We start from the raw sequence: 72089 nt of genomic DNA on the forward strand, positions 1-72089 counted from the left end.
TTTATATTTACACTAGTGTTAGCTATTTGCTACTTTATCCTTTTCAGAGGATTCTTCTAAATAACCACCGTCTCACATACACATACCCTTAGCTATGTTGCTACAATTTGTGTGTTCTGCGACTCCGCCGCCTGTTAAAACAAAGTTTTTATGGCAATTTTATAGCCAATGCAATCGCCGTGCATACGTCTCATATTGCCACAATAACTTTAACCCCTTTATGCCACATGCCACATGCAACTATGTATTTACTGTTTTTCACTCTCTTCCTTTTTTGACTTTATATTCCTTATACTCATGTGAATATGATGTACTGGTGCGTTTTTTGAGTGGTTGCGTTTGAAAACTTTTGAATTCGTGAACGTTTTGCGGTTTGTGGCACTTGTGGCATGCAACATGTAAGTGAAACATTAGTGTATCAAGTGTGCAAGTGATATTGCCACAAGTGATTGTTATGTAATACTCGTACGCATATCAAGTACTAGTGGTACTGTGTGTTGTTTTCTTCTAAGGTATTTTGGTGAAAAACTTTCTAGAATTGATTATATTTTGAATTTTCCAGGTAGGTCAGGTCCAGACCAGGTCAGGTCATACATGTAGTGGTGATCCCAGCTATTGAGATATTGATGGCAAATGTTATGGATACATTTAGGAATTGGGTATGAGTCCTAGGCCGTAGCGAAATGTTCGAGAGAACATACAAGGAACTGTTTATTATGTCGGTGTTAATTCAGCTAAAATATTCACAATAAAATTGTATAATATTTCAAGCGACAACTCTCGTCCGTACTGAGTGCAATTACCCCTAAGGACTTGAAAAAGAATTAGATGCGAAGGGTTTTGCTTCTCTTTGAGTGAAGTCAAGTGTATGTTTGGAGGGCTTTAATCTCACAATTCAAGCAAGTGTCTGCAGACTTGATTCTTAGAAATTATTCGGTAAGATTAACATGCTGTAAACCTTAACTGAGAGCAATCAAACAAATCTGGTTCTGTAAGTAGTATTAAAGAGATTATAACGACAGTTTAGTGAAGTTTGGGTATATATTTTCTTTTTTATGGCCGATGACCATTAGACTTATTAGTTGTCTCTGTTTGCCTAGCTAGGAGTTATAGCTGGAAGGAATTCATTGCGCCTTTGCACATTGGTTACGATCCTCTTGATAACTGCAGTTAACAGCTCTACCAACGTTACCTGACGGCGTTTTTCTGTTGGCTCCAGCCGACTTACCACCCCTTTTGCACTACTTTTCATTAAGATGATTTCATCGCCTCATAGTCATTTCATCACTTGACCAAAATACTGTCCCATTTTGAGATCAGTTCCAACCGCTCGACCAGCGCAAAGAAGAAATCATTTCAATCTACACATTACTACTACATTAAATACGTAACGACGGGGAGGAACGTATCCTGCCAAAGTTTTAAGCGAACAGAGAGAGCCTAGGCATTAACTTACCATCCGGAACGACTCAAAGAGACTCAGATTTCACCAGTTTGTAAGGATTCTTACAAGCCGAAGATCAGCCCTGCTTGTGCTAAAATATTTATACAAATTGGGTTTGATACACTGTTCCTTCACTGAGTGGATCCATGATTGCCGTGTGCGAGCAATTTGTTGCGTATTACTTATTTGATTGGTCATATAGTTTGGGAAATGCTTACCCACAAAAGCAAACAACAGATTTGGATAGTAACGATGTTTGGGTGTGCTTGATTGTGGTTGTGTAGTCAAACATTATAGTTGCCGAGAGCCATAAAAGTTCGAATGTTTATGGAATCTATTGAAATACACAATACATAAGTACACACAAACATACTTACATATATTCATATATTTACTAATAACAGAGACGATTGTAAACAACACCCACAACATGTTAGTGCATTGGAGGAGAGTCACTTGCTTTGAAGTGCCGTGTGCGATCATCGAGTCAAGTGTAGGTCAATATTTGTTATTCTGTTGATATTGTTGTGCATATATAAAATTAGATAATACTCATTGTCTAATATTTGAGAGTAAATTTTAGCTGCAAACTGTGCTATTGTTTATTTAGGTCATAATGAGCGAACATTAATTTTTTTTAATTACATAATGGAATGGATGCTTAAATACCATCCAGCAAGCGTTTGTTCCTCGCTATAATACATTTTCTGTCGTCGACCATATTTGATTCATGTTTTTAAGATGACAAGGGACAGATTTTACAACATTCAGCTGTCTTTTTAATGAAAATCAACAAAACGTAACATAACCTAGACCCCATCACCTCTCAAATTTGGGATCTACACGCTATTCAGGCTTCACATTCCAACAATAGAATTCAAAGCTAAAAGCGGGAATATACGTAACGATCTGCAGTTTGTTCTAACTGTGAACAAGCACCTTCTGAAAGGTTTTCATAGATCGTCGAAACGTTAAAATAGCTAGCTCAGAGAGTTCCTTCGGTTCACCACGGGTATGAGATCCAGCAGAGAGTCTAGAGGAACATGTCGTGCTGTTTCTTTCTCGTTTTCCTCTAGATACAGTTCTACAGCTCTTTTTCCTTTTGTACCTGCAGAAGATATCTCACAAATACTTTTGAACTGTGCTGCTGAGATACTCTCCGACTATAAATTGGCGTCTGCCCCTGGCTTGAAAATTGCAGTTCGACTTTCCATGCAGCTTCTGTGTAGATGATCATCTCAGAAGCGGATGAAAAGGCACTCCGATTACGTACAATAATTGTGATAAACTGCTGGTTTAACATATTTTAGGGTACCACGTGAGAATAGGTTTGCAATCATAAAAAAAATCAAGTATTCACGCAAGAAATCTGTTCAATATATAAAGCCCATAAGTGCTGGGATGAAAGTTAGAAATAGAATGAAATTCTGTTATTTATGCGACAGAACGCTGCTGAGTGGACTTTACTTGGCTAGATATACATCTGTGTCTTTCCTGCTTTCAGTCTGTATTCGTGACGATGCTAGACAAGTCGGTTCGACTGTTGCAAGAGCTCGGTTCGAAAGCCAACTGCAAAACTCGTTTTTACCATCGTGGTATTTTCAAGCATTCATTGTCTGAGTGAAACATCAACTGCATTTGGTAGGAGTCCGGACGTGCTAAAGATATATTGCATAAGGTATGCAACCAGTAATCTTAAGGAGACCTATGAATGATTCTATAATAACAGGACTTCTTTGAGTTAAATTTTTTTCTTTTTGAAAATATTGTAAATATTTCTTTCTAACATAAAATATTTTTATGGACAATAAAGAATTATTCATAAGTTGAAAAAACGAAGCAAAAGCACTAAAATCCATTATATAAACCCACAATTGCAAAAATGTAATAAAAAATTCATTAAACGTGCATTAATTTTCCGCACTCGCGCATTACAAAATGAGCACTTGTCACCGTGTAATTTATTAGCAATTTGATGTCATCGTAATGTGCGCGGCAAATGACTGGCATTGCCCAAAAGGACCGCACCGCCAACATATAATTTGTCATGGTAAATTTCACACTAACCTCACTTTAGCACTCTGCCACGCTAATTCTCCCTTTCTCCCCAGCGAACCCATAAACTACAACAAAATTCAACAAATTAGTTATGCCTTTATGTGCTATTCAATTTCAGTTGGACGTTTGTTTTACGGCTGCCATTTACTTGGCGCAATTAACATGCCACATGTTGTTGACAGAGTTGTTGTAATTTGTTGTCGGAATTTCATTTGCTACATTTGAGAACGTCAACAAACGGCTAGACAGCAGGCATGCGAAATAATAGTAACGGGTGATTTTTTTGAGGTTAGGATTTTCATGCATTAGTATTTGACAGATCACGTGGGATTTCAGAAATGGTTTAAAATATAAATATGCTCAGTATGCTTTTAAATTTAATCATTAATAGACTTACTAACGAGCAACGCTTGCAAATAATTTAATTTTATTACCAAAATCAGTGTTCGGTTTTTTTTTTTTTTCGGACAAATTTTGTTCAGCGATGAGGCTCATTTCTGGTTGAATGGCTACGTAAATAAGCAAAATTGCCGCATTTGGGGTGAAGAGCAACCAGAAGCCGTTCAAGAACTGCCCATGCATCCCGAAAAATGCACTGTTTGGTGTGGTTTGTACGCTGGTGGAATCATTGGACCGTATTTTTTCAAAGATGCTGTTGGACGCAACGTTACGGTGAATGGCGATCGCTATCGTTCGATGCTAACAAACTTTTTGTTGCCAAAAATGGAAGAACTGAACTTGGTTGACATGTGGTTTCAACAAGATGGCGCTACATGCCACACAGCTCGCGATTCTATGGCCATTTTGAGGGAAAACTTCGGACAACAATTCATCTCAAGAAATGGACCCGTAAGTTGGCCACCAAGATCATGCGATTTAACGCCTTTAGACTATTTGTTGTGGGGCTACGTCAAGTCTAGAGTCTACAGAACTTAGCCAGCACCTAGTCCCGCGTTGGAAGACATCATTTCCGAAGTAATTCGGGCTAGTGCGGCCGAAAATGCTCGAAAAAGTTGCCCAAAATTGGACTTTCCGAATGGACCACCTAAGACGCAGCCGCGCGTCAACATTTAAATGAAATTATCTTCAAAAAGTAAATGTCATGAACCAATCTAACGTTTCAAATAAAGAACCGATGAGATTTTGCAAATTTTATGCGTTTTTTTTTAAAAAAAGTTATCAAGCTCTTAAAAAATCACCCTTTAGTTAATGAGTAACAGGCAAATGCTCGCCTCTGATTAGTTCGAGCGGTGAATTCCAGGCATTGCAAGTGTGGGAGGCCAGGAGCACTGAATGTTTAGGATTTAGATGTGATTGTGAGTGAAAGTAATGAATTTTGAAATATTTTGTCTTTGCTTTTCATGATGATTTCGTAATAAATCATAATTTGTCTTTGCTTTTCATAATATTTGATGAAACGTACGCTTTGTCCTTTCATTGAATACACCTGTAGCTGTATAGGGACTTCTAAACTACAATACTTAATTATCTATTAACAACCAGTGAATTGAACTCAATTAGTTAATTATTAAATTAGTTATTTGAAAACAAATGTTTTATGGTTTAATTAATTATTAGAACTCAATTAGTTTATTACACTCAATTAGTTGATTGAGCTCAATTCGTTAATTAAACTCAATTAGCTAATTACACTCATTGATCATTGGTTTTTAATGTGTTAATTCGTACGTTGGCCTTAATTCAACTCAATTAGTTAACTGAAAGACCTTTTGATGCTCCTAGAAAGCGGTTCTGCTTGAATCAGACGACTAAAGGCATGCTTTCCACGGAAATATCTCAGCAAAAACTGCTTAGAGAAAAGTTCGATGTTCGACTGTTCGACCGAAGACATCATGGTTTAAGGCCAGCTTGTCGATTGCCTTGTATGTTGCCAACAAGGTTCCTTTGCCTATTTCCCATGAGCTGCTGGCTAGCGACTTGAGAAGTTTGTTGCAGCTCTGTACTTTGGCAGTTGTCGCGGTCGTATGAGGTGTGAAGTAGCCTGACAAATGTAACACTTAAAATTTACGATTATTAGTGGTCGAAATTCAATATTCACAACGAGTTTGTACTTTCGTTCTCTGAGGTTAAGGTCTTTTTTATTATTTTCTTTTTACCTCAACCGCTCAGGTAGTTCATAAGCCATCTCATCAACTCTGGAGGGAGCGTGCGTTGCTCGATCAAAGGTATCCAACGTTACGCTCTCACAGGATGGTTTTTGGTGAAGGCCATGTTGTTGACTGTATCAAAGATTTTTGAAAAATCCAACGCTATAATGGGTTTTGGTTTAGGCCACGAACTATCCGGCCGGAGAACTGCTAGACTTGGGTTAAGAGTGAACGTCGGAAGTATCAAGGTCTCAATTATCTGCACTACTAGGGCGATACGACCCGACTTTGTTGGTGAGCGACAGATTGAAGACCGTAGTAAAGAATACTTATTCTAAATTGGACAGGGACATCTCCTCCATTGCGCCCAGCAAGCTACTGAAATTATGTAGAGTACTGGATCTTTGTGAACATATGTGATATAGAAGAGGGTATAATAGACCGTAGTGCAAAATTAGTATTATTTTCTATCTGTCTATGGTTAGAAATTTTACTCCCGTCAAGCTCCCGCTTATAAACATCATGCCTATTCCATCTGAGAAAATAGATTTGGAAGATTTAGCCTTGTTGATGATACTTCGATCCTCACCATCGGTCAAAGTAAGTGATGCGCAGTCTTTTGGCATTTTGCGCAACCGTCGGGGAATACATCGTTCGGCTTTGTCTGTTCAACCGGTTAGCTGATCCGATCACTTTGCGGATTTAATTTTAAAGTTAACGAAGGTACGAGTCGACAGGTTTCTCGATCGAGATAATTGTGGTGTGTGCTGTTTATTCGACCGCTACTAGCGACTCTCTGTATGTCCTATGGCCTAAGTCTTTAGGAAACACCTAAATTGCAAACGCACTAGCCCTTTTCAGATATACTGTTGAACAGAAGTTGCAGTGTGGTAACAGAAAAGTAGAAACGGGCAACATAAGTCCAATATATAACCATAGTGGTCCTTAGTAGTTTCACAACTTGTTTTCACGTGTTTTTTGCAGCAGGTTGTTGGTTCAATTTCGATTCTCTCTTCATAATATGTGCATATTTGTTTTCAATTAAGGTGTATTTCATGTAGTTTCATTTGAATTTATTTATGCTCTCTGAGTGCATATATACATTGCAAAATGTACATATATACATATGTACATGCCAATATATGCATCAAACAACAAGCAAAGCCATAATATTAGCTAAATACTCATATAGTTAACAGTAAATTTGTATGCCTGTGTGATGGCTGCACACGCGGTTAACCAGATGTTTATGTGTTCATTAAGGCTTTGTCCATCACCGTTCTATTGACCCATCGGAGTGGCAATGATGAATGGCTGCTGCCATGACGAATGTACGAGCGGTTAAATTTGCCCAAATTACCACATGCCTGACTGATTGACTATACGGATGTATGTGTTTGTGAATGTGTTTCTGCGTAATTGTGGCATAACACTGCAATGCGCAGATGGCCGCTGGCGTATATTTCCATTTTATTCCAGTCAGAATTATTTTGTCGACGTTCATACCGGTAAGTTGAGCTGTGTAAATATAAATTAACTGCCCTCCCCCTTCTCCTGTCTCTCTCTCAGCTGCTGTGTTTCATTGCTTTCAATGTCATTTCATAGAATTTCGGAATCGGCGCGTTGCATGCATACACGCGAGAAATAGTTCAGCAGGTTAGTGGTGCATGTGTTAATGAGCCTAAAAACACGCGGCTTATTCGTGGTTAGGGAAAATCGAAAAAATATTAACCTGCATAAGTCAAGTATTTTGACTTTACATATGAATTTAAAATGTTTACTTAAAAACTTAATTTTTATATAACTTTTGGTTTTTAAATTTTAATTTTTTAAATATTAATATTATTATTCTTTATTTTTTTAATTTTAATTAATAAAAAAAAATGAAATAAAATTCAATTTATTATAGTTTTTTGATTTGGAATATACAGAATAAATTTAAATTTTTGTACTTTTAAATCTATAAAAGTTTAAAACCAGATGACAAACAGTTAGCCTCTAAATTATTTTTTATTTTATAAAAGAAACATTAAAAAAATGAATTAAAAAAAATTGTTGTTTCTAATTTTTAATTTTTAAATTTGTTTTTAAAAACATATACTGGCAAATATATGTATATGTTCTTAAAAATAAAATTAAAAAAAAAAAATTAGAAACAATACAAAAATATTTTTGAAATTCAAAATTAATATATAAAAAAAAATTTCCAAAAATGAATATTAAAAAAAATTTAAATAAATAAAAAACTTAAGCAATAATTATTTTTTTCCAATTTTTAATTTTTAACTTTCAATATTTAAGAACACATTTTTTGAATTTTTTTATTTTTGAAATTGAAAATTTAAATTTCAAACAATTTTCTTAAAAATGAACAACAAAAAGCCCACTAGCAAGCAATAATTACAGCAGGCGACAAAGCTGTAGCCACGAAAAAAATTTTGAATTAAAGTTTAAATTTTTTTTTGCTTGTTTTAAATTTTAATATTAGAGATCTCATAGATTGAATTTTATTTTCTTTTAAATTGAAAATGGGAATATTTAAAATTTTTAGTTAAAAATATTTTATGACTTGGATTTTTATGTTTTTAATTTGTTAAACTTTAATTTATTTTAAAGCTTAAATTTTTTAATATATATTTTATATTTGGTTTTTTTTTTTTACTTTTGAAATCGACAAAAATTTTTTAGATTAGAAATTTTATTTTACCTCTTAAGTTTACTAATTTTAAAAATTTCTGTAGGAAAAACATCAAAAAACCACTAACAAAGCCTAACCACATATTTATTAAACTAAAGTTCATTTTTCTACATGAGCAATAAATAGGCCGGCCACAGCAATATTTACTTAACTACGCATATTAAATAAACATCACGTATACGCCGTGTGCACGCATTACTTCTGCCATCCGCAGCCACAAATACACATGTGAAATAGCTATATAAATTTTTGTAGCGTTTTCGTGGTCATAATTTATTTAAAATCTATTTATTTTATATCAAATATTGACGCATGATTTTCCATTTGAATTTGCCATTCGCCCTCACTCATACGCCACGTTGGCTAACTGATAGGCGCGAGCCTACTACAATTTATGCAGTAGTTGCGCCAGCGGTTTCGTGGCTTTTGCGCAAACTTACCACAGGTAGCTCTCTTATATATCGCTGTGCGAGTGTGGTTTTCATTATAAATACAATTTTATTGTTCTATTCTAGCATTTTAATCACTCATACGCACTGTTGAGCGGTTAATTAATGGACTGCAGCGCAGAAGCGCGGTATAATTATGGTTGCTAAAAATATTTTCGACTATTTATGCATAAATAAAATTCTATTTTACTAAATGTGGAAGTTTTAAAATTTTTCAATATTGTTTACACAAAAATCACCAACCATATCAGGGAGTTCATCACTCTTCAGTGGTAAAATGAAAGAGGAATATATTATATATAAAAAAAATATGAACTATATATACGTAAAAAGGTAAAACCTTACAACTGCATATTTTTTCACGATTATTTTCAGAATTTATGGCGTGCTAAGATAATATTTTTTTTATTTTCGAAGAGTTACTTTTAAAATGGAAAAAAGGAAAATATTTAGTTTACAAAATCTAATACAAAATCTATATCTATAATATATGAAAGTAGATGCTTAAACTTGCATTTGATGAATACTAAGGACAACAAAAAAGTATTAAACAGGTATACCGGTATGAAATGACCGTTTTTTTGATTTTGAATGGGACGGTAAAAGAAAAAAATTATTCAAAGTATTTACCTCTGCTTTTCACACATTTTGATGTGTGGATACCATGCCTATAGAAATGTTCGTTTTTTGAAGCAAACGAATCATATCAAATTATCGATTTGTTCGTAGGAATAATAAGCCTGTGCGTGTCCTATCGGTGAAAGCAAATGATAATTGGAAGGCACTAAGTCTAGTGAATACCGCGGGTGGGGTTGCAGCTCCTAGCCAAGTGCTTTTATGGTATTCTGAACATCATGAAGTTTATGTTGAACGCTGTCTCGCACTAACCCATGATTTTCTCCGTTTAGGATTCTTAATATAAATCCATTTTTCATCGTTAATAACAATCCTTTGCAAAACTGATCTTTTTTCGTGCTTTTCAAGCAAAATTTCACACGTGTTTTTTGGAATTTCATTTGTCTTTCATTCTATTCATGTGGCAACCATTTTCTATACTTCTGGATCTTTCTCATAGCTTTCAAACGGTATAAAATAGTTTGCTGTCATTATTTAACATGGCTGCTATTTGACTAAAGTTGACATCTTCATTCAATATTGCTTGTAGTTCGATGTCGTAAACTTTTAGTGGTCTTCCATGTTCTCCATTTAATTATTTAAAATCATTATCTCTGAACCATAGGAGCAAAATTTTGCATTTGGCTTCTGATAGGGCATGATCACCGTATGCCTCGACAAGCATTCGTTGCGACTTGGAGGCACTTTTCTTTTGGATGAAAACAAAAAATTAATGCTTTCGCAAATTATCACTTTTCGGTACAAAATTTGACATTTTCAATACAAAGAAAAGATATGATGTTGTTTGTTCAATGACTATAAGGTTATTGAAAATGTTTGACAGATAGCATGCCAACCAAACTGAAAAAAATTAAGGCTCGTTTACAACAAATGTTCCCTACCAACACATTTGTAACGCTCACTTTATGTAGATGCACTTGGATTTTATAACAATTTGTATCAGCAATAACTAAGTGGCGTGAATTCACCTCACTCTAAGTTCAAAACAATGTATATGATCCACTAAATATGAACATTGTAACTGAACAATGTTTTAACAAAAATTAAAACTTCATATAAAATTGATCAAAATTCATGTTTATTTTTATTACAACAACTTTAGTTAGCATTTTTCTGCTCAAAAGTTTAGCCAAAATATTTTTAAATATAAATAAAGCGATACTCAAGATTTACTCTCAACGAGCACCACATATTCTTCTAAAAACCACACAATTAGTCATCAATATTGCTGACAGCTGTGTAGCCAAACAGCTGCTCAGCTGCCACAGCAAATAGATTTATTTACTCAAAAATATTTGTTTTTCAATTGTGAGCGACTTAGGGTACCATTAATCTACATCAGATGCTAAGAACATTCAACGCAACCATGTTTCATTGACAAATATTGACTCACAGTTCGCCGCTTACCATGAGGAATTAGTCGATTTATTATTCTTGGCTGTGTTCGCCCTGGTCAGCCAGGGCGTATGAGTGATTTTTTGGTATTTATGATGTGTCGGCTTTTCTTACAATTTGTTGTTACTTATTTGTATATTATGTTAGTATTATATAATAAAATATACATATTAGTAAAATATAATACATAGGTTATAAATTGTTGCGTGATATGATATGGTTGACGAAAAAAATGGTTTGGGGAAGCCATAAAATATAAATATGTACATTCATATACATATGTTTTTCTCGTTGAATTGTTAGTAAATTGCCCGAATTAAACAAATTGATTGATTGTTTCTAGACTTAATATTATAAAAATTGAGATGGAAGGTTAAAAATGTTGAAATGACATAAGTTTGTATTTGGAAAGATGAGGAGTATCCTAGGAGTTGGTTATAATTCAGTTATAATAAAAATTTTAATCTTTCCTTCTGGAGAGCCATCAAATATTAAGCCTATTTTCATAACATTTTTAGAAGCCAATCAGATAGAAAATAAGAAATTTGAGGGTTGTTTTGATTTGTATTTTTAGTTGTTTCAAACCTACTGAACTACCTATATCTAATGCGGTCCAACGCTATCCATAGTGCAATCATCTAACGCTATGAAATTGCTTATCAAAACCTGGTGTAGAGCAACTCCTCAATGTTGGTTCTGTCACCAAAGTGTAATTACAACCAAATATTATTATCTTAATGTCACTGAATGTCATCAAATACTTATTGCTGAACTTGGAACCACAATTATGTAGAATTAATCGAGGTATGCACTGCGACCTTGGGTCTATTGTGCCCTGATACAATTGTGTAGAAGTAGGCCATAATCTATTGGTCATTTGAAAAGTTAGCTATAATCCTTTTAACGCAAAATAGATTCTAAATTTTTCCAAACTATAATCCCAAAATAAGTAACTGGAAATTCGTTTGTTTGTTATGACAGCAGGACGCCATAAAAGTAGCGTGCAATTTAATTAAAACTATTATAATTGCAAATTATTCGCTTTCGGGAGCTTTTTTTCCATCTTCTCTCCTCTTTATACAACCTTGCTTGTTCTTCTCTCTCATCTCATTTGCTTTTAACAGTACCGCCACTGCGCTTTTAGGTTTTGTTAAGTCGAGCGCAAACTTTAAAAGCTGCCATCAACGCCTTGCTCGGCTGCCTATTCTAATTCTCAGACGCCATTTTTCATTAGGACTCTTTCACTGCTATACTTGTTAAACTAATTTTCGTCCGGCGCAACTTTTTGTCGTCGTGTAATTTTTGTGAACTTTCTTTAATTTGCCTACGAGGTGGGCAGCGGCGCGTTTGTCGGCGTGTTTTTTAAATTTTATTTCTTTTTTCTTGTTGCCCATTTCAAAGTTCAACTAAAGGAACGCGGAATAATTTAACGGACACAGCAACGCGGTTTGGCTAACTAACGGCAGCAGGAAGTATACGTTCGCTGCAAATATGACCCAACTAAGTTTTGGAAGCGTAGGCGTTGGAGGCGTCTAGCGCGGAAGGAAATTATAAAAAAATTGTGCGCTTTCAACACAGACATAGCGCTTTGGTTGAATAGTTTCGGCGTTAATGGCTTTTGCTTTTACTCTGGGCAGAGTAGGGCGGTAAAGAAAGGGAGACGAATGTGAGTAATACTTGCATATTCTTGCCGCAGTGAAATCTTTGCAAGAAGTTTAATTTGACCAATGTGCAATATAAAGTTTTAAGAAGTAATTTGTATATTAAAGCAACTTGCTGAGCTAGTCAAACGTCAATTTAAATGCACGATAAGGATATCTTAATGATTTTTAAATATATTGTAGGAGCTTAGTATGTCGTCAGCACTGCTTCAAATCCCAAGTTTTTATATAACGGGTGATTTTTTTGAGGTTAGGATTTTCATGCATTAGTATTTGACAGATCACGTGGGATTTCAGACATGGTGTCAAAGAGAAAGATGCTCAGTATGCTTTGACATTTCATCATGAATAGACTTACTAACGAGCAACGCTTGCAAATCATTGAATTTTATTACCAAAATCAGTGTTCGGTTCGAAATGTGTTTTCGCGCGCGTGTTTTGTTCAGCGATGAGGCTCATTTCTGGTTGAATGGCTACGTAAATAAGCAAAATTGCCGCATTTGGGGTGAAGAGCAACCAGAAGCCGTTCAAGAACTGCCCATGCATCCCGAAAAATGCACTGTTTGGTGTGGTTTGTACGCTGGTGGAATCATTGGACCGTATTTTTTCAAAGATGCTGTTGGACGCAACGTTACGGTGAATGGCGATCGCTATCGTTCGATGCTAACAAACTTTTTGTTGCCAAAAATGGAAGAACTGAACTTGGTTGACATGTGGTTTCAACAAGATGGCGCTACATGCCACACAGCTCGCGATTCTATGGCCATTTTGAGGGAAAACTTCGGACAACAATTCATCTCAAGAAATGGACCCGTAAGTTGGCCACCAAGATCATGCGATTTAACGCCTTTAGACTATTTTTTGTGGGGCTACGTCAAGTCTAAAGTCTACAGAAATAAGCCAGCAACTATTCCAGCTTTGGAAGACAACATTTCCGAAGAAATTCGGGCTATTCCGGCCGAAATGCTCGAAAAAGTTGCCCAAAATTGGACTTTCCGAATGGACCACCTAAGACGCAGCCGCGGTCAACATTTAAATGAAATTATCTTCAAAAAGTAAATGTCATGAACCAATCTAACGTTTCAAATAAAGAACCGATGAGATTTTGCAAATTTTATGCGTTTTTTTTTTTAAAAAGTTATCAAGCTCTTAAAAAATCACCCTTTACTATGTGGAAAATATCTAGCCCCTCTTGCCTTACTTTCTTCACAGGTAGCAATTGCTGTGATTTGGGAATCTTTCTATACTCTAAGTTCGAAAAGATTGCAAGAGAGTATTTTTGATGCCTTCTCTAATAAATTTGGCTACTGGATCATTACAGCAAATGCGCAAGTCGCTAAACATGTTACACAATGAAATGTTCGAAAGAGCTGACAGAGGAAGCAAGATGTGATGAAATACCTTAAAGACATGCGCGATCGCCAAGATCATCTACAAGGGTACCGAAGGAAAACATGCACGCTTATTGCTCTTACGGTCTCGAAAATGCTGCAGGACGACTATTGATCGATGATAGTGCACAATTTATTGTCATCATAAGGAACCAGTATGGGTATTCATAATGATGACATAAGCAGGAAGTGCAGGGAGGTAGACATGTGCGAGATTCTGGAGTATCTGCTTCGGTCTGACTTTATCTAGAACTCGTTTCAGATATCCAAGAGTTTTGAAGTTCAAAGTGCCACATGAATATAAAATTGGACATAAAATCTCTCTCAAAACCTTTGTGAAAGTTTCATCATAAGATACATATATGGCAGAAAGAATTATTATTTGAGCTTATTTTAACTTTCAAACAATAATTAGCCAAAACGATAACTAATTTTAGATATCTTGGGTCGTCAATACAATTTCATTCGTATATTCTTTTCATCAGCTGCTCTTTTTTGACTAATAAATGATATATTGTTTTTTGCCAAAAAATTGTTAAAAGTTAATAAAATAGTCTAAATCGCTTTGAGAGATATTTCTTATGCAGTTAACTTTAATAAGTGTAACACCTTTATGAAATTCGTATCTAAAAAATTTGATGAAAGTAAATAAAAGATTGCTTGAGCAGTTTTAATAAATATTTCTGACCGAGGTATTATGAAGAGTGTTACCACCTGTTTGAAAATTATAATTCCTACAAATTGAAAACAACTACCAAACACAGCCTGAACAAGCTAGAGAAACATTTCCTACATAGTAGCATTTAATGAGGTTGTCCACTTTTCGATTTTTCTCACAAACCTTTGCTCAAAGTAAACCGTACAGTTTTATTAGAAAAATTCTAAAAAAGTTGGGTGACACTTCTTTGAAAATTTTAACAAGAAAGTTAGAAAAAAAAATGAGATCTGAACAACTGGGGAAAAAATTGGAGTAGCACTAAAGTCATGACAAGTCAATCTTAAGTGAATATTCGTATTGCATTATGAGTTAGGATACTGATGAAATCGCAAGAAAAATATATACCTTACTAACTATCTTATAATTTGATTTTTGTTGTTAAAGTCAAAGTTCTGAATGAATTTTTGTGATAGGAAAAGTAGTGCTCTTTAGGCCAACAAAGTTGAAAGAGGTGTGACTTTAGTTTTGTAATTTTTTCAGTTCTCAAGTGTCCATCTAGATGTTTTTTTGATACTATGTCATCGAAAATTTCCAGCATTATTCTCGGAGCTTAGACTTTCTAGTGATGAAAGTACCTCAATATTATCTAAAAAATGTCAGAATAGTTTACCAGAAATATTCATAAAAACACACTACTACAAAAATTTCAACGAAAGCAACAATCTGAACGTCTTGGTAATTGAGTAAAAGTTTAATAAATTTTAACTACTTACTTAAAAGTTACTCTCTAATCAATGCAAACTCAGCATGCTACATCCCCAATGCACTAGTTTCCACTCGAATTTATTTTAACAACTATTTTCGCCAACTTTTCATTATCGCGTACATACAAGTATGTATGTATATATAGTCATATCTTGGCATACTCATGTGCACTCCACTTAATTTCAATTTTCATTAACCCATATTTGGGAAAGCTGCTTAACAAGAAGATGCAGGCAAACTATGAATGACACGAAAACAAAAACAAGAAAAGAAGGTTTACTTTTGTTCACGCGTAACTATAATACCCTTAAAAGGTGCACTTCTTATATCATAGTAGGGTATAAAATTATTCTTTCTTGATTTTGATCAAACAATTGGTATGACAGCTATATTATATAGTGGTCCGATTCCATAAAAAAAGCAGCTGCTTGGGGACAAATGCGCGCTTCCTAAATTCCTGATCAATATCTCAAAATTTTGAGGAGTAATTTGCGTATTAGTATTACAATCGCACACAGAGAAGGACGCGGTTAAATCGAATTCATCATACTGATCAATTATATATGTATACTACCTTCCCACATTGCATTCTGGATTTTACAAACTCCGTGGCAAATTTAATATACCGTATTCAGGGTATAAAAAACACCAAAAAAAAAACACCAGAAAGAAAATGTTTAGCGGCAGCTTCGCGTAAAATTGCCTTAGCGGAGTAAATAAAATCTAACCGAATTTCAGCTGAAAAGCTGCGTAATCAGCAAAACCAGGTGTTACAGCAGCAAGAACTACATATGCTTACTTAACTTTGTACAATCAAGTGTGAGGACGTATGTGTTCGCATTTTAATGGCGCACTGCAAGGAAAATGTGTTAAACAAGTTTCGCTCGTCGATTGTTTGTTTACTTCAGGGCACTTAAACTAAAAGGTAAGGAGCTCGAGCAGCGACTTAGCAGCATGCAGGTAGACTAGACACCCGTGTGCTTATGGATGAGTGTGTGTGTGTGAGTTTATTTAGGTAAAACGCATTTTAAATATGCACAGTCACTCAAGCATGCAAAGATGTGCATACATAGAAAAGCACACATACATATAAACATGTATATATATATATATATATATTACACCTTTTAGCATCCTTATGTGAATCTTTGTGTCTTTGTCTCTGTGTGGGGGTGTCGGTTGGCAGCTGTCTAACCATACACTGAATTCTCGCTCCATTTAGCACCATTGCCACTAACTTCTTCGTGCCCCTCGGCATGTTTGGCAACTCTGCATGCCAGCACAAATCTCACTTTGGTGCAGTCTGCATTCAGGCGTTGGCTCATCTTCGCTTTCTAGGCTTGTTGACTTTCATTAAAGCAGTTTAGTTTTCGCGTTGTCTTGCTCTCCCGTATTATCGCAGCTAAATTTGTTTGTTGTTAGCGTTCGTTTGTGTACCTATACACATTTTCTTTTTGAAAGCCACACACACAGGCATGTTCATCGTACGAGTTAACATTTGTTTATGCTATTCAAATTAATGAGTACTTAAGTGCAAAGCAACCACTGAAGTTGATTAAATTATATACGCATATTCGGCGAAAAGAAAGGCATGCTTTCTACGTACATATATACCTTTATTATCTCATATTAATATTTATTTGCGTACTTACACATACATATTTTATTTTAGTAAAGAGATATAAAAGATGAATGAGTGAAAGTAAAGGATGCTTCAATATTCAAGAAATTTAGAATTAAAATCTTTAGCCTTAAGACCTTTTATTTTAAAATTTCGAAAACCCTTTCTTTGAAATATTTGTTTTCTCGGTTGGTATGACTATTAGAGACAGTAGATAAAATTTCTTGCGCCCAAACATCCAGAATGTTGGAAAAGTCGTTCGTTGATAATCGTTTTGTTGCGAGCAAGTGTTTTTAGTTGCACAAACTATTCAATGATGGCCGAAAATGCGTTGATGATGAACCACGTCCATGACCATCAACATAAACTGTTGATGAACACGTCAAATTAAGAAATCGGTGATTGAGAATCGATAATAAACAACGAGAGATTTTACTGTCATTATTGTAATATCGGAAGGAATAATGAACGCCATTTTGAAAGTTCATTTATAAAAAGTGAAAGCACGATTGAGTCCAAAACCACACTTTTTTTTTTGAAAAATAACTTCGCGTTAACGTTTGTAAAACGATACTTTCTGGCTACCGTTTAGTCATGAATCATATTATTACTGGTGACGAGTTTTGGATCTATGCCTACGACTCGGAAAGAGTCGCTCAGTCGGCCGAATATCGTGGCAAAGTGAGCCGAGGCCGAAGCCGAAAAAATCACGTCAAACCAGGTAAAAAATCAAAGATGTGGAGACACTTTTTTTCGATTATCAAAGTGTGGTGCAATCCGAATTCCTTCTGACCGGTTGAGCTATCTTGATTCTATTTGAGTGTTATGCGTCGTTTGCTTGAAGGTATTCGTAAAGAGAGGCTGGAATTCTGATCCGACAATTATTAGATTTTGCACTAATATCTATATCGAGAGGCAACCACCGTATTCGCCTGATTTAGCTCCGTGGAACTTTTAGCTTATAATAGCGTGGAGAAGGCGGTGATTGTGGCCTCACTTTACGCTCTTCAGCGTGTGTGGAGTTAAACACTATCTACAATAAGTGCAAGTGCAAACAGCTTAGAACAAATATTCAAGCAAAATGCCAGCGGGCAGGTTAAGAGCACTCAAATACGCCATATTGTATGGAAAATAATATGTACCACCAGTTTGTTTTAACAATGCGCTCCTATTCTATGCTAATAGTTATACATGTGTTTGCTTTTTAGGTTTTGATTTGTTTTCTGGCTTGCTACCGTTTACATTGTTGTTGCTTTTATTATAATTTTTTTTTTTTGGGTTAAGCTTAGTTGTTTTTTCTCTGAGAAAAGTTTAGTTGACTCTAAGAATTGTTTTAGTTTTACATAAAGTTGCTTATCATCGACTTATCCCTTGTGAGCGTAAGCTTTCTGTTACTTTGCATACTCACATAGGCGAATTTTGTTGTCCTATTTTTCTACATAACTGGCACGTGTGGTATGATTGAGTGGATTAAGGGAAAACATGTTTGAGTGTTTGAATATGATTGTGTATTCTAAATAATAAAATAAATAATAATATAATAAATATAAATAATAAATCTCTTTGAACGTAATGTGATTAAGTAGTGATCCGCAGAGTTGGTTCGAGTACTTTTAAAGAGCTTAAATTGGTTTTGTAGTTATACAATGTTTTAATATCAGCTTCTAAGTATTGATAATGATTAAAACTATTTTGAAATAAAATATTATTTGAAGAATTAAATATTGACTTCTTTAGATCATACTCAATGACATCTATCTGCTAACGGGTCTACCTTCAAAATTAGTTTGAAACAAGGAGATAATATCGTTTAATGTGCATAAGCTAGTAAAAGGGAAAAAACGATAAAATCTTAGGATGGGACTGTACATTTCTTGAAGAAAAAAAAAAACAAATGTTTCAAAAAAAAAAAAAAATAAAGTGTTTGGAGAAGATAATAACAGTTTCCCTATTAGACGCAATCTATCTGGCCTACTCCGTGGATTGAAACTAAATACTAAGGGACACCGGGAACTGACCTGTTTCTTTCTGTGTCCTCCGGAAGGAAAATACTGTCCAAACGACTGAGTACAATATTTATTATAGCCAGCCAACAATAAAAATGGGTCATTAAATTGTAACAGCTGGCCGTCAAAACTTTTTCCCACATTTTTCATTTAATATTCACTTTGATTGAGTATCTTTAGTGCCTCTGTGCTTTGTAGTATATACATGTGTACTGACATGAATTCTATGTATAGTTCCCACTTCCGAAATTTGTATAGGTATTATTTTAATTAATTTTAAGTATAATAACATTTTAACAGGGAAAAATATACACACACGCATACTCAAACAAGAGATAGCTCAGAATGAGCGTGTGTAAAACAAGGCGGCACACCAGATCCAAAACTGACTGAGGCAGCCGAAAGTGATTAAGAAAGGAAATTTATTACCCTACCAAACTGAGCTTTGGACAACAACAAAAACAAAGCGAATTCAACTTACGGATAGAAGCAAGCAGTAGACTCTGGAAGAAGGCCAGTGCATAAGCTTGTTTGTATATGTAAATAAAGAGAAAGAGAGAGAGCGTGTGTTTGGGGACTGACTGAATAGCGTCGTAAGTGAATCCGGCCATTTGCATAAGCCGCATCAATGGCGTCGGCTACGGCAGCCACTAAAAGGAAAATCACACACTTGTAATGGGAAATTATGAGGCGGGAAAAGCCTCAAACGAGAGTTAATGACAACATATACGCAGCAGCCGCCGTAGCCACAAGTGGAAACTGTGGTGGGAGTAAATTTAAAGTTTCTCGTGAAGCGAATAGTAGTTTAAGTGAGCTTTTGGCGGAAGTGAGAATGCACCACAAATATATTTTCAGACATACTTACCAAAGGCACGCGTGTGTCTACGGATATATACCACACATATGAAAAATACGTGGGTGGTTCCAAAAGTACTTGGTCTAACCGCCTGATGCCGACACTATTTCAATTATTTATCAACCACGCATACACGCAAAAAGAATCCCAACAACAACGACGTTGCATGCGACTTTATTTGCGCTATTCTCGTCGGATGCGTGGTGTTAACTTATTCGTGTTTATGGTTAACGTGCGGTCAATACAAAAGTTAAGTGCGAGTAAAAAGGTTAACAGGATATTTAAAGACACGTTGTCGTCGCTGGTATTTGATGACACACAACACTTAACCGCAAAGTGAGTGCGTAACTGTTGGGTAGTCATGCTATGCGGTTCGCAGAGCTCACTTGTGAGATATGTATTTCTTACAAAAGTGGGGAACTCGCACATTTTAAGCAGTAAGTTTGCTATTTTGGCACACGAATTTGAATTGTTGGTATATAAAATTCTGAAGGAAGCCAATGATAGACTAGGTAAATTTGAAGATTTTTTAAAAATCGAAAATATCGCCGAAAAGAATTTTTCAAAATTCAAATTATTTCCTATAGTCGTTTCAGTGCTGTCGCATCTCGATCGGATAAATCATAACTTTAAAATTGAATCGCATTTTTAATAGAACTAATTTTTTTCATGTGGTGGTTACGATATCTCAAGTTCTGATTAGTTCATTTCAAATTCGGCATAACACTACCCTTTAAATATCTCTTCATAGCAGAAACTGAAAATTTCTAATATGTATTTTTTTTTTGAAAATTCGAGAGATTAAAAAATAATTATTTTCGAAAAGCCAACATTTTTTAAATTTTTTTTTTAATTCTTTTATTTCTTTCAATAAGAAGGGGAATAGAGTATTCCATTCTGTGTAGCTTTATTATATTTATATTCTTTTTTTTATTTTGTGTCTAGACTGAACAATCAAAAAATTGATTTGATACAAATTTTCAAAATGTTCTCATGCAAAATCTCGTTTTTGAGTTAATAATAAAGAGTAACGTACTTATGTTACTCATACGCCCCATCAAACGAAAGTACTCAGCTTATCGCCAATAAATTTAAATATAAATATTTTGTATGATTTGGCAAAAAAAAATTTACTTTTATTAACGTTCATTGATTTCTACATTACTAAGCAAATGCTCGTTTTACTTCGTAATTGCGGACACACGCTCTCATATAAATATGCAGACATTGTAACAGCGTGTGCTTGTAATTTTACAACTAAAATTAAATCGCTAGAAATTAAATTTCTTCACACATAAAAAGTATAAGCAAATATCAACAGAAAACAAACACATACAGAAAATGTGTGCACATTGCAAGTTAATAAGGTTAACTCACGCGAAGACCTTGAATTGTGTGGCATGCGCCAAGAGCAGCAAGAATTACCATTAAATTATAAAACAATATATGAATAACTGCTACAAGTGCTGGGAGCCCAAAAAGTGTGAGCAAAGCGTTGGCGGCAGCAGCTCTCTTTTGATTCAAGGAATCATTAAGGTGGGTTAAAAGAAAATCGATTATTTTTTTTAATGTTAGCTCAGAAAAACTGGTTGGGGTACACCACAAAAAATGTATGATGTATAAATGTATCTCAATATCTACTATTATTAAGTATATATTAAAAGTTTTATATAAAAGTGAGGTACAGTTGCAGGGCAGTGATGAATCAATCACTAATATTCTATATAATGTATGTAAATTCCAATAATTACTCAAAACAGTATAATCTGGCAGCATTGATTATCATAAAGATTTATTTTTGTCAACTTGCGTGTTTCAAGAAAAATTTTATAGCACACATAATATGCAAAAACTAATGCGCCGCTTTTTGCTCGCTCTTTAGGCAGCTGCCAAGCATTCAATCATTACTAGGGATTAGCTGCCTCTCGCTTCCTTTTACATTCTTTCGCCGCTTTGCTTGCTGCCATTGTTGTTGCTGCTCTTGTTTATAGGTGTTCGCACACCTAAGCATTGCAGCAAAAAATTTTTTTGTCGCTTGTTTGCCATTAAACGAACAACAATCAACTTTTAAGCTTTCACCAGATTTTTAATTGCTTCTCTGGTCGCCAACGTTTCGCTAGGCTATTGCTGTCGCCTTTTCCTGGACTACGCGCTGCTTTGCCCACCTACCGAAGCACGCAAGACCAATGGCCACCGGCTCTTGTAATTAAAATTCAGAGGCCTGCAATAAATAAAACAATGAGAGCATTTGAAGAAAGTGAACCAGTAGCTGCAAATATGAATATAAGAGAGAGAGGGAGAGAGAGTGAGGGAGAGGGTGGCAGAAATACCAATTTGGCGAAAGTAGCAGCTTTCATGTGGGCGCCGGATGTAAATTTTGCAACAAAACATTAGGTAAGAATGGTAATTTAATGAAAATTTGCCGAAGAACAGCGCCATTGGCATAAAAAAATGCTTTCTACAAGAGCGTTGAATTATAAAAATTCAAAACAGTAATAAATATCAACTTTCAGTTGTTTAGAATTCGAAATAACAAATGCTGAAATTGAAGGTAATTAGTGCCAGAGAAATGCTAAATGTCAGTGACTTGACCGAAGTTGAATGCTGGGTTTGGTGACTTATTTACCAAAAAGCAAAAGTCAGAGACCCCAGAGAGTATATGTGTACATTAGGGTGTTTGTTTTTTATGAACTATAAATGTTTTTCAGTTCCGTTAAAAAGCTGAATAATTCGAGAAGTATTAATGATAGCGATTTTGACCTTGGATCTTTTTTATAGCAAATAAAACTTCCTAAAAATTTGTCATATAATTTTTTTCTATAGCTCCTGTCATTTACGAGATATATACAAAAAAATGCGAAATTCTTGGAAAAATCGGGTTTAGAGCCCCGTACTACCTCGCCGGTGTGAGTTATGACTTTGTTGCACTGGGCACTTTTGTAGAGTAATCAATTCTGAGAAATATGCGTCTAAAGTCAAAGCGATGCCATAAAATACCTCCGATCTGTAGGAATTTAAAGATAAAAACTCACGATTGTAGTGTATTTTCTATGGAAAATTTTTACAGGCCTTGGTCCAGTTCTTAATGTTAATATTAAGAGCTAAAATTTTCAGGGAATTTTGTTTTGGTTATTTCCAAGGAAATTTCGTGACGGGACTGAAAAAAATTAATAGTTCAAAAAAAAAAAAACACCCTAGTGTACATACATACATTCAAATGATAATTTGGATATGTTATTTGCCATAGTCATTTCTATCATCACTAAATTGTACTGCTTTTTACTATATGAAACAAGATCATCCAAAAAAAAATATTTATCGAGATATAAATTTTGATTTCGTTATTCTTCGTCGCAAATTTGACACGAGCTATAAAGCTTAGCTTAAATATTTTTTTTAGACTTGCTGCAATTAAGAAACTTGATATAGTTGACCACGAGTTTTTGTGCACAGATATTTTTGTTTTAGTGCTGAATATAGTCTGTCTTTCATTAATGAATGTTCTTTTTGGATATTTAGGTATCAAGTCTGATAAATATAATGGTCTTAATTATGACTCTCTTCACTATTTTATTTATTTCATTTGCGGTCTTTTTTATGTGACCTGTAGTGGATATAATAGGGTCATCTTCCGCAAAAGCTTTAGCTAATTTTTTACGTGTATGCGCGTCTAGTACTTACTATGAAATCTTAATAAGTCGCTAAACTGACTACAAATAAGAGAAGTTGAAAGTTAGTTTCAATCTCAGTTGGTTTTACATACCAGCCTTCATAAGTGCATACTTTCTGTGATCTTCTATGTACTCTTCAAAATGTTGTAAAACTTCATGGCAATATTTTTTTAATTCAATTTAGTTTATGAGCATAATTTATAGCTTTGAGTCATACATAAATTGTCACATTTTTTATTATATGTATATGTATAGCTATTTAAAATATTAATAAATAAATATATATAAAATAAAGTGCCTGAAACTTCTTATCTACGTAATATTTAGTCCCCAATTTATGTTTTCCGAAAATTATGTAAAAATACTTGCTCTTGCCTTTATGGATATATTCAGTATGAGTTCAAAGATCTTCAAAAATTTCCACAATTATGATTATTTGAAGTAGAGAAAATAAGTGTGTCCATCAGTTTATTTTTTACCGCCGTACCTAGCGCTTTTCTATGTATTTTGTAGATATTTTGAATCACCAAACTTTGAAGAGCGTTCATATAAGCAACTGATATAAGTCTAATATTTGAATAAAAGTGAGTTATAACACTTATGTTAAGTGCGTCATTTTCTCTTGTATTAAATTCTTCTAATTAACTTTTTTGTTGCCGTCTGTCTCGCTTTAAACCAAGCTATATGAGAATATATACAATACTTTAAAAAATTTAGTAAATTTCATATATTTATTAAATTGAAAAATATATGTATCTTTAAGCTTCTTGTTCACGAAGTATTTGTTATAAACTGAGCTTTGTTGCTATTTATTAAAGCTTAATATAGACATATTTTTCTCCAATACGTTTCGTTTACTAATTCAAGGGATTAGCAGGCGAGTGTGTCAGGCAAATTGTTTATTGAGATCCATTGATAGTAATAAAGCCGCTAAAATATATACAACTGCTCACAAAGCTACACAATGAAGCATAAAATTCCATTTGTTTGTATGCATTTTAAATATTTGATTGGTTGTGTATATCTGCTGTCAGTCGTTAGAAGAAGTCGGACTAAATTAATTACAAAATCACAGAGATAACATTATTTTAGAGTTGATGTCATTCATTGAGCTGCAGACTTCTTGCAAAGTGAATACTGCTTTATTTGTTTGTATTTTTTTTTGGAATGGGTATAAACTGCGTTATGTGTGTAAGTAGGTATATATTTTAAGTAAATATTCTATTAAATTTTTAAAACGATATCGTTGTTTTTAAACCACATCACTGCTTTCTCTCGATTTACATAATGTAATCAGTTGTGCCAAAAACTGAAATATTTTACAGATATCGTTGTAATTAATTAACAGATAATACTTTGATTTAGTGATTTGTATACATGTGGATTTAAAGTATGAAAATTTTATCAATTTCTTCATTCGATGTTAAAATGGATATTTTTTTTCTCAAGAGTTTGAAAGGAGGTTATGTTACTGTTCGAAATATAAACCACAAACAATTTGTGTGAACGTTTGATATATTGTATTAAGGGATAAATTGTGCTTTATGGAATGTTGTGGTCCGATTTCACCCATTTTCACACTGTGACAGGAATACGAGAGAAGTGCTATGTACTAAATTTAAATAAAATTGTTCCGTCAGGTCTCCAGATAAGTGGTGCCACGCTAATTTTTCAATTTTCACATCGTACTATAAAGCTCTCCCATGTATTCTCGGAGATAAATTTAATGTCTCTTGCTTTACTAGTTATGAATTTAAGCGCTTTTGGTAGTTTTGAGTAATCTTTATATATATAAGTCTTCTGACCGTGTGTTTGTATTTGAACTGCTCCTAAACGGATGGACCGATTGTGATGAAATTTTGTGTGTATGTTCAAGGAGATTCGAGAATGGTTTAGATTTACAATTTGGTCCACCGGAAAATGTGTTTTAAGTTATTTTTTCATTTTTAATCAATTGTTAATTTTGGAATGTTTGACCGATAGATGGCGCTACCATCGCAGTATCCAATATTCAAACCTTAAATTGGCGTAAACGTGCATTAAAGAAAACGATGCCAAAGTAAAAGGCGACATCTGTGGATCAAGTTTTTATATTGTGGACAGAGTTGTTCGTTCTTAAGTAATAAATTGGGTGATTCAATACATCTATGGGTAGCTATAACATTTTTTTTTGTAAACTAACACAAGTTGCTTCATCAAAAATGCGATTATTCCTTAACTAATACTTATAATCTAACTAATAGAAATCATATAGATGGTATTAGTAGTACTATCTATGTATCAGCCACAGTAAAACGTAAGCGGGTCCTCTAGTACTCTTATATGGGTAGTGAGCAGGGATATCATCCGATTTCATCAATTTTCATACTATCGGTAGGAGTTCTTATATTATTTGTGCTAGACAAATTTGGTTGTTGCAGCTTTAGTGGATTAGGTGGCATGTACATTAAACTTATTAGAGGGCGAGAACACGCCCACTTTTTCAAAATTCTTTGGCAGGTGACCCTTGCTTTTCAACAAAAGTTTTTTAATTTTCGAAATTTTTTAACGATTTTGAGATATTTTAAGTTTTTTGGGGGCGTTAGCTTTCCGAAAACGTAATTTACTTTTATCATAGTCATGCCAGAAAATTGTATTTGGCGGTAGTTTCGCATCGACAGTGCAATGCAGCTCATTCTCATCGCGACGGTTATGCCGGCAGCGGTAGGGTTTTTGCGTCTAAAATAGAAAAGTTGAATTAAATAAATTTATTAGTCTCAGTCTGGATCCTTCAGTACTCACGGTAACTGACATATGTCTCGACATATCCTGACGCACCAAATGTCCAGCGATGTACAGTGAAATTGTTGGCGCCGGATTATCAAAAGCTGAGTAGAGTACTATATAATCCTCGAGCCAACTTCCTCTATGTTATCTGCGGGCTGTACTATTGGCGGCTGTGAAAACAAAGATTATTAATCATGTTGATACCTCTTAAAACTTCTCACTCACATACATATACTTACAAATACCGACAACGCTGGATCGGTCCAAGCCACCAGCGTCTTGAAAGGCAGAGATGCCGCATGCTCACCAATTGCTTCGAGTATGAGTTCCGAGCTACGCTTCAGATTACTTATATGGAACCATGCTATTTTAGATTCGAGTTTATTGAACTTCTCCGATTTATGTGGTAGATTCTAAGACAGAAGGAGACAAATAAGCGCATAATTATATATATTTATATACTTACTATCTATAATAAATATTACTAATATGCATGAAAAAAACTATTTAATCTGTTGGGGAGTTTTTTTTACAGAACGAACTGGCTTGACTGATTTAGTTTTAGTGAACTAGCGGAACCCAAACATCTAGCTGTATGATACACTGACCGTCTTCAAAACCTAAAAATAGGATTTTCTGTCTAAGGTTTTCAATTACCATCAAAACTTAACCGAATCAGAGAAAATGTCAAATTCCAATTTGAAAGCGAACAGCTCAAAGCCGTATATTCACCTATTCAAATCACTAGCTACATATATTACTCGTTTAAGAGATTTGTTCGTAGTTTGAGAGAGCGTAGGCTGTGTTCTGAGGTTGAAAATAAAATATTTACTCGTATAAATTTATTTCTTCTAGGAAGTCCCAAACCAAATACATATTGTAGAAGAAATCAAAGAAAAAAGATATTAAAAGATATTACTTTCAAATGGAAAGAGAGCCATCAAAGAAAAATACTCGGAAAGAACGTATACTTTTTATTAGATCAGAGTTGTTTAAGCTATGTACGTGCTAACTTTCAGAACCCACTGCCAACAGTTCTATTAAGATTATAACGAGAGATAAAAAACTGGTTTTCAAAATAATTTAGAGGTCGGTTCAGTTGTATCAGCTGTATTTTTATCGATGTCACAGCGAAGGATCTTTTATGATGCCTTTAGGCAGGATAATATTGTCGAAAATTGGTTAGAAAAGATACCTAGACTCAAAACCCAATGATGCTATACTAAAACATACGAGATATGCCATACAGGAAAGTATGGAATCGGATTTTGTTGCGGGAGTTAGGAGTTTATGTCTAATCAATGGTGAAACCTCTTCTATTCTCAACACATAAGCTGAATAATTTGCTCCAAGTATAACCGCTCGGCTATTGGAGTGAATACACATATCAATGAAGGAGTTTGCATTGCAGTGCAGTATATCCTAGAGCAAGCACCTCCACCTCCGCTTGAAACCTAAGAACCGGTATACTGGTATTTCCACCAACTTTGTTTCCCACAAGATGTGTTCCAACCAGTCAAACAATGGCTCCAGTCACGCACAAATCTCTGTTTAAGCGACATATCGCAGCCAATACCAACCACATTAGTGGCAGTTAGTCAGTTTATAATACACTCTCGCACCCCACTTCTTTAGCGCATTTGGTATGGCTTCAACTGTCATGGTCACCTGTAAGCAGAAACTGAAGCAAAGTTTGCACTCAACATGAGTTCAAGTGGTACGTATGTGGACGCAGCACTACTCCTATATGGTAGGTGGCATTTGGCAAGCCGATACAATGTGGAAAAGAAAGAATACAGAGAACCTACCTTTCCAGAACCCACTCGAGTAAAACGGATCACAGGGCTTCTAGAAGTTGGAGTTGGCCTGCGGGTATTTGGGAGATATATTTTTTATATCTTTTTAAAAATAATTTCTTTTTCTACGTTTACTTATAAAACTTTGCAAGGTTTGAGGCTGGTTCGTAGCACGATCAAAAATTTTCAACGATGTATACTCTGCCTTGTTTTGGAGCGTCATTTATGTCAATTAAGACCCGATATAGTTTGGACTTATGTACTTGTCTGGGGATTCATGTTTCATCGAAGGTTATGAAATGTTTCTAAAATTCCTTAGTAAGTGCTTAAACTGCGTAAAATACTGGGGAGAAGTAGGCTCATGGTTGAATAACCGTTGCTGAAAGCTACAAAAACGATCCAATTCGAAAGCGGAGATTCTCTGGGGTTGAAAAGTAGATCCCTACAACAACGTCAAGCAAAGATGGTCGTTATGGAATCGCGCTAGGCACGCTCAAACGGTCGCAAAGCCAAGATTGAAGGTCAGCAAGGTTTTGTTCTGGTTTTGAAGGATTTCCTGCCAATCTAATAATAATATTCCAATGAGCTGCTCCCTAAACTATTAAATCGGATCAGTACTGTCACTATCCGAAGGAAGAAATCACCCAGAAGCGGACAGCTAGGGTCAATAGGAGAGAAGTTGTGTTCCTTCAGAACAACAGCAGACCACACAAAACGCCAGTGGCTCGCCAGAAGTTTTAACAATTTGGTTGGGAGGTTTTTATATATCCAATTAGAAGCCTGGACTTGGTAAAGTGCTTACTACCTGTAGCTGTACTACCTGTTTCTATAATGGTGATTGCTATAATTGGTTCAAAATTCGACTGAACACATGTTTTCTAATAAGGACGAGGGCTTTTAAGAGTGGTATTATAAAATAACCTTTAAAATGTGGTTATCGAAAAAAATGGTAATTTTGTTGACCTTACAGGAAAGTTTTAATAAAATGTGTTGTATAAATAGTGATTTTCTTTTCACATGGATCTTATATAAGTATATTGAGCATAAATATACTAAAAAAAATTAAAAACAGTATTGAGAAACACCGAGAAATAGAATAATAAATACATAAAAGGGTACTTCTCAATGTAACAAACATTAAGGCTATATATGAATGTTTATACACATTTATACATACACAGCAAGTCGAACAAAACTTAGTACTAGCGAAATCAAAGACACTTGTTGTATAAATAACGCAATACAGCAACAGTTATAAGAAAGATTTGCTGCAAAAAATGCATTATCACTGTCAAAAGCTAACAAAGTTCACAAAGACTTCGCAAAAGAAAATAGAAAAAGCGCTGAGGCAAGTAACTTAGAAAAATGCAAAAAGACTAAAATCTGAAAAAATAAAGAAAATAAAGACAGAAAAAGAGCAAAGAAAAGTTAAAGTGCATTATTCAACAACAACATTCAGCGTTGTAAGACGTGTTGAGAAGCGCCTAGAGAGTCATTCGTCTCGCGAGGCACTCAGCAATTGCCACTAAAAGCATTGCGAACCGTGTCACTAATAGCATCAAAGTGGCTACAAATTTGATTTCCACGTAAATGTTGAAATGGAAGTAAAACACGGCAATACGACGCTGAAGTGTGAAGTCAAATAAAGCAAACTTTTAAATGTGAAGTAAATGATGGAAGGTGAGAAACAATTTAGCTCCCAGTTGTCTTTTTAATGCCAAGATAAACACTTCAGTTTAGTTTTGCAACTGAAACAAAACTGAAAAAATTAGTTTTTACAAATTTCTAGTTGATCTATAGAGCAGCAGAAAACGAGTTATTTTCATAGAGTCGCAAATAAAAGATAGCCTATGTTGGGTGATGGAAAATTCTTGCAAAACTCTTTCGAATTTACTTAAGCATGCAATGTAAACCTGTCAGTTACTCGAGAAAAAATGTTCATTATTGAAGTCCTCTTCAACGTAAAATAAAATACTTGCCAAAATAAAGAGGCCAATTTTCGTGTATCTACCATGTTTTCTATCTAAATGCGTTCGTATAGTTGAGACTCCGAAGCTTTGAAAAGCTAAGCACATTCAAATTATGTGTCACCAAAGCTTTTTGAAATCAAGCGGGCGAATCAGCGCACTTCCTGGTATAAAGGTGAAACTTATTAAGCCGTTTCGGAAATGAAGAACATAGCTATATATTCATTCGTGTTTCAGACATAGAAAGCTTTCTCAAATTTACTAATCGGGTGGAGTTTAAAACATTGAAGCCAAGCTTTTAGTGTAAGACTCAACAAACCAATGAGAAGAAAGAAGTCGAAATAAATTATACAAGACATCGACCCAAGTGCACCATTGTGGTATACCTAGAATACTGATCTCAGCTTAGAGGTGGCACTTTATGGGTTACAGAAGATATTTTGATGAAATTTGTGCCGCAAGTAGAGATTTTTCAAGGTGATCTTGTAGCTTACGGCTGGAAGTGCGCATACGTAGGAGCTTGAAAAAGCCATTGTTCTCACGATAAAGATAAAGATAAGAGGCTTTAGCTTTTTTCCGTCTTATAGAAGGATTCGGTATCAAGAACTTAGAGGATGCGGTCATAGATCTTTTTTAGGAAGAAAGGAGTAGCAATTTTTCTCTTAATGAAATTCCAATAGTCAATCAGTAAACTTTTATTCAAAAACTTTAGTTTAAAGGCAAATAATTATTCATGGGAGGTCTTTTACTGAAGTTGTCAATATATATGGTATTGTATGCTACTGAAATATTTAACGATTCTAGTAGGAAATCATCAATTACGGTTTCAAAAACGATTAAAGTGTCCAAGTGTTCAACCAAACCTGCCCATTCACCAGATATTTCGTTTCAACATCTAGTACTCAAATTTATTACTCCACTAAGTTAGCAGACGACTCAATCTGCCTTTTTCCAACTCTCTTATTCCCCCTAATTCTTCGAAATTCCTGCACACACACGTATTGCGCTTTTTCGAACGTGAAACTGCAAATATTGAGTCTTCAAACAACGATAACAAAGCACTTAAAAAAAGCCTAAGCGATAAATTACCTGGACAGCCGGGGCGTATACGCAACATTTTTTAAGCTTTACTTTGTCGCACTCATTTTTTACACGCACAACAGCAGAAGCCAACGCCACTTTTAATAGTTACTTTAAGATTACACAGTTTTCGCTTATGCCTCTTTCCCCCGCACACTCCACTTCCAACGCAATCAGTGCTGCTCGTTACTCAATCTCCAGCCAATAGTTTAGCGCAACAATGATTGCAAAGCAATCACTCCAATGCAACAACGAGCACATAAAAGTTAGAAAGAAAGGCAGATTTTTAATTTTTTTGTTTTTGCTTCGTTTTGCCGTTTTCTTCTTCTCCAGCACACACTTAATTCATTTTCCTGCCGCTTGAGCTTTACGCATGGCACGAAGTCGATAAAGTATGCATAGCAGAGAAAAAAACAAAAAACGCAATAAAAGCGAATGAAATATTGTTAGGAAAAGCCAGTCAAAACTGTGCGCAACAATAGTAATAGAGCAACTGTGGCCAACCAGCTGCTGCTCGTAACCGTGGCGGACAGTTAAAAAGCTGCTATGGCTTCGCCAACGCGCCAATATACGAAACAAACGGTGCTTAAGGCAACTAGCTGCTGCTGCTGCACCTGTAGTAAGTAAACTACTTGCAAATGCTAGCATATGTTTCTTTGCTTTAAGCCTCATTAAGTTTTCTGTTGCCTTTTCGTTGCGGCACCAGCCATTAACAATCTATCAGTGTTCAGCCCGTCGCAGTTGCCTTGAACGCATCTGAATGTGCGTCTGCTTGCATAAATATATGCTAATATCCTTCAACTTTCCACCAAACCCACACACTGGATTTATGGACAGACTTACTGACTGCTCACTGACAGCCAGGAAAGCCACCTTCTCAGCCAACTTTTTTATTACCGCACTATTAACAAAACCTCGTCACTTTGCAGACAAAACCAAAGGTTGTTTTTATACCCTGTACCGGGTATATTAAGTTTGCTTTAAAGTATATACATACATATACTTGTACTAATGATCAACGTAATGATCTGAGTTAATTAAGTCCTGAATATGCCCGAAATATTCATTCAGTTTTGACACAAACTAACCACCAAAAATCAAAATAAAAATCATTTTATATTCTTTCATGATATAATAAATGTACCTGTGAAGGATATTAAAGCTTCCATTGAGATGTTTTCTTGTTTTTCCGCAGTTTTGTGGCATTTGTTACTGCATTTACATATCTACATATGCATTTGCTTGTATTTGTCGGGCTTTGTCTCTTTGTATGCATATTGGTTAAGTGCTGTGTAAGAGCTCTCCGCCGGCCGCATACTAAAGAGTTTACCTTGGGTGCAAAGGCAAACAGAAATATGAGTAGTTTAGTGTAGGACGACGTCATATGTAGGTGTGTGAGTTTACTACTGTATTATACGCATATGTATGTGCTTATGTGCTGTTACCATATATATGTTAGTGTCTCTGTTGGTGCGAGTGTGCTGCGTGTGTTCAATACTACTCTTAGTTACAGGCCATTTCTTCGGTAGCAATCTACAATTTTATATGCTTTTCATTTTCTAACATGAATTTTTATTAGTTTTCGAAACCATTCTCTCATTTTATTCGTACCTTCAAGTAACAAAAGAGCTTTTATAAGGTTTTTGGTCTGTCATTGTGGCCGAACACAAGAAAACATTTATACGTACAAACCAAGTGACAGCAAATATTAGCACGGCTTGCATTCATTCAGAGTTGAAAGTGATTTACATACACTTAATGATACAAAATTACATGTAAATTCATGTGTAGTCTTTCATAGCGCTTTCGAAAGCTCTTAAAAGTCTGTTTTATGCCAATTTACGATTCAAGCCTTTTACAGACATCAATTATTTGTAAAGCTTATTAAAATAAAAAAAAAAAACAAATAAGAAAGGGCTAAGTTCAGGTGCAACCGAACATTTCATAGGAAAATTTTAAAAAGTGGCAACCCTGCCTAAAAAACGCATACATTTTTTAAAAGAATTAACGAAAGCATTACAGCACCATTTCTCGTTTGCCATTTTCATACATTTTCAAATGTTCACTGGGCATAGAATTTTCGTGTAAAAATTATGCATTTTGTATGCTTTTATTCAGCACTTTGAGGCAGCCTGCTATCGTGCCTGAATCTAAACAAATGCACATTGTAGTCATTGCATATTTTAGCAGCTAGAGGTCACAGGCATATTTCTTGCAATTGCACCATTCAAATTGAGATGTGTGTATGTATTCATATAGCTGGGTAGCCTTCTTTTAAAGGCAAATATTTATACTGCTTCTAGTGCTGATGTATTGCTGTTGTATTAAAACATTTGTTGTATTTTATTGTATTTTTTGTTTTGTATAGCGGACCACAGAAACGGAAGATGTATAAAAAAGACATTTAACCGAAGATTTTGTTTGGTTTTTTGTTGCACGTATTAGCACTTCAGCGCACTTCACTCGAGATTAAATTTTTCCACTTGAATGTAAGTGAACAGCGCCTTTCAAAACCTTACACTTTACCGACTTCTGGGTAGAATTTGTCTGCTTAGGAATTTATATTTGGTACCCTGCTGGAGGATGGAGTCATGTGTAGAAGTTCACGCAAGTGAGGAAAGTTCTCTGATCGCCATTTATTTGGGAGTGGCTAGAAACGATTCTTTTACATATGACTCAAGCAGCTCACGATTTCCGGTGACCATTTGATTGTATTTCCTTGGCATTTCTTAGACAGGGTTATCGTTGCTTATCGAGTTTACTTGTAAAGCGCTTTACTACTTTGCTTATTGGAGTTGTTCTTGTTTAGGATTTTGTATAAAGTTACTCAGCAACATTCCTTGTTTTGCCTTATTGCACTTATTCCTGCATATTTATTTTACTTGTGTGCTATTTGTATATTCGCTGTTATTGTTGTTCATCTTAAGCTACTTTCCACTCTTATATGCTTCGCTTGGGTTTCTGTCAAATTTGAATTGAATGCCGTGCGCAGCAGGCTTACTCTATTGTTAGGCTGCAACATTTTTGTACTCTTGCAACCAGTTGCTATAGAGTATTATAATTTTGTTCACCTAACGGTTGTTCGTATCACCTAAAACTAAGCGAGAGAGATATAGGGTTATATATATGTACATTAGGGTGTTTTTTTTTTTTTTTTGAACTATTAATTTTTTTCAGTCCCGTCACGAAATTTCCTTGGAAATACCCTAAAAAAATTCCCTGAAAATTTTAGCCCTTCATAATAACATTAAGAACTGGCCCAAGGCCTGTAAAATTTTCCATAGAAAATGCATTACAATCGTGAGTTTTGATCTTTAAATTCCTACAGATCAGAGGTATTTTATGGCATCGCTTTGACTTTAGACGCATATTTCTCAGAATTGTTCACTCTACAAAAGTGCCCAGTGCAACAAAGGCGTATCTCACACCGGCGAGGTAGTACGGGGCTCTAAACCCAATTTTTCCAAGAATTTCTCATTTTTTTGTATATATCTCGTAAATAACAGGAGCTATAGAAATAATGTACACAACAAATTTGTAGGAAATTTTATTTGCTATAAAAAAGATTCGAGGTCAAAATCGCTATCATTAATACTTCTCGAGAATTTTAATAAGTCGATGGTATGTATTAAAAAATCTATGAAAATTGCATACAATTGCATTGGGATATAATCACACATATAGCATATCTTTCAATTCCACTTGATTTGTGTAGTTTCCAGTACAAAAAACAAGACGAAAATAATATAACGGGAAAAAAATTTGTACCAATAATATTTTTAGTGTGCGCCACCTTATGACCAAAAATTTTCCCAATCCAGCAAAAACTTTTCAAGCCCCTAGTACCGAATATGTGGACCCCAGTACCTATAGTTCACTTTTTTTTTCGAAAATATCGGTCAATGTCTGAGATAAATAATTGACATTAATGGTATGTCTGTGTGTCAAAAATGGATTGAATTCGACCAATACTTCTCTTTGCCCCCATATACTTAAAATATAGATTTTCGAATTTCCGGGTGACTTTGTACCGCGTATGTCCGCCAACATATGAGTTTTCTTAACGAAAACTAGAGAACGTATTAAACTCATAAGAGTGTATCCTTGTGCCTAAAAAAAAAAAAAAAATTGGTAAAAACTTGACATAGCTCCTTCATATGTAACTAATATCAGGTTTTGGTAACTTTCGGCTGACTTTACTCTATATGATTGTATTTTAGTAAGTGACATTTTTAAAGTATGTGGTATTTGAAAAAATAGATAAAATCTGGTCGATACTACACTAACTGTCACATACTACCACATATAATGGTTTTCGTTTTCCTAACAAACCGTATATGTCTCTCAGGAGTTATATATAATATTTGTATATAAAAAATTGCTTGGATTTCGATCCTCAGGTTGATGTTTTACACCATGAAGTATTTCTCTGGCTTTGATTCGTGTAAGTTGCAAGAGTAAACATTTTCGGTTGCACCTGACTTTAGCCTTTCCTTACTTATTTGTTTCTTTTCTTTGTTTTTTTTTTTTCATTTCACACAGGCAAATATTGAGGTTGCTCATACGCCCCTGCACACCGCACACAATGCTCGGCGGCCAACCATGCACATAAATATCAGCGGTGGCAAACAAAAGACAACTGTAGCGAGAGCACAGCAAAAGAAAAATTGTGTGGCAAGCCGTGCTGGGGAGGGTGAAAAAAGTTTGCGCAAACTTATTATTTTCTTCGAAGGACACAAGTGATGTAAAGTCACTATGTAGCGCAATGCTCGAGAGTTTAAGTTGCGCGAACGCACAGCCTAACAGTTGCCGGCTTCCATACGCAAAGCATATGTGCCACTAGCGCGCCATACAACAGCAAACTGAACTCCTTACTGTGTGTTGTCGTCGGCATACTTGCATATAAAATGGTGCTTTGCGGACTGTTGTTTTCAGTAGCACGAGAGCGGTAATACTCAGATTTTTCATGCATTTTTTCGAGTTTAACTTTATTGTTGCTTTTATTCTTGAGATTTTGCGTATGTCAAGTATTTTTTCGTGCAGCTGTTGAATGTTGGAAGCCTAGGTGCTGGCATATTCTTTTAGCAATATATTGATGGAAGAAGATAAGTTTGACTTTAGAAGGCAAACTAGTTTATAGGTGACAAAAAAGTGCTTCTGGGGCTTTCCTTTGAAGCGAATAGTGAGAGAGGCGATACGTTTTATCTCCTACAATTAGTGGATTACAGTATATTCAAAAACTTATTGCGGCTATAGTTTTTGAGGCTTCCCCGAATTAATTATCGACTTCCATAGGGAACTGTTTAGGTAAGAGGGAACTGTTTAAAAGCTTTATTTTGCTTGTACAGAGGTGATTAATATAAGTAGAAAACATATAATGTAGCTCTGAAGACAAATTTGATCCATTGTGTGGTGAGTAAAAAAACTTATGTAAATTAAAATCTATTATATATTTACCTAAGTACCTAAATGTGTACCTAAGGGCACAATAGACCTAAGGTCGTGGTGGTCAATGAGAAACCTTCTATTTACCAACAGGGTTACCAGCTATATCCCAAAAATATGGAAAAATTTGGCAACACTAAAATTTTTAAAATTATAATAAATCTTAGCTACTATTTTACATATAATAATTAGCTGTTTCTCTACATGGTTAAAAGTGTTGACCATTTGACTCTCAGATTATTTTACAATCATACTTTATAAAACCAAAAATTGTCAGCGAATTGAAAGGTCGGAAATGTATATTTGTCAGGAAACTTTGGATGAAATATCATTAACTAGTCTGTATTGTTCAGTGTTTCCAACAATATTTTTTTTTCATTTAAAACGATAATATTTGTATGTCCTGAACAGGGTTTATTAAGTTCGCCGCGAAGTTTCAAACACCCAGAAGGAAACGACGGAGACTCTATAAAGTATGCCGATATACGTATAAATGATCAGTGTGACGAGTTGAGGCGATTTAGCTATTACCATTGTCTGCCTGTATATATACGAGGGCTGCTATATATATTTCTGGCCTAATAATGAAAATAGGAATATTTATCAACGAAAATGTTTTTTTTTTTTTTTTCGTTGGATTTGGCTCGTCTTGGAAGACCCACACGGTCGATTGCTGTTTTGTTTCGGGCTCATACGCATAGATCCATGATTCGTCACCTGTGACGATCTTATAAACGTCTTTTGAAGCACCGCGATCGTATTTTTTCAGCATTTTTTTACTCCAATCCACACGAGCCTTTTTTTGAGCGATTGTCAAATTGTGCGGGATCCAACGAGAACAAACCTTTTTTACGGCCAGGTGTTCATGCAATATCGAATGTATGCTGGTGGGAGAAATGCATAGGCATGCCTCTATCTGAAGGTATGTTACATGACGGTCTTGCATTATCAGTTCACGTACGGCATCGATGTTTTCTGGCACAACGGCTGTTTTTGGACGACCTTCACGGAATTCGTCTTTGAGCGAGCGTCGGCCACGATTGAATTCGTTGTAACAGTTTTTCACAGAGCTATAGGATGGTGCTTCATAGCCATACAAAGATTTTAGTTCATCGATGCACTCTTGTCGTGATAATCCACGTCGAAAGTTGTGAAAAATGATCGCTCGAAAATGTTCACGAGTTAATTCCATTTTTTGGCCGAGATGAATTTTTTAATTCCCTGTAAATAAAACAATTCACGATTAAATGACAAAACGTTCTGAGTGATGTTATGCTAAAAAATGTCAAACTTTCCAATGGAAATGTCAGATTGCACCTGGCAACACTTAGTGTTGCCTAGTCTAGAAATATATATAGCAGCCTATGTATTAACCAGTCCTTCAGCTTTCGAGTTATCAATCTGAAATTATTTACACGTTCTTTTCTGCCCCAAGGATCTGCCGGAATTGCCGATTTTGGACTACTACAGCATATGTATTTGGTAGTTGTTATATAAACTGAACAGCGTACTTGTTTGTAAAGATTGTTTCTTTGAATAGATATTTTCACGAACTTTGGCATTGATTATTCTCCAAAATAATGCTAAAACAGCCATAGAAATTATTTAGATCGGACGACTTTAGCATGTAGTTGACATATAAATTTATTGATTGAAACCAAGTCCTTCTATAGAAAACATTTCTCTTTTCAAAAGCTAGCTTCACGAATTTTGGCATAGACTATTGTTAAAGCTAACGGTGCTGTCTGTGCAAAAATTATTTACAGAAAGGCTATAAGATATAGCTAACATACAAACTGATTAATCAAAATGAAGACCTTATATGAAAAATGGTTTTATTTAACAAGACTGAAAATTGACGAAGATTATTGTACAAGGCAGCTCAACCATCTCCGAAGAAATTACTCAGATCAGATCACTAAAACATGTAGGAAATATGTCATATCTTATCCTTCTTTTGTATTTACATACGGACATATATATGAAATTCCAACTCACTGGTAATTTATATACAATATTTATCTTCCTAATATAACAATATTATGCCGAAATTCATTACAATGGAAATGAATAAACAAGAAACCATTTCAGAACTGCACCATTTTACTCTCCAGCTTTCAAAGCTTTCTCACACTTTCTTAGCTGCTTTTGTAATGCCAAAGAAAGTAATTAAACAGCAACATAAAGTTGCATTAAATATGCATTGAATTAAAAGCAGAATAATAATTACATACATTTCTTTAAAGAGTATAATAAATAAGCATAAAATATAATTAAAATATGGCATAAGATATGGCATATTATCATGTTTTATGCTGCAACAAAAGTTTTCGTATTTACACATACAAAGTTTGCTTTTGTTGCCGCCTGCATTTGTATTTTCAACGCTGTGCATTGAATAATAGAAATTTGCATTCATTTATTATTTCATTAAAATGCTAACATTTCAATATATTTCATTTCAGATCATTTAATGCTGTATGTATATATGTATATAAACTAAGAGCCATGCTTACTATTTACTGGCATTGTGTATATTCGCAAAATTGTGTGGCCTACATTTCGGGGTTGTTGCGTTGCGTTGTAGAGCCTGATTTAGTCCATGTTTGTGCAATTGACTTGCGCTGCTTGGCAGTATTTATTAGAAATAATTGTAGATTTTGATTTTTGCTATTATTGCAACTGTACTCTTCTTGGTTGAATACATATTAACATATATACTTACAATCAAACATACATATTAGAGTGATTCAAAAAAAAAAAAATGGAAAAATAGGTTCGTAGACACCTCTAAGAAAGCCTCTCCAAAAAACTATGAAAAAATTTTTTCATTGAGTTATAAAATTCATAAGAAATAAAAAATTTTCCCAAAAATAATCAAACTTTAACTGTTAATATCCTTGAAACGGTTGGGTTTACGTAAAAATCATAGGGGACCTCTTTTGTAGAGCATTTAATTTCCTACAAAATCTAAGGAACAAGATATTTTTTCAAGTAGTTGGAAACGAGATATAAATTTTTCTATCTGATAATAAGAAAAAATAGAAAACTGTAAGAAGGAGGACCTTCCCGTTACAATTAAGAACTCATGCTTGGAGAGGTTTTCTTAGAGGTGTTTACGAACCTAGTTTTCTGAGAACCAAACGAAAAAAAAATATTTTTTTTTTAATCACCCTAATATACATATACTATAATGCATAAAATGCTTATTTCAGCAAAATTTATTTATTGCTTATAAATACGCATATTTAAATTAATTGCAGAATATGCTTAGCAAGATGAAAATCCCAATAAATTCCATTTTGCTTTAATTTACGAAAACATGCTCGCCAAATAATAGTGCCATTAACGAGCGCAAGCAATTCCTGCCAAAGAGTTGCTGCACTAGTGGACGACATTCGGCGCTGGAAGTTATGCTAAGGCAATTAGCATTTATTTGCACTTCATTAAAATTTAACTCTGAGATGTTTATTTATGCCTTCCTACTTCAATGGCACGTAATGTCTTTAAATGGTAATTGCAAATTGAATGCGCAAATTTAAAGGTTTAAAGATTTTGCAGAAAACTTGAACTTTGACACAAAACTTTAAGTGAACAGTTTAAGGAATAGTCTAAGAAATTGATAAAGCAATCTTTTATATGAACCAAATATATGTAACGGTTAACCGATTGGCCATAAATAGAAAAAAGTTGAGATACAAACTAATGCTATCTCTTTACCGAAAATATTTAGGAATCAAATGTTTGCCTAAAAAGATTAAAACAATTAAACAAATATATATTTTGGTGAAAGAAGTTTAACAAACTTGTTTATAAAAGAAAAATACTTGAATTTGATTAAAATTGTGCGCATCCAATTGGATTTACAACGCAAGAAATATACGCGCTCAATTCTAAAACCGTTTAAGCGTGTCTGAGCTAATCAATGCTGTTTATGGATCGAGACTTATAAAATTATTTATGCAGACTAGATCGAACTCTAACACTTCAATGTAGATCCACGAGAGTCTGAGGAAAATAAAAGGCTCTTTGCTGGAATAATTAGTTTATAAATTATGATAGTGTGACTTTAATCAAAGACTTAGTGAATTTTCTTGAGCAAAAAGGCATTGAGATTTCTGCAAAAATAATTTCAGATACCATTTATTTAAAGAGTGTGAGAATACACAAAAGCACTGAACACATCTTTAGCATATGATTTGCTCAAATTATCTCAAATATTGAATTTAAAATGATATTATGATGTATTTGAAATTTAAAAACTGTATTTGGGATGCCAGAATCAAATCCCCATAAAAATTCATTAAATGAAAGCGCCATGTATTCAAATTATTTATGAGAATAACACACACGTGCCCACAAACAAAAAAAAAAAAAATATTTTTATTGTTAAGCGTCCTTTAATTAATTTTTAAATCATTAATTTTTCCCATCTGTTAAGCGCGCAAAGCCAAACTTTTATCAGCAACTGCTGCCAACCCCACACAGCGCACATTGAGTCGACAGAGCGACACAACCATAAATCAGCGAGGACAATGTCAAGCAAAGGGAAATTATTTACAAAAAAAGAAACATATAAACAAGTTGATGAAGAATAATTTCATGAAACGAATACATATATAGTAAATGTCTCCGAAGCGGAGCGCTTAACGCCAATTAAATTTCTGGCCACAATTATTAAACAAAGGGAGTGCAAATATGAAGGTTAAGGTGTCAAAAGAGGTAATAAGACAAAACTTTGATTTATAAAAACAGGAATGTAGATTTAAAATGATAATTATGAAAAACACATTTAAAAATTGTCATTGTAAACATTTTTTGTATTAGAATATGTTATCAACAAATAAATATTCCGAATAATTTGCAATAAAATAAAAAAATTATATAAATATAAAGAAACTTAATCAAAATTATTTTCATTAAAATAAATTATTTGATAAATAAAACCAACACAATAAAATCTATTTTAATTAGCACAAAAATAATGTATTTAATTTAAGGGATTATATACCTTCTTTGTCGAAGAAAAAAGTAAAGTTTGGATTTTTTTTTAGGTATGTAGCAATTATTTCATTACACGATTGTTTTTATTTTTGGATAGTACATTTTATTATCAATGTTTGTAGCGAAATTTTGTGGACAAATGTCAAATAGTTTTCAAGGGGTGGCTGTTTCCCTTAGATGCCTTTTTTTGGCAGAGCCTTGCGGTGATAATTCCCCAGGTCGAACAAGTCAACTGAAACCATAAAAGTAAACAAATTTCTTTAGTTAAGTGTAATTCCTTGTGCTTGAACGATCGTTTTCATTTTTTTTTTTTTTGTGCACACGGGAACGTTTTATGCAAAAAATCAACTTTTTGGCCACTAGAAATTTCACTAAAAAATCCATTTCGGCGAAAAAAAGCTTATGCGTAAAAAGTCGATCGTTCAAGCACAGAAAAATTTCATTACGAACATTTAAAAAAAAATGAAGGGAATCGGTTCAGTAGTTTTCCGCCAATCCATGTCACCGCAAAGTCATTTTTCAAAAAACACCATTTCGAGATATTCGCGTTTAAAGTTTCAAGTTCAGTTCAGGTTAGAAGTGTTCAGTTCAGGTTAGAAGTGCTGTAACTTTTTTTCTACTGCTCGAATCTCTATGAAAATTTGAGCAAATGTTCTCAAGGAGTTGTTCTTTAAGATAAAGTAATAAAAAATTTTCGATTTTTGGAAATTCAAACAGGTATATAGCCCCTTAACAAAAGAAATTTTATTTGAAGTATTCTTCTTCTTAATTGGCGTAGACACCGCTTATGCGATTATAGCCGAGTCAACAACAGCGCGCCAGTCGTTTCTTCTTTTCGCTACGTGGCGCCAATTGGATATTCCAAGCGAGGCCAGGTCCTTCTCCACTTGGTCCTTCCACCGGAGTGGAGGTCTTCCTCTTCCTCTGCTTCCCGCGGCGGGTACTGCGTCGAATACTTTCAGAGCTGGAGTGTTTTCATCCATCCGGACAACATGACCTAGCCAGCGTAGCCGCTGTCTTTTAATTCGCTGAACTATGTCAATGTCGTCGTATATCTCGTACAGCTCATCGTTCCATCGAATGCGGTATTCGCCGTGGCCAACGCGCAAAGGACCATAAATCTTTCGCAGAACTTTTCTCTCGAAAACTCGCAACGTCGACTCATCTGTTGTTGACATCGTCCAGGCCTCTGCACCATATAGCAGGACGGGAATTATGAGTGACTTATAGAGTTTGGTTTTTGTTTGTCGAGAGAGGACTTTGCTTCTCAATTGCCTACTTAGTCCGAAGTAGCACCTGTTGGCAAGAGTTATCCTGCGTTGGATTTCTAGGCTGACGTTGTTGGTGGTGTTTACGCTGGTTCCAAGATAGACGAAATTATCTACAACTTCAAAGTTATGACTGTCAACAGTGACGTGAGTGCCAAGTCGCGAGTGCGACGACTGTTTGTTTGATGACAGGAGATATTTCGTCTTGCCCTCGTTCACTGCCAGACCCATTTCTTTTGCTTCCTTGTCCAGTCTGGAGAAAGCAGAACTAACGGCGCGGGTGTTGAGGCCTATGATATCAATATCATCGGCATACGCCAGCAGTTGTACACTCTTATAGAAGATGGTACCTTCTCTGTTGAGTTCTGCAGCTCGAACTATTTTCTCCAGAAGCAGGTTGAAAAAGTCGCACGATAGGGAATCACCTTGTCTGAAACCTCGTTTGGTATCGAACGGCTCGGAGAGGTCCTTCCCGATCCTGACGGAGCTTTTCGTGCCGCTCAACGTCAGTTTACACAGCCGTATTAGTTTTGCGGGGATACCAAATTCAGACATCGCGGCATAAAGGCAGCTCCTTTTCGTGCTGTCGAAAGCAGCTTTGAAATCGACGAATAGGTGGTGAGTGTCGATTCTCCTTTCACGGGTCTTTTCCAAGATTTGGCGCATGGTGAATATCTGGTCGGTTGTTGATTTACCAGGTCTGAAGCCACACTGATAAGGTCCAATCAGTTTGTTGACGGTGGGCTTTAATCTTTCACACAATACGCTCGACAGAACCTTATATGCGATGTTGAGGAGGCTTATCCCACGGTAGTTGGCGCAGATTGTGGGGTCTCCTTTTTTATGGATTGGGCAGAGCACACTTAGATTCCAATCGTTGGGCATGCTTTCGTCCGACCATATTTTACAAAGAAGTTGATGCATGCTCCTTATCAGTTCTTCGCCGCCGTGTTTGAATAGCTCGGCCGGCAATCCATCGGCCCCTGCCGCTTTGTTGTTTTTCAGGCGGGCAATTGCTATTCGAACTTCTTCATGATCGGGCAATGGAACGTCTGCTCCATCGTCATCGATTGGGGAATCGGGTTCGCCTTCTCCCGGTGTTGTGCTATCACTGCCATTCAGCAGGTTGGAGAAGTGTTCCCTCCATAATTTAAGTATGCTCTGGGCATCGGTAACTAGATCACCTTGGGGGGTTCTACAGGAGTATGCTCCGGTCTTGAAACCTTCTGTAAGTCGCCGCACCTTTTCGTAGAATTTTCGAGCATTACCCCTGTCGGCCAGCTTATCGAGCTGTTCGTACTCACGCATTTCGGCCTCTTTCTTCTTCTGTCTGCAAATGCGTCTCGCTTCCCTCTTCAACTCTCGGTATCTATCCCATCCCGCACGTGTTGTGGTCGATCGTAACGTTGCGAGGTAGGCAGCCTGTTTTCTCTCCGCTGCGACACGGCACTCCTCGTCGTACCAGCTGTTCTTTTGCACTTTCCGAAAACCAATGGTTTCGGTTGCAGCTGTACGTAAAGAGTTTGAAATGCCGTCCCACAGTTCCCTTATACCGAGTTGTTGACGAGTGCTCTCAGAGAGCAGGAGTGCAAGCCGAGTAGCGAATCGTTCGGCTGTATGTTGTGATTGCAGCTTCTCGACGTCGAACCTTCCTTGTGTTTGTTGGCGTGCGTTTTTTGCTGCACAGAGGCGGGTGCGAATCTTAGCTGCAACAAGATAGTGGTCCGAGTCGATGTTAGGACCTCGGAGCGCACGCACATCTAAAACACTGGAGACGTGTCTTCCGTCTATCACAACATGATCGATCTGGTTGGTAGTTTTTCGATCCGGAGACAGCCAGGTAGCTTGATGGATCTTCTTATGCTGGAATCTAGTACTACAGATAACCATATTTCGGGCCCCGGCGAAGTCGATCAGCCTCAACCCATTTGGGGAAGTTTCGTCGTGGAGGCTGAATTTACCGACCGTAGTACCAAAGATACCTTCTTTGCCCACCCTGGCGTTGAAGTCGCCAAGCACGATTTTTACATCGTGACGGGGGCATCTCACATAAGTGCGCTCCAAGCACTCATAAAAGGCATCTTTGGTCACATCGTCCTTCTCTTCCGTCGGGGCGTGGGCGCAAATCAGCGATATGTTGAAGAACCTCGCTTTGATGCGGATTGTGGCTAGACGTTCATTCACCGGAGTGAATGATAGTACTCGGCGACGGAGTCTCTCTCCCACCACGAATCCAACACCAAACTTGCGCTCCTTTATATGGCCACTGTAGTAAATGTCACAAGGACTTACTCATCTCTGTCCTTGTCCTGTCCATCGCATTTCTTGGACGGCGCTGATGTCAGCCTTTGTTTTCACGAGGACATCAACCAGCTGGGCAGCGGCACCTTCCCAAATAAGGAACCGGACATTCCAGGTGCATGCTCTCAATTCGTAGTCCTTCTTTCGTTTGCCATGGTCGTCATCAAAAGGGGGGTCTCTCATCCGAGGCTGGTTATGACTTTTCACTGGGGGTGTTTTTTTTACGTGGCGGGTCCCAAACCCAGCGCACAACCCTATGCAGGGGATGCTTCGCCTTCTCACGTTAGCTCGCCTTCAAACGGATGTTCTTAGGCTACCCAGAGGATACTTGGTCAAAGACCGGAAGTCGTGAGCTGCTTGAGTCACATGTAAAAGAATCGTTTCTGGCCACTCCCAAGTGAATGGCAATCAGAGAACTTTCCTCACTTGCGTGAACTTCTACACATGACTCCACCCTCCAAGTTTTGTTAAAAATAATATTTCCAAAAAAATAAATAAGTACATATAAAAATTAGTAACAAACTGTGTCCAAATACCGCGAAAAAAATTTGTCTTTGATAAAAAAATAAACAAAAAAAGCTGAAAGTTTCTTAGGAAAATGAAATTAAGAAGAAAAAAGGAAAAAAATTAAAATATAAAGCATGTTGGAATTACTTTTATCGAAAATCAATTATTTAAAGCATAACATTTGCGAAAAAATTATTGTTATTGCATACATACAATTATATTACGTCACCGAAGCGTTTTCTCTAATAATTCAAAGTAATATCAGACGTTACGTATACGCAATGGAGTCCAATGAGTCAATTATATAATTAATAATGTATTTAATCGCATAAAAATAATTCATAGCGCAGCTTTTAACAGTAAAAAAAATCAGAATTTGTCTTAATAACATAAGGCTATTTGGAGATTAAGTATACGCAGTGTCTAATAAGTCACTACGAAGAAAATGCATGTGATTGAGTCTGCGTACTAATTGTTTAATGCAGTTTAAACGTTTAAAAGTAATTGGAGTTTCATCTCTATCACTCCAAGTCAAAATCGAAAGTTACGTATACGCACCAGCGTACAATTGACTGTTGCGAGTAGGCAGTGTTGACCAAATTTTTCTAATTGTCCATAAATTAGATTTTATTTTTAATTATAGAAAAACGCTTCTATTTTGGACTTATTTTATTTGAAGTTTCCTGATTAACTCTCTGTTCACCTCTGCCTCTTCCTCAATCATTTTTTCATTTCAGTGAAAATTGAAATTTCAAACTGAATAAAAACTCTTCTATGATATGATATCTTTAATTTAGTTATGACAATTTGTTCATCAGCTTCTTCGACGTCTTCGGTTCTTAAATACTTTAGTTTCTCCGGGACTTATGTGCATTTAATCTTTAATGGTGTTAAATGGCTTGCAATCAAGTATACTATAGTTGTCCATCTCAGCGTGTGAGACCTCAACTGCACTAGCAATATGTTAATGTATGCCTCGGTACCGTTCACTGACAATTCGCAACACAGAAATTCCCCATTGTATTAGTATTTGTATTTACCTTCCTCTGGTCCTTGTGCGTTGTATTAATTTGCCGAAGAGCAAAATGGGAGCAACAACAAAACAACGGCTTCAACCAACAATTTGTTGTTGTAATTTGAACGCAAACAATATTGAGACAATATTATCAGATTGGTGAATCAACATCTTAGATATACATATAAAGTTGCTAATGGCACCAGCTTAATCATTATGCCCTTGGGTTCATAATAATTTTAGCCGAGATGTGCGAATAGTTGTGTAGGCTTGACTAAGTTGTGTAAATTTTCCTTTGGGTTCGGTTCAATCACATATTGACAACAAAGGTAAATTTAGTGTAGTGGAGCTGCAGCGTTTTGGAAAACGTTGTTGTCGTTGGCAAACACTCTACGAGGTGAGATGCAATTTGCTAAATTTAATTTCGTTGAAAGCCATTTTGAAAGCAATACTTTTCGGATAGTATACGGACAACTTAAGGACGAGCTCGTGAACTCTATTCGTTGATATGAACAATATTCGGATAATTTCAAGTCAACACTTCACATCATTAATAAGCCAATGTACTAGGTTTCAAATTTTTAATTATTCCAATGCAGATAAAGTGCAGATAGTACGGTTATCATAATTAATCAATTAATTAATAATAAACTTACTAGGAATAGCCGAATTGTGTTTTTGCGTATCCGGATGTACATTTGAATTATCCGTCGATATGGGTAACATTTGGATAAGATAAAGAAGAGAATAAATCATATTTAATTACCTATCTATCTGATAGGATTAATATTTCCTCATGCTAGCATATCCTTAGATTAGAGCGCTCTATCCATAAATGGATAAAAGTCATTCAAAGTCACCTTTTTTAATTACTGATATGTTTAGTAGACCTCATACTCACTCAGAACTTTCCAATTGAAATTTTAATATTTATTCTTACTTTCTTTCAACAAAGAAATAAACGTTATTTCTTGGCACTACTAATTCTCTCAAGCAATCGCTCATCCATCATGCATTCTTGCGACATTTGTCAAGTCGCCCATTTATCATTCAAATTTATTTATTTATTGTTGCATATTTGTATTTATAACATTTTTCTTCGTAAGTAATATTATTTTAAATTGCCAACACTTGACTTAACTGATTGCGAGTCCTATAGCAGAGCAGCCAAGGACATGTGATGCAGTAATAAGAAAATAAAATATTATAAAAAAAAAATAAAAATAAAAATAAATATGAAAAAAAGCCAACAGTGGCAGTGTAGCTGAGAGTACACGATGCAAGGGTGCGACAGCATCAAATCATCTTCTCCGCCCCGATTCAGCTCACCTCGCGCTCATCCTTAATACTTTAGCTCTTTACTCAAAGCGATAGAAATGCATTTAACTCACGTATTTCGATTATGCCTCGATTTCTTCTTCTGCTTCTCCTGCAAATCATCCATTCCATATACATTTCCCTTCAATTGACTTTCAGCTCGGCTTTCGCTGCAATGGGTTGAGTTTATCTCTGGTTGCAGCGTTTGTAAGCTGTAGCGTAAATTCCCTAGCGCTCAATGAGATGCTTAAGTGCATTCTAATGGTTTCTTACCATTGCACGTTCATAATAAGGCGGAACTGAAGGTGAAGAGAAAATTTGGTTGCATTAATGAAAAAGCGAAAGTGCATTGAGTGGAGATAAGTATATATTTTTATGGAAGTGAAAAATCGTGGCTATGAAAAAATGCAGTTATTATGAGAATTTATGAAAGTAGCGTAATTTTTATAAAAAAATTTTAAGGAAATGTGGAGCTCAATTTAATATAGTAGAGATTTTGGATACTTCAAAAAAATGGTTTATACACTTTCTATTTACCTACCCGTTCGATTCGTTGCGAATAATTCATATCCGGATATGCTAAATTGTCTGTCCTAGCTCACGCTTTCAAACATTTCAGTGAAGAAAAGACTTAAGTAAATTCGTTTTGACCTCAATATCTTTGCCGAATTTTAACACCTTATTAAAAGAGTTCCTTTTTTTGGCTTTATAAAAGGTTGTATAAATTATAATAGTCCGAATGGCATACCATCTTGAGGATCAAGATAAGATTAGGGCGAAAGCATTTTCATTCCAGATAAATTTGAGAGAAGTTGTAAAAGTTATCTAAAGTACTTTAATATTACAATCGTAATTTATGAAAGGTTTTTAAAATGTTGAGGAAAATAAGTGCATATTTCAACGCAAAATTACAAAAGAATTTTTACTATTTGTCGTTTACTATTTTTTGCTATAGAAAGATGATTATAAAGTAGCTTCTTATACATACATAAACTTTATATATAACACCCTCAAAGTACTTTCAACGGCATTCATCTCAACGGCATTCATCTCAATCTAAATTCCCAAATGCCACATTAAAAGTTTCCAACTCCATTTAATTCGATTTCTACCGACAGCCACACAAAAACCACGTAGAAGATTGTAAAATTACAAAAAATGTCTATTCAATTGAATACTTTCTTGTGGTTTCTTCCCGCATTCTTCATTTTAGTTGCCACTCGGAAAGTCGCCTTCAGATTTCCGTTAGTATAAATCGAAAGCAGCATAAAAATTAGCAAATTTCCTTCACTTCCTCTTAGCGTAGTATTGCCAGTTCTTATCTAAATTTACTTTATACGCTTTTCTATATTTTTCAGTGCTTGCATGAGCGTTGCTTTCGCCAATATTTTACAGTACTCAAATTATTCATTGCAAAAAAACTAACAGCATCGACGGGTGATGACAACACATGATTTATTGAGAAATCACATAGGGTGGGCCATATAAAATTTTAAATTTCCAAGATAAGGCGTAAAAGATTGAGTGTAGCGTTCGCTGTATGGCACGTAGCGCCGTCCTGCTGAAACCAAATATTGTCCAAGTCTTCCTTTTCAATTTGCTTGAAGAAAAATTCGGTTAACATTGCGCGATATCGCTCACATTTTAAAATGTTATAGAAGTCCGGTAAGTATAGTTTTAGATTTAATAAAAAGATCGTACATGAGATATAATATAGATACGTATATACATAACTATGGACACTATACCTACTTATGAGTGCTTGAAATGTTTGTTTATATTTTGCAACCTTATGGTAAGCCTATTCGACTGTGTTCAATCAGAACGCCTACAAAATCGGCGAAACGCACTTTGCTAATATGTAAAAACTAGCTCATTGGAACTCTTACAGTACACTCTGGTTGCTAACCAGCGCTTGCCGAGCTCACAATAGGTCCATGGGTCCAGCACCAGAGCGTAAGAGGATAGGAAATTTACTGTTCCTTGATTATGGCCTATCTATACCTTTTTCTCAAAATATCAATGCTTCCACAAAAAGCTAGCATTATGGCCACAGTTTGTGGAAGGCGCTTATAGTTCCAACAGGCCTTTTTTCCGCCGTATTCTTTCGTATGAGTAAAAACAAGGTCTATCCACCTCAATAAGATTTAACAATGGCTAATGACTTCTTCGGTCTTATAGAGGCCTAGTAAGTGTTCGAATAAAAAAATCATAATAATATTCTAAAAACCAACATTATGCTTTTGTAAATCTATAGTCAGCCTAAAAGCTTATCGACACCTAAAAACCTGCATGCAAGATACGTTTTATACAGCCAAGCTCTTATAAGTCTTTAATATTGCTTTGCAAATTTCTACATTATTCAACCAACTCGTCCATGGTGGTTTTCAGAACCGACCCACTACTTTAAAGAGAGAATATAAGCAAGAAAGGAGACACAAGAGCCTCAAAGTAGGATAATTCGTAAACTACTCACGTCGTAGCGGTCGCAGCCAACACATTTTGACAGTCAAATAATAGAAAATTGCGTTTGCATTTCCTTAACTACGCGACACGACGTCGACACGACGCCGATATTAAGCGCGTTTAAGTGTACTGCAGGGTAAGCGGAAGGACGTAGAAAGTGTAGACGACTTGTGGTGAAAAGTGAATGACTTTTACTATTACTAAAAGTAGAGAAATGAAGCGTTGCGGGAATTATGGCATAACCAGCTCAGATCTTACAGCCAGCGCAGAAATCAAAAGGCGCTTAAACGGCGCTGCTACTTGTGGGTACTTAACTTTGGTGCATTGGCGAAAAATCGAGCATAATTATATTAGAAACCTGTTAGGCACTTGTCGTCATCTGCATCGTTGTCTCGAATGGCTGTAAAGGCCGGTATGGTACTATTTGCTAGCAGACTGAGTAGTGTTCTGTGTGCAGTCTTATTAAAACTTGGAGACTTGTTAGACCAAGTATAAATAAGCATTTCGATAAAATAAATTAAAAAATATTTACTACTAAATATAACTTTGTTCCAGGTCCGATTTTATTAAGATATTGAAGGAAGCAATAGAATATTCGAACATTCGAAATTCTTTAACGAAATCATCTGCCAATCAGCAATATTCACCATTTTCTCGCCGCAGTAGATAGCCATTTTCCCCGAATTGCAACGCTTACGCAAAGCTTATCACTTGGAATGCAACTAAAACATGCAACTATTTCCCTCTTTTGGTATTTTCAAATAAAGTAAAGTTTTTTACTTCTATGAACCTATCAGAATTCCTATGCGTCCGTTGCATGCACAGCTTTTCCTGACTTTTCAGTAACTCCTCTCCCTTACAACTTGGTGCGCCAAAAAATGTTTATCGCTTAATATGCTACTGAACTATAAAAACACGCTGTTGCAATTTGTAACTTTTGCACACAATAACATCAACTGCAGTGTTAACAACAACAACCATAATTTGAACTACAGCTTTAGCAACAATAATTTCATTGGAATTTTGTAACACCACGAACACATACCATTCCACCCAGCTACTGCTCCAACAGCTCAGGGAAGCTCAACGCCACCCTATTTAGCTTCATTTAAATCGTGACTCTTCGCCATGGTACTCACTTAATCCGATTTACAACTGTTACTGGTAAAAATCTTACGTTCGGTTCGAAAACGCAAAATGCAGCAACAACAGTAATCAATAGTTGCCATTAAATGCATTGTAGCAAACAACAATGCGTAATGTTTTACCAGTAAGCCACAAGGAATCTGTAAAACGTTCTCTCAGTCATGGTTTACGCACTGACTTAGTTTCTAAGTTCCTTAGGATGCATTACTTGGATTTGATTTTGAAAGTGCATTTCCATTTCTAGGCTTTCAATCGCACATGTTCGTAGTACCCAACTAAATACTTTTACAGACAAGTCGCGACATATATTTGAACTTTGTTTGCCTCCAGGCACACACAAATATAAATTGTATGAAACGTCTGCACCAATCGAAGCAGAATTCTTTTCTTATGACCACATCTGCATCTGCAGCTATAAATTAAATTTAATTTGTTTTTACTTTTACTGCAATTTCTTTGCCTGCTTCACGATTTCATACATCCTTCAATACATATATTATTGGTCCTGCGATTTCAGTCAAGTGAAATCAGCATATCCTTGTTGCAGATTTTTCGAGTAAATATTTAAATAGAGTTATGCATACGCTATCTTACGCACACACTCACTTATTCGATTGTGATACTGCATATTTACCTCACGGTAATTATTATTACTGATAGTTGTAAATAAAACATACATTCTTAATAATATTTGCGATTCTTTCTTCTCGCTGCGCCATCTTTCAATAATTCACCAATTACGTTGCGTGTAATGTTAAAAGACAGTAACGACTGTTGTGAAATGTGCTGTGTTTTTGTTTAACCTTTATATCTTTATGTCATATTATGGTTGAATACATTATGGCGTATATCAATTCATTTTGGTCGCCTCTGCCATGGACACAAGCGGCGTTTTCGCTGACTTCGAAGAACTCATATTTCATATTTCTTACTGAAAAGTAAATTATTATTTTCTGAGGTGAGCAACGAAGTTATTTATTTTTATTTTCATTAAACACTTACGCTGACAGTGCGTTCTTTTAAGACGTCAGTCGTCTCGCTCTTATCTACGTAGACAAGCGTGTTCTCAAAACCCCACCAAATAAGGCGAAGTTAAATAACACGGTATTGGAGGCATCGCCAAGGACCTCAAGAAGAGCGCATTATCGTCGCATTGGAGCACCTTGATATGAACGACATTTGATTTAAACAAAAGTGCACTTCATACCATACAGGCAGCCGATTCATTGCAGGAAAGTTTTGGTTGACTGTATCACAGTCACTTAAAGATGTACCGGTGTTTCAACAATGGCTTATAACGGGTGATTTTTTGAGGTTAGGATTTTCATGCATTAGTATTTGACAGATCACGTGGGATTTCAGACATGGTATCAAAGAGAAAGATGCTCAGTATGCTTTGACATTTCATCATGAATAGACTTACTAACGAGCAACGCTTGCAAATCATTGAATTTTATTACCAAAATAAGTGTTCGGTTCGAAATGTGTTTCGCGCTTTACGTCCGACAAATTTTGTTCAGCGATGAGGCTCATTTCTGGTTGAATGGCTACGTAAATAAGCAAAATTGCCGCATTTGGGGTGAAGAGCAACCAGAAGCCGTTCAAGAACTGCCCATGCATCCCGAAAAATGCACTGTTTGGTGTGGTTTGTACGCTGGTGGAATCATTGGACCGTATTTTTTCAAAGATGCTGTTGGACGCAACGTTACGGTGAATGGCGATCGCTATCGTTCGATGCTAACAAACTTTTTGTTGCCAAAAATGGAAGAACTGAACTTGGTTGACATGTGGTTTCAACAAGATGGCGCTACATGCCACACAGCTCGCGATTCTATGGCCATTTTGAGGGAAAACTTCGGACAACAATTCATCTCAAGAAATGGACCCGTAAGTTGGCCACCAAGATCATGCGATTTAACGCCTTTAGACTATTTTTTGTGGGGCTACGTCAAGTCTAAAGTCTACAGAAATAAGCCAGCAACTATTCCAGCTTTGGAAGACAACATTTCCGAAGAAATTCGGGCTATTCCGGCCGAAATGCTCGAAAAAGTTGCCCAAAATTGGACTTTCCGAATGGACCACCTAAGACGCAGCCGCGGTCAACATTTAAATGAAATTATCTTCAAAAAGTAAATGTCATGAACCAATCTAACGTTTCAAATAAAGAACCGATGAGATTTTGCAAATTTTATGCGTTTTTTTTTTAAAAAAAAGTTATCAAGCTCTTAAAAAATCATCTTTTGAAATGTGAAAATTTTGTTTTTTAACGTATCCATACAATAAAAAGTCAGTTTCTTCGCTGAACAAAATTTTCCTGTTAAAATTGGCAAGCATATGAGTAACAAGAAAAAAACGTTAACTTCGGTTGCACCGAAGCTAAATACCCTTCACAGGTGCATTTATGTTAGTAACTATCTGTTCAGTTTGTATGGCAGCTATATGCTATAGTATTCCGATCTGAACATTTTCTTCGGAAATTACATTGTTGCCCTAGAAAATAATCTATACCAAATTTGGTGAAGATACATTGTCAAATGTGAAAGTTTTCCATACAAGAACTTGATTCCGATCGTTCAGTTTATATGACAGCTATATGTTATAGTGGTCCGATATCGGCCATTCCGACAAATGAGCAGCTTCTTGAAAAGAAAATGACGTTTGCAAAATTTCAAAGGGATATCTTAAAAACTGAGGGACTAGTTCGTATATATAAAGACAGACAGACAGACAGACAGACGGACAGACAGACGGACAGATATACGAACATGGCTTAATCGACTCAGCTCAACATACTGATCATTTATATATATACTTTATAGGGTCTCCGACACTTCCTTCTGGGTGTTACAAACATCGTGACAAACTTAATATACCCTGTTCAGGGTATAAATATAAAAAAAATGTAATAGAGAAGAAAAACCAAAAAAAAAGAAATTTAAAGTTGAGGTGGAAAACAATTAAAGTGCTAAGTTTAAAAGCAAAAAACACGCAGCGAAATAAATGAATTCTGAATAGAGAAAATTAGTTGAAAGCAAACCAAATTTATTGTGACCGCTGCGGAAAAAACTCAGACGGCACGCCGACTTGCTAACTGCAAGTTTGTGCCACCAATTTACATGCAAACTGTCTGTGGTAGACAGACTCGAAGTAGGTAAAGCAAAAAAACAAAAAATAGAAGTAAAGGTAGACAATAGAAATATATAAACGCAAATCTGTAGGGAGAAAATTGTTTCGAAAGTTTCACCGCAAAATGGCATGGAAAAAGTAAATATTTCAATTTAATTACAGCGCGATTAGCTGAAAACAATGAAATCCAGAAATAAATATGTATACACGAAATATATGTACGAAAATTTATTTATTTAGTCTAGAGGGAAGTTGCCTGAGCGTCAGGGAGTGGCCAGAAACGATTATTTTACATATGACTCAAGCAGCTCACGACTTTCGTTCTTTGACCAAGTATCCTCTGGGTAGCCAAAGAACATCCTTTTGAAGGCGAGATAAAGTGAGAAGTGTCAGCCCTTCTCAGATTTGGGCGCTGAGTTTGGGAACCGTCAAAAAAAAAAAAAAAACACACCCAATGAAAATAAAATAGCAGCCTCGGATAAAAAACCACGGCAAATGCATTAAGGATAACGATTTAATGGTATGCAACTGGAATGTCCGGTCACTTTATTGGGAGCACTTGGAGCGAACCTATGATAGTTGCACCCGCCACGATATCAAAATCGTGCTGAACGATTCTAACGCCAGGATGGGCAAAGAAGGCACCTTTGGCAGAACGGTCGGTAAATTCAGGCTCCGTGATGAAACATCCCCAAATGTATTGTGGCTGATCGACGTATTATTTGGTTCTTCAAAAATGTACTATAGAATGCAGTTATTTTTACAGAAAAGCAAGTGATTTGCATGTCTCGAACTTAACAATAACTTTCCACATTTTTCCCACTCCCTTGCCTCTGGAGGGTCATTTAAAGTGAGGTAATTGAAAGTGTTTTAATTTAATTGTACTTTAAATGAGTTAATTTCACTTTGAATACACAGACATATAGATAAGTGTGAGTGCGTACAGACACGCCAAAAAAACAACGCAACTAAAATCTAAAATAAGAATAAAAATGGTGTGAAAACAACAAAAATCGTACAAAAACAACAAAAAATGGTAAAACAACAATAATAAAACTCATACCATACATACATACACCGCTTGCAGCTCGGAATATCTAAAATAAGAAAATAAGGCATGACCATGCAGTGTAAACGGCTGACCATGCAGTGTAAACGATCAACGCGGCGTATGAGTGACCGTTGACGGGCAATTAAATAAACGAGCGGCAGCAAATAAACTCAGTTCGTTGTCACACGCGCACAGAACTATGTGCCGTGTATGAAATTAGACTCCAGGTGCGGTTAGTATATGCTGCATGCATATTTCTGCAAATGCATTTGTTCGATTGTGTATGTATGTGCGTTTAGGATGTCTGTAATTAACTGTAGGCCACCATGCTATGTGCTGTAGTACAACAAAGTAGGCTACGAACGAATATGAAGTATTATTTCGATGATGTTTCGTTGAAAAACGCGCCAAATTCAATTTTTTTTTTACAAATGACTTAACATTTTTTCGAATTGTTTTTTTTTATTGTATTTTTAATCAAAAAATTTGAATTTTTCCCACAACTATTTTTTTTAACATACTTTTTTTTCGCAAGAATAAAAGTGGAAGCCTACTATAATGGAATTTAAAATGCGCACAGCGACTTCGTTTTTTTTATATGCACAAAATTTTTAATTTTCCAACTTTTAAATTTTTATTATAAAAATATGATTTTCACTCTACAAATTCACATCTTTTTTTGCAATTCTCGAATCAATTAAGTTTTTCTTTGTATGAAATATTGAATTTTTTATCATTGCGTATAAATAAATTTCGCGGTGTTACGCTTGAGCTGCCGCTCGACGACTGCCGTCGCAATTGCGATTTAATATACACTTAAGCGTGGTAAGTCAACTAAGAGCTGAGCGGCGGCATGTTGAGTGAGAAATTGTAAAAGAAAGGGGTACAATAATCGTGAAAGTTGACTTACTAGTCGACTAGTTGTTGGCCATGCAATGTTGGTTCAATGGGGACAAGCAGCTACTTAGTAGGCTCTTTGGCAAGCACCTTTGTATATTGCAAGTAACACACAAGCAACATGCATTTATATACTTGTGTGTGCCTTTGTATGGGTTTCTATGTGAGCGCGTATGGCCAGGCAAGCAGCCAAAAGCGCCCCATAGCAATCGCTATTCAATATGCTTGCCTGTATGTAACTCATACGCCGTGTAGCGCCATGAATTGCTGCACCAAACGCTTTAAGACGTTTGTGTATATGCCATATGTATATATTATATACGTAATTTTGTGTGTCTGCATGTTGGCTAGCATGTCTGTGTTTATTATACGGCTAGCATTGTTTGGATTTAAGTTTGCTTTGTTGTTGTGGCTTGTAGCTTGCTATTGACGTGCTTTTGCTTTTTTGTTGTTTTCACGTTCTTTTGCGTGGTTTGCTGCGATGATTTTTAATTTTTTTTATTTTAATATACTTTTTCAATCTTCTTAACTTTGACACGCAAGTTCAAAAATAGTATTCTAAAGCCTTTTTGCTATATTTGGGAGAAAAGTTGTGCAGGTTTCTAAACTAATTACGTAAAATAAACACAAATAAGCTTCTGATTTTTTATTTTTTATTTTGTTTTTCAATTAACTACATAAAGCATACGATGATGAATTAAGTATTAGGTTGTCAAATGTCTTCTTTCCGCCTTTTTGCTCCTTATGCAATGTCTTATAAGTGTTACAGTGATCGGATTTAGTTCCAATATGCATATGCTATAGAATAGTAATAATATGTGCTTTATAGCATCTCCAACTTTTCGTCCTGGATGTAACAAACTCTGTGCCACAGTTAATATACTATACTCCAAGTATAAGATTCAACAATAAGCGAGCGCCGCAGGGTCGCGTTCATTGATATGCATAGATGATTGAATGTGACATGAAAACTTGCACCGATTTTGCTGTGTTTTTATTCAGAAACGGGTTTTCAGTTTGATTTTAAATTTTTAGTTTCGCATTTTGTATTGCTATTTTATGTTTGATTGTTTCTTATAACTATATGAACTAGTGAAAAACATACGTTGCAGCCAATGCTGGGAGGGTGTTGATTATATTTGTTAGCAAAATCTAGATTGACTATTCTTTGCAGAGTTATTTTTGTTCTAATGCTCAATGATTCGCATCATAAACTATAAGCTACAGTGAGAGTTTGTGAGAGCGTACAATAATGTGTTTTGCTGATGGATATGTTTTTCGCTATAAAATGTTTTGTAGTTCCATAAAGGCTTCAATATAACAATTTGTGTTAGGTCTCTTTAGTTAATGTTGTTTCATAAAATATTTCAAGGTTTTATAGCGGACTATAGAGAGCAAGGGGAGCAGTCTCTGTTGTCTCACCTAGTTCGGCTGCTGAGAGAGAACCTTGCAATGGCGTATATCCCTGAGGTATGGAGGAAAGCGAAGGTGATCTTCATACCCAAGGTAGAAGGAAAGACTACTCATTGACGAAATCTTTCAGGCTAATAAGTCTAACGTCTTTCCTACTAAAAACCATGGAGAAAAGGAATGTGGCGGCACCAGTGCGTATATGGATAGAAGCCGTACTGCGCACAAGGGTATGCTGAGACCACAGTAGGTGATAGCAGAATTCGTCTCGGCACAACAAAAGGCTGCCCACAGAGGGGTGTGTTATCATCCCTGCTATTGAGTCTAGTCGTAGACGACCTGCTAACACTGCTAACAGACAATGAGATCCGCTGGCAATGGTATGCGGACGACATTGTAATTATGGCAAAAGGCAAATATGAAGACACTCTCTGTGACTTGATCCAAAGAGGTCTCAATCTAGCGAAGGGGTGGTGTCGGGAGGTTGAACTGAATATCAACCCCTCCAAGACGTCAGTAATCCCGTTTACGAGACGCAGGACCCTACCCGGTCTTAGGAATCTCTCACTGGGGGGCAGTGAGATGGGGATGACCAACAGTGTCAAATACCTCCACTTTGAGGTGGAAGCAGCACGTAAACCTGACCTTGGTCAAGGCGACAAAAGCCTTAATGGTGTGCAATCGGCTGGCAGGAAGGTCCTGGGGTTGTAAGCCAAGGATAGTTAGGTGGTTGTACACCATGATAGTGAGACCGATAATCACATATGGGGCCGTAGCCTGGGCCTCAGTAGCGTCGCAAACATCGGTTAAGACTAAGCTACTGAAGCTACAGCGGCTGGCCGTGTCTGCATGACGGGCGCAATGCGCACCTGTCCAACGGCAGCACTGAAGGTTCTTCTTGAACTTTCTCCACTTCATTTGGTCATCGGTCAAGAGGCCAACAAGCCCTTTCTGCAAATAACGGCATAGGGGTGGGGAAAAGGCAAGATAGTCTCATCCCAGAGGATGGAAAAGATAAGTGGCAATATACCATTGGCCCTTCTCACGAGGGATACGAGTATTGCTACCAAAATGGTTAACCTCAGGAAAAAGTTTAAGGTTACTCTCGGCAGCAAAAACGATTGGAACGGCTCCAACCTCGAGCTGTTGTTGAGGAACAGTACTATGAGGTGGTACACCGATGCCTCGAAAATGTCGAATTGAATCGGCGCAGGGATTGTGGGCCCACGCACTAGGCTCTCCATACCCATAAGTGAGTTCCCGAGCATTTTCCAGGCAGAAGTTTATGCATAACCCGGTGTATAGAAATAAACCTCCATCGCAATGAGCGAATAGCCATTCTCAGCGATAGTCAAGCGGCGCTAAAGGCGATCTCCTCGTACGAGATCAAATCGCTTCTAGTGCAGGAGTGTAGGGATAGGCTGAATAGCCTTGCGGAAGAAACCAGGTACACCTGATCCGGGTGCCTGGTCACAAAGGTATAGCCGGCAACGAACTGGCAGACGAGCTCGCCCGCTCCGCAGCCTCCACCAAGATGGTAGGAACCGAATCCTTTACGGGGGTGAGTCCCCATACCATGAAGGAGCTGCTCCATAAAGAGGAAAGAGTAGGCAGGGAGGAGTATTGGCTACAAGCTGATGGCATGAGATACGCCAAGCTGCTAATGGGAGGATACAACTTGAAAAGGTTCAAAATTGTAATAAGCCTCCCCAGGAACAAACTCAGGCTGCTAGTCGCATGGTACACTGGTCACAGCAAGCTAAATAGGCATCTGCACAGCATGGGCCTATCAGCTTGCATCAACTGCCGTTTCTGCGACAGGGAGCCTGAAACCACGGAGCATCTGCTGATTGACTGCACAGCAGTCTGTAGACGCAGATCTAAGGCCCTTGGAGTGTTGTTTCCGAATAGGGATCACATTGCCTCGCTATCGCCAGAAAGTCTACTGGACTTCATTAATGGGCTGGGTCTAGGCTAGTCAATGTGAGTAAGGAGAAGGCACAATAGACCAAAGGTCGCAGTGCATTCCTCATCATCATTCTTTCATAGGGACGGTTACTTGACTGTATAAAAATGAAGCACCGCATGAATACATACATATACTTGCAATAAACTTCAAGATACATCTTCTTTCATATAAAAATGTTTGATATCGAGCCATATCTTTTCAACTTTCCAAGATATCAAAAGTGTGGACTACGTCACATTTTTTACGTAAAATGTCTACCAATCGGTAAGATAGTTCAGAGTGCCAAGAGGTAAATGCTTCCCCTAGTCATCATATACATAATGCACTTATTTTCTTATGTCAATATATAAAATAATTGGGTAAAATTAAGTATAAGTGAAAGTAAACTATTGGTCCAATAAACTGTTTGTGGAATACTTATAAGGATTTTCGCAAGTGATAAAATAAATTTTTCAAGAGCTCAAAGCATGCGCTACATCAGCTCGAACCTACCTACCCTACACCTTTGCGCAAATGATTATATTATGATAGCAAATGCCCACATACAGATTAGGCAATGGCAAGAGCAATACGTATGACAGTTAGTATTCTATAAATTCTATCCTGTCGTTATAAAACGGAGCGACCGATTGACATGATTTTCATTTTTTCTATATTCAATAAAATAGGACAGATATATGAACTATGCGGAGAGAAATATAGAACCGAGTTTGAGCAATCTTTTAATTCATATTAGTTGATGTTCACAAGTTGTTGTTGAGAGTCGAGAGCTCATGTAGTCATTGTCTAAGAGGCCTCCTAGCTAAATAAAATTACAAATAACCCCCCAGGCCTCTACACAACGCCCCCATTTTCTTTCTGGGTATCTTACCGCCCCCCTTGACACCTGCAGTGCCCACAATGGGGCGTTATCGCCCACTTTGGGAAACACTGCACTAGACCAAACAAATAGTACCCTATCTTCATCATAAAGTAAGTAAGAAAGGTATATAAGGTTTTTATTTGCTTTACATTTTTCTAACAGCTTGTAAAACCCATTATTTTACAAACCTCAATCGCATTTCCAAAAGCTATATATGAATATATGTTCCTTTAACGACCGTACTTTTAAAGCGTAAAACAGAAAGAGTAAAAAACTCTTCTCTGAAATTTATGAAAGCTGCAAAAACCACATTCATTTTAGATTTTGTGGTTTTTGGCTTTTAACGCACACATTTCGATAGCTTTTCATGAACTTCCTGCTTTCAGAGACATGTTTAAAACAAATCGAATCGAATCAAATGGTTTTGACGCGAAAAAGTAACAAATTGCGAGCAAAATCTATAAAAAGTATAGATTTTTATTGCGTGCCATGAAAAAAGAGGACAAGTTCAAATGCTCGAAATATTCGAAAATATAGCGTGTGCTCACTTGAAAAGGGAAATCATTTACTGTGCATGAAGTGTTGTTCTACGCGCTCGCATTCATGGTTTTGCTTAGGTTGCACCTACACCAACTATTCCAGCTAACCGCTTCCCTCAATAGTTTGTAATATGATAAGAGTTCGGCGAGTCAACGCCTCGACTGTAAGTCACTTCGATTGACCACAAAGCGATTAAGATCCGCAAATCAAATGGTTTACAAATCACCGATTTGCGACTGTTTGTTTGTTGCACTGAGAAAAATTAAACGGGCGTTAGTAAATTTTTAACTTTTGGAAACAGTTTCATGCTCTCATTTTTTTGTTTTGTTTTTGTAATTGTATTAAAAAAGTGGAAATGATGTCATATAGTTCTTTTTCGTTTCAAATTGTATAATATTTAAGGAACTTAGTCCTAAGGTTAAATTTTTGTCGGTATTCTTTGCAAACATAGTTTAGTCTAAGGCTTTAAATGATTTACTAAAATAGAAGCATTGTTAATGTAAAAAATCTTATAATCGGAAATTTATTTGGACTAAAGGTAGGTGGTTTTTATCATAAACATTTTCGCATAACCGACAAATAAAGATAAAAATACACGTGGATACCCTAGAACCTGTAACAGCAATTATTCCCAAGAATTAAGTTTGAGAATTGCATAATTATCAAACTGCTGAGGCTGGATTATTCGCCTACTAAATGCCTTTTGTAGGTTAGAAGTGTTCCTTGGTGAGTTCTTTTTGAAACGATTATGGAAAAGATCTAACACAACTAAATGTTCCTTTCCTTGCAACTTTCTCAATGTGGAAAGTATTACTTTATAAGATGTTTTCAATGCAAAAATAATTCACGCAAATAATTCTCCTAATAATCAGATAATAATGTTCGTTCTCGTTAGCTCCACATAACTTAAATAAAAGCATTCAAGTAAAATTTCATTTTGCAAGTGTATCATAATTTTTGTTTATTCATTGCTTAGAAAAGTATGTCAGCGATAAGGGAACTATCGCGAAAGCTGATTACCAGAAATAATAAAAAACGTATTGCTGCGGAAGCGATGGGCATTGTAGCGTAAAATTGTATGAGGTAAATGATTAAAGCGCTGTCCGTAGATGGTATAAACGGTGGTGTAAACGATTATGGTGTGTAGTGTGGTTGGTTAGATGTATGATGTGATATGGTTGTGTTTGTTGCGTGGGGTTACGTGGTGTGATGCTGTAAGTTGTGTTGTACGATGAATGTTGTGTTGAGGGGTGAGATGCCTTGAAGTCGCATAAACCAAAAAAATGTAAATTGCTATCAAAATATTAACATCTACATGTAAAGTACAGGGAAAATCATTATGACAAAACAGAAATAAAAATGTTAATTTTTGTTCATTATCTGTCAGCGTAGAGGCTTAGAGTCGCTTTGATAGTTGATCATAATTGTATGCTAGTGCAAAGACCAAATTGTTTATGAATTATGTCTACTTTTTTCTTTATTTTACTTTTTCTACTTTTTCTTCAAGGTTTTCTTACAAACATCAAGTCCAGCCGATCGTATTAATGAGCCAAACATGCCGTCGACAACGCCTTTAAAAATTTTTTTGTATATTCTATGAAGACTTTGTCACCTAATAAGTAAAGCATACGAGTATAGCGAGGATGATATATGATTACTCAGTGCGTAAGAACAATTTTTTAATTCATTTTTTTTTTTTTACCGCTCACTGCTCATTCTGTTATGCAGGGAAGTTAGGTTTCTCTCGATAGCACCTCCCTCTGTATATATAATAAATGTTTTTCAAAGAAGATCAATCGAATTGTTGGTTATGAAGAAAAGAAAAAGACAAAGAAACAAACAAAGTTATAAACTGAGCATTCTTTTATTGAAAATAAAGATATGAAATATTTTCAGACAAAATGGATTGCGTTGAATTGAATTTTTTTTCAATCTGATTAGCTCAGAAAGGCTGAACATATTCGTCCCATATATTATTCACATATTGCAACATATTTATATGGGGTTGCAAGTTGCTGATGGATTGATGATGAACGTTGCTTATGATCAATCGTCGAATTTCAGCAAACAAATTACTGTGATTTCTTAATAAGAATTTGCAGGTCGGTTCAATATTATACAGTGCGATGATACGCCAATTTTCTTTGATTTCCACATGTTCCATGAAAGACGCTATATCTGACGCCCGATCTACCGTTGACGTGATACGTTCATCGGATGAAAAATGCAAAGTCGCGTCAACAGAGCTCGAACCTTTTTTAGAAGAAGCGCCCACACTTGCACTAAATACACCATATGCCGCACCCAACTTTGTTTCTAAAGCTTCCAGTTCGTTTGCTTCATTCGAGGCACTCGATTCATGCAATGATTTGACGACGTCCAGTCGTCCTCCAGGAGTAAATTGATTCGTTACGTACAAGTCAAGACGTTTGACGAAACGATACTGAGCTCCGCTAAGCAAACGTTTGGTTATTTAAACTATTCCGATTTGCTTGATTAAATTCAGATGATTTGTGCAAAAGCATACAAATGATTTCGAAAAAACGCGATATTCGTAATCAACCACGCTCTGTGCGAGTGTACAATCTGTTCATATGAAAGTAGTAATAATAATAATAAAAAATTGAACGCTCGGTATGCATGCTTTGCGATTGCTTTAATAGAATCAAAGTCTAACAAAAACAGGGAAAACACTTAGTAAGAACACATTGAAAGAAGAAACAAGAAAAAACGTTAACTTCGGCTGCACCGAAGCTAATATACTCTTCACAGCTGCATTTCTTTGCCTTCAGTTTGTATGGCAGCTATATGCTATAGTAAGCCGATCTGAACAATTTTTTCGGATATTATATTGTTGCCTTAGAAAATAATCTATACCAAATTTCGTGAATATATCTTGTCAAATGTGAAAGTTTCCATACAAGAACTTTATTCCGATCGTTCAGTTTGTATGACAGCTATATGTTATAGTAGTCCGATATCGGCAGTTCCGACAAATGAGCGGTTTCTTGAAGAGAAAATGACGTTTGCAAAATTTCAAAAGGATATCTTAAAAACTGAGGTACTAGTTCGTATATATACAGACAGACGGACAGACGGACATGGCTAAATCGACTCAGCTCGACATACTGATCATTTGTATATCGTCACCTGAAATGCAAAATAACGTAACAACATTTTCAGAAATTTACAGTGGCATGAATGAAACACGAAATAAAATCGAAGATGAGTGAAGCAAAATATTAATATTGGTTAAAACTGGTTTATATATGACCGCAGAACCAGAAAATGTTGAACATATTTAATATTATGAATATAATTTGAAGTAGTGAAGCGTAATCAATAAGACACTCAATTTCAATTTTTTTGATGATACGTTATTTTGCATTACAGGTGACGATATATACTTTATAGGGTCTCCGGCGCTTCGTTCTGGGTGTTACAAACTTAATATACCCTGTTCAGGGTATAAATATTACAAAATACATAACTTGGAAAAATTATCAGCAGAAACTCACATCCGTGTATTGCATCGGGAGTATCGCTTTCTGGTTATAAATTTGAGAAACTGCGATCATGTTGTCAGTTTCGATTTAAAATTCCATCAGTCAAGTTACACTTGAATCGTTTACAATAAAAATCAAATTTTCGTTACTATTTCTCATGTTATTGATATTTGTTGTCAATTATTCTTTTGCGTCTGTCGTAATTTGTTTCGTAAGAAATGGTGTAAACGTAAACAGGACTTTTGACTCCGAAATTGTTGCGTATGCAGCTGCACGTGAAAGTCTGGAACTGACAGAGGACGACATTTTTATGGACAGCAACCGTGCCATTGAGCGAAGACAAGAACCAAGGATGATAGTGAGTGATAAAGTGTGTAATGGAATTATCAGTCAAAGTGCAAAGTCTTCCATAGAAGTTTGCATTGTAAATGATCAATGCAAAACATTTAACTTGGAAAACAACGCAAATGTCAAGACCTTGCGGGATAAGTTGCTCGCTTCGTTGCCAAAATATTACCGCGACGAAAGATGTGCCGATATTGTTTTTGTAAATGACAAAAGACAAGTGATCCAGATTGAAGACGAAACAGAGGTGCCATATCGAAGTATTGTGAAAAACGGTAGAATCGCAGCATACAATAAATTCATCGACAAAACGACCGAATTAGATATCACATGGCTTTTGTACAATCATCGAGTGAAAGTGAACATGCTTATGTCATTGAGTAGTTTGCGATACTGGATAACGAAACCAAATGCTTGTCCTAATTTAAAAAGTAAACTGAATTTACCCGACAAGGCATTGTTTCCAAATGCTATCGACGATTTAGCACAAAATTGGTTAGCTAGAGACAAACGCGCGCTACTCCATCAAGTAACAAGCTGTAACTTGGTGAGTACTCAATTGGTTGCACCGTACGCCCATGAGGAGTCATTGTCTATAAAATCTTATGAATACAAGACTGAAAAATCGAAAATCCTAAGATTATACTTTAATATATAAGGCTTTTCACAATTATAGTGAACTTTCTGCCAATTAAATCGGTATGATAGAAAGTTATTTTAATCAATTTGCGTATTCTCGTTTAATGGCAAAGCTAAGTTAAATCAGTCCAACACTTCTCTTAGCTCAAAATTACTGGTACAGTGTTATCCGTTTGATTTTGTATCACTATAACCGACCTATTGGTTATTATACATATTTTAAACATTTTATAAAAGTTCTTAATTACACTAAATTATTCTCAAAGCTTGTAAAAGCCATTATCTCACCAACCTTAATCGCCTTTGCAAAAGCAATATACTTGTATGTATGTATATGTTCTTTCAACGCGAACATACCAAATGAATAGCAAAAGACACCACCTTCAACTGTTTAAAAGCCACTGTTTAAAAACCACGCTTAGTTTAGCTTTTGTTGTTTTTGACTTTAGACGCGCACATTTTGATAGTTTTCATGCACTTCCTGCTTTCCTTTGCCATTTTTTTAAGTTTCATGTACTTTTTGTGTTATAATTTATCCAACACTGCCGCACCCAAAACAGTGGTCGTTTGTGGCGTGCGTTTTCAGCAGTTCACAAGTACAATCGAACTGAATTCGGGGAGTTAAATCAACGAAATTTTTGGCCAGGTTTTGACAGGAAAATGAGAACTAAACCAAAAAATATAAGCAAAATTGCGCCCAAAAACAATATCAAAACGTTAGCTTACACAAAAAAGTAACAAATTGCGAACAAAATCCGTGAAAAGTATAAATTTTTAGTGCGTGCCATGTAAAAAGGGTACAAGTTCGCATGCCACAAATATTCGAAAATATCCCATTAGCTCAACGGGTAGTGAAAGCAATAAGGGTATTGTACGCGGCCACAGTCATGGCTTCACTTATGTAAACTAACACCACCGCCATTACCACCAACTATTCCAGCTAACCGCTTCACTCAACAGTTTGTAATATGATTTAAATTCGGCGAGTCAACGCCTCGAGTGTAAGTCACTTCTATTGATCACAAAGCGATGAAGATCCGCGATTCAAATGTTTCACAAATCACCAAAATATATTGCTATAGACCACCCTCTCTTTCTAAAATACAAATCTGCTTTGATTGACCAAAACGCGAGCACAGTACTTCACCTCATTTTCTGTAAACATTCATTTGACTAAATTTTCTTGAATAACGATAAACATTTTTAATGACTGAAACACTTCCCGATAAATTTTGAGTATTGTTCATAGAGTTTTTTAAAGCCTGAGCACACTGGTTTCAGTGCAGTTAAAATACTCTTCACAGCTTGTTTGACAGCTATGTGGTATATTGGTCCGATCTAGAAAATTTGTTCAGATAGTATAGCAAAGCCTTAGAAAATAATCCATGTTTCTTGGAGAGAAAAGGATGGAAATTTTAGAATGATATCTTAAAGACAAAAATGCAAAATTTCAGAGATTAGTTGCAATTATACAGGTATAGATTGACGGATCTGCAGATCCTTCAGCGTGTTATAGACATTCTTGCGTACTTTATACTTCATTTTCAGGTTATAAATATACTTATTTCATCCATAACAGTCTTCCGCTTTTAATAGATTTTTCTTTTTCCCTCGCTAAAATAAACCGAGTTTGGTTTTACGAGATCTTATGATCTTGAATCAATTAAGAATTCTAAAAGTGGTGTAATATCGCATACGATTTATAAAACTTGCATCTTAGTCGATCTATAAGTCCTCAAATCCGCTATAACCTCGATTAGTACAAAGAATGATCGTTATGGTATTGGTATCTTTGTTGGCCTTTTGCGAGAGCATCGTTGCATCATAAATTCTTATAATCAAAGAGTCGATAATGGAGTTTTCTCGCAGACATAACCGCATAAACGAAAATTTAAGATCAACAATGTACATATGAGCATACTCTGGTACATACAGAATTTAGATTCTATAAAGCATTAATTCCAAAGGTTTATTGAAATGGCTTTACATCCTTACCTTAGATTTTTTAAAAGACGATGTTCTATGATCATGTTTTTTATAACGATTTTGGAAAAGATCTCTTAGTAGAACTATTGCTTATTTTCTTTGAAACTTTGTCAAGGTGGAAAGTGCTTCTTTGCTTGTTTTCCATGCTAAAGTGATCCAAGCACATAATTTTTCTCTATTTCATAGAATAATTCTCACATGACTTAAATAAAATCATTCAAGCAAGATATAATTTTCCAAGTGTATCATAATTTTTTTATTCATTCCATAAAAAAGTATGTCAGCGATACGAAAACTAACGCCAAAGCTACAGAACAGAGTTAGAGACATATTGCGGCGGCAGCGATGAGCACTCTCGTGGAAAATTGGATGACACAAATGGTTAAAGCGATGTCCGTAGACCGTATATGCTCGTTTTTCGGCCAGCGCATATTCCGGAAGACTAAATTTCCGATTATCACATTTTCCGAAGGACCAAATTTCCGATTATCACAATTCCGAAAGACCAAATTTTCGATTATTACATTTGCTGAATACATTATGTCGATGAACAATTAAATCAGCCTTAAGAATACTAAAGAAAATTTTGATTTGCTCCTTAAAAAAAAACTGCTTGTTTTTTTAAATCTATTATACGCCTTCACAGCTAAAATACATCAGGTTAAATACACAAGTCAGTTATTTTTCTTCTATTTTATTGTTCGCATACAAATTATGCAGACTTATGTTTCATGTATGATGGTGATTTTGTGGCAAGTCTGACTCAAAAGGTAAAATGTGTTGACTTCTTATATGAAAAATGTTATATTTTGGTTTTCGCAGACTACAATTCTCTCCATAAGAAATGATTCCAACCGATGAAAGAGGTGTATGTGTTTAAGAGAGATAAATATTTGCCTTCTAAGGTGTACTAAATTTCCACTTTATTTCATCTCTGTTGTGTCTTCAAAAAGTACATTGTTGACTGGTGGAGATGATCCATCTCAAATTGCATGAATTGTTTCCTTAATCATATTGCAAAAATGACGTTTCATATATTCTGTATGTTATCACAGACCGCCAACCCTGTGTAGCATATCGATTCTCTCGTTTATTTAAATATTGTTTTTATCTCACTTTTGCTTACTTTTCCTGAATGAACGTTCTATTTACTCACACTATTTGCGTCAACTATTTAATCATGTTTCTCAAGACTCACTACAGCAAATAATCACTTCTCAATATTTCGTATATACCGAGAATTTAAGCAGAAGAACTGACCTCTTATTATTAATTATGCTTACTTTTTTCATTATTATACTTTTTCTACTTTTTCTTCAAAGTTTTCCTATAAACATCAAGTCCAGCCGATCGTATGAATAAGCCAAACATGCCGTCGACAACGCCTTTAAAAATTTGATTATATATTCTATGAAGACTTTGTCATATAATAAGTAAAGCATATAGCGAGGATGATATATGATTACTCAGTGCGTAAAAGCAATTTTTTAATTCATTCCGTTTCACCGCTCACTGCTCATTCGGTCATGCAGGCAGGTTAGGTTTCTCTCTGCAGCACCTACCTCTGTGTATATAAGTAATAAATCTTTTTCAAATAAGATCAATCGAATTGTTGGTTATGAAGAAAAGAAAAAGACAAAGAAACAAGCAAAGTTATAAACTGAGCATTCTTTTATTGTAAATAAAGATATGAAATATTTTCAGACAAAATGCATTGCGTTGAATTGAATTTTTTCCCTATCTGATTAGCTCAGAAAGGCTGAACATATTCGTCCCATATATTATTCACATATTGCAACATATTTATATGGGGTTGCAAGTTGCTGATGGATTGATGATGAACGTTGCTTATAATCAATCTTCGAATTTCAGCAAACAAATTACTGTGATTTCTTAGTAAGAATTTGCAGGTCGATACAATATTATCCAATGCGATGATACGCCAATTTTCTTTGATTCCCACATGTTCCATGAAAGACGCTATGTCTGTCGCCCGATCTACCGTTGACGTGATATGTTCATCAGATGAAAAATGCGAAGTCGTGTCAACAGAGCTCGAACCTTTTTTAGAAGAAGCGCCCACACTTGCACTAAATACACTGTATGCCGCACCCAACTTTGTTTCTAAAGCTTCCAGTTCTTTCCTCTCATTCGAGGCACTCGATCCATGCAATGATTTGACGACGTCCAGTCGTCCTCCAAGAGTAAATTGATTCGTTACGTACCATCCGTAATGGTTCAATAACTTGACGACAAGTTTCGTACGATCGTACGATGATAAGTTTTTGTCGTCAACGATGGAATAAAGTTTCTCAACGAATGACGGGTCCACATCTATTTTACTTTCGTCCACATATAATCCTGTTTTTTTGTTTAATAGTGAGACGACTGCATTCCGTGTTTTCATTGAATTTTTCGACGTGGAACTTTTTTCTTTTGAATATTCCGCCTTCACTGATATGATGTATGCTGATATTTCAGCGGAAAATCCATTTTGACTGGATGCTGTCGATTCTGTAGTGTGAACCGTTTCGATAATGTGCTTTTCGAACACGACGCTTGGCGTTGGAGGATCTTCAACTGGCTGATAGGTCTTGTCAAAGATGACTGGCGACAAGGTGCCCATTTTGAAGAGACCCGTGTGATTGTCGATGACAAGACCTCTCGAAAATCTTCTCACTAATGCTTGGCGCGGAGTCAGTTCCACTCCTACAAATAATGTGTATAGTCGATCAGCTTTCGATACATCATACGATACATCGATTGCTTGACACAATGCTGTAGTTAGAGGTATAGTGGTGAAAGGCGAGACATCTTTAGGTGGATTCAAAGATCGTACAGATGCAGTATGTGAACTCAAGGAGATATGTTGTACATTTTCCAAGTAATCGAGAAATTGACCGACAGTTTGATTTTCGAGTTCATTGACTTTCAAATAAAGAGCCGATTTTATTTGGACATCTTCCAAATCGAAAATCGAGAGTTTGATTATTTGCGACGTAATGACCGAACAATGCCCAGGAATTGGAATAGTTGGAGAAGTTGGAACAGTCGCCGTATCTGTAACGAAAAAGAATTTTGAATATATCTATGTGTATATCAATTTGATTGAATCTAAGTGTACTTCACTAACGAGACGTGGTCTTTTTTGAACATTTCCGCATTAATGAGAAACAATCGAAAATTCGTTTCAATTGTTTCAATAGCAGAAAAGTTTAAACTATATATCGACGGTGATAATATTATAATTTGAAAAATCAGAATCCTTATTTGACATAGATTATCTTGTGGAAGAACATTTCTTGCAAATCAAAGAAAACCTTCAGACACTTTTCTAAGAATTTTTTGTTCTCAAGGTAACTTTTCTGTTTGTTAAGAAATAACACACTTGTCTTCACTGGTCAAAAATATTTGTTTCCTTCCAAATAAATTGTCAAACAAAATTTTTAAATTTATGCAGCATTCACGTCAGATATATTTTTCTCCCATTAGATTTTTTTCAAGTTTGTACAAAAGTATACTTGAGAGGTTTTGTAGCACAAATATTTAAAATTTAATAATCAATTAATTCCGAATTTGTCGTCTTCTTTGTATTTCAAAATTCCATTTTTCTTTGATATAATAACAATCTACGACAACAGTAATCAATATCAATAACATAAATATGAACACTTTCCTCCAAAAGAAAACAAAAACACCAGGAATACAAAGGACAACTTTATGAACAACATTTTTATATCAAGTTTTTGCCTGCACTAATTCTCGAATACAAGTCAAGTCGTTTGACGAAGCGATACTGAGCTCCGCTAAGCAAACGTTTGGCTATTTAAACTATTCCGGTTTGTATGATTATATTCAGATGATTTGTGCAACGCGATATTCGTAATCAGCCACGCTCTGTGCGCGTGTACAATTCATATGAAAATACATTTCATATGAAAATTGAATTCTGAATAAAAAATTTAACGCTTTAAAAAGAATTAAAATCTTAGGAAAACAGAGAAAACACTTAGCAAGAACTCATAACTTGGAAAAATTATCAGCAGAAACTCACATCCGTGTATAGCATGGAGAGTATCGCTTTCTGGTTATAAATTGGAGACACGGTGATCATGTTGTCAGTTGCGATTTAAAATTCTATCAATCAAGTCACACTTGAATCGTTTACCATGAAGATCAAGTCTGCGTTACTATCTCTCATGTTATTGACATTTGCTGTCAATTATTCTTGTGCGTCTGTCGTAATTTGTTTCGTAAGAAATG

The 72089-nt window shown here is 35.7% G+C and overlaps 1 long non-coding RNA gene across 1 annotated transcript; it reads right to left on the reverse strand.

Moving 5' to 3' along the window:
* Positions 1–25370: 25370 nt before the first annotated feature.
* On the reverse strand, positions 25371–33439 carry LOC125778982 (uncharacterized). Its single transcript, XR_007423070.1, has 4 exons — positions 32171–33439; positions 26413–26596; positions 26199–26353; positions 25371–26135 (listed from the first exon to the last, which is right to left on the reverse strand). It is a non-coding gene; the product is annotated as an uncharacterized LOC125778982 (long non-coding RNA).
* Between the last annotated feature and the right edge of the window lie 38650 nt (positions 33440–72089).

This window comes from Bactrocera dorsalis, chromosome 5, assembly GCF_023373825.1.
Source record: "Bactrocera dorsalis isolate Fly_Bdor chromosome 5, ASM2337382v1, whole genome shotgun sequence".
Lineage (NCBI taxonomy): Eukaryota > Metazoa > Arthropoda > Insecta > Diptera > Tephritidae > Bactrocera > Bactrocera dorsalis.